The 66,164-nt window shown below is 41.1% G+C and overlaps 6 protein-coding genes and 1 long non-coding RNA gene across 10 annotated transcripts in view; 6 read left to right on the forward strand and 1 right to left on the reverse strand.

The window, feature by feature from the left end:
• The first annotated feature begins 6,117 nt into the window (after nt 1-6,117).
• On the forward strand, nt 6,118-15,348 carry hcn3 (hyperpolarization activated cyclic nucleotide-gated potassium channel 3). Its single transcript, XM_017423045.3, has 7 exons — nt 6,118-7,081; nt 9,529-9,958; nt 10,036-10,197; nt 11,621-11,839; nt 12,334-12,480; nt 13,085-13,325; nt 14,002-15,348. The coding sequence occupies exons 1-7, from the start codon at nt 6,624-6,626 to the stop codon at nt 14,208-14,210; spliced, it is 1,866 nt and encodes a 621-aa protein (XP_017278534.1). The 5' UTR covers nt 6,118-6,623; the 3' UTR covers nt 14,211-15,348.
• A 318-nt stretch (nt 15,349-15,666) lies between these two features.
• On the forward strand, nt 15,667-20,770 carry ndufv1 (NADH:ubiquinone oxidoreductase core subunit V1). The gene is made up of 11 exons (XM_017419386.3): nt 15,667-15,740; nt 17,158-17,273; nt 17,363-17,445; nt 17,580-17,750; nt 17,979-18,162; nt 18,370-18,559; nt 18,663-18,875; nt 19,136-19,302; nt 19,391-19,472; nt 19,593-19,738; nt 20,504-20,770. Exons 2-11 carry the CDS (start codon nt 17,169-17,171, stop codon nt 20,579-20,581), a joined length of 1,419 nt encoding a protein of 472 aa, XP_017274875.1. The 5' UTR covers nt 15,667-15,740; nt 17,158-17,168; the 3' UTR covers nt 20,582-20,770.
• Nucleotides 20,771-21,270: 500 nt separating this feature from the next.
• LOC108237754 (zinc finger protein 11-like) lies at nt 21,271-23,644 on the forward strand. The gene is made up of 5 exons (XM_017419400.3): nt 21,271-21,343; nt 21,768-21,905; nt 22,011-22,126; nt 22,549-22,692; nt 22,779-23,644. The coding sequence occupies exons 1-5, from the start codon at nt 21,322-21,324 to the stop codon at nt 23,340-23,342; spliced, it is 984 nt and encodes a 327-aa protein (XP_017274889.1). The 5' UTR covers nt 21,271-21,321; the 3' UTR covers nt 23,343-23,644.
• A 792-nt stretch (nt 23,645-24,436) lies between these two features.
• kmt2ba (lysine (K)-specific methyltransferase 2Ba) lies at nt 24,437-48,641 on the forward strand. 2 transcript variants are annotated; one of them, XM_025007024.2, is made up of 36 exons: nt 24,437-24,841; nt 27,401-28,679; nt 28,834-29,000; nt 29,301-29,384; nt 29,705-29,861; nt 32,937-33,222; nt 34,355-34,416; nt 34,561-34,740; nt 35,083-35,171; nt 36,806-37,537; nt 37,691-37,804; nt 37,901-38,047; nt 38,261-38,353; nt 38,430-38,547; nt 38,673-38,786; nt 39,227-39,414; nt 39,531-39,632; nt 39,800-39,910; nt 40,032-40,108; nt 40,221-40,399; nt 40,541-40,608; nt 40,720-40,854; nt 40,941-41,099; nt 41,222-41,339; nt 41,456-41,534; nt 41,814-41,992; nt 42,080-42,241; nt 42,352-44,569; nt 44,691-44,834; nt 45,019-45,134; nt 45,238-45,363; nt 45,492-45,744; nt 45,871-45,981; nt 46,085-46,168; nt 46,251-46,380; nt 48,312-48,641. In XM_025007024.2, exons 1-36 carry the CDS (start codon nt 24,536-24,538, stop codon nt 48,585-48,587), a joined length of 8,943 nt encoding a protein of 2,980 aa, XP_024862792.1. In that variant the 5' UTR covers nt 24,437-24,535; the 3' UTR covers nt 48,588-48,641. The 2 variants fall into 2 exon arrangements, with proteins under 2 accessions (XP_024862792.1, XP_017279835.1); XM_017424346.3 differs by having other exon boundaries at nt 24,438-24,841; nt 37,433-37,537.
• Nucleotides 48,642-54,156: 5,515 nt separating this feature from the next.
• On the forward strand, nt 54,157-57,456 carry LOC108240262 (trypsin-3-like). Its single transcript, XM_017423617.3, has 5 exons — nt 54,157-54,274; nt 54,408-54,561; nt 55,254-55,507; nt 55,926-56,062; nt 57,137-57,456. The coding sequence occupies exons 1-5, from the start codon at nt 54,235-54,237 to the stop codon at nt 57,284-57,286; spliced, it is 735 nt and encodes a 244-aa protein (XP_017279106.1). The 5' UTR covers nt 54,157-54,234; the 3' UTR covers nt 57,287-57,456.
• Nucleotides 57,356-61,646, reverse strand: LOC108240267 (40S ribosomal protein S19). Of its 2 annotated transcripts, XM_017423630.3 has the most exons (6): nt 61,512-61,646; nt 61,189-61,259; nt 59,705-59,805; nt 59,104-59,287; nt 58,971-59,025; nt 57,356-57,784 (listed from the first exon to the last, which is right to left on the reverse strand). In XM_017423630.3, the coding sequence occupies exons 2-6, from the start codon at nt 61,257-61,259 to the stop codon at nt 57,737-57,739; spliced, it is 459 nt and encodes a 152-aa protein (XP_017279119.1). In that variant the 5' UTR covers nt 61,512-61,646; the 3' UTR covers nt 57,356-57,736. The 2 variants fall into 2 exon arrangements, with proteins under 2 accessions (XP_017279119.1, XP_024862484.1); XM_025006716.2 differs by lacking the exon at nt 61,512-61,646 and having other exon boundaries at nt 61,189-61,338.
• The window catches only part of LOC108240275, a 27,225-nt gene continuing 22,689 nt past the window's right edge, over nt 61,629-66,164 (forward strand). The window contains exons 1-3 of one of the 2 annotated variants that reach the window (XR_005233180.1): nt 61,629-61,730; nt 61,813-61,986; nt 64,839-64,889. This is a non-coding gene — a long non-coding RNA (uncharacterized LOC108240275). Of the gene's footprint in view, nt 61,987-64,838; nt 64,890-66,164 lie in introns of both variants that reach the window. The other variant, XR_005233179.1, reaches the window with a different exon arrangement.

A 66,164-nucleotide genomic window follows, 5' to 3' on the forward strand; every position in this document is an offset into this window, starting at 1 on the left:
TCACACCTAGGGACAATTTTAGAGGCATCAATTAACCTAACATGCATGTTTTTTGGTCTGTGGGAGGAAACTGGAGTACCCGGAGTAAACCCACGTGTGCACAGGGAGAACATGCAAACTCTACCCAGAAAGGCCTCAGGCCGGGAAGCGAACCTGCAACCTTCTTGCTGGGAGGCAACAGCTCTAACCACTATTCCACTGGCTGCACCGAGTCAATCGAGTCAAACCCTCTGAGCGACCTGTCAATTCCTGATTAATGAGTTTCTGTTTAATTAATGATTATTTATAATAATAATAGTAGTAATAATAATAAATATTATTTTTATTATAAATAACCATTAATTTAATAGGTAAGTCAAATCAGAACCATATTATTATTATTATCTGTTAAATTCATGGTTTTTATTATTATGGTTATTATTACAATAACAGTGTATATCTGTGAACCTGAATGATAGAGTACAGGTAAAGTTGGGCTCATCTTACTCATAGAAACCTTTAATTTCATTAGTTTCCAGCATTGTTTACATGACGCTGCGCCTTTAAAGATGACTTTAGCAAGATGGCGTCGCTTTGGCCGCGTTTTGGCGCGAGCCCTCAAAAGCGGTGTGCCATGTCTGTCATTGGATGAGACACTGTCCCGCCCCTGTAATTTCTGACCAATAGGAACAATGATCGTCAGCCGCGTGACTTTATTTACGATTATAGTTGGCTTCCCTAAAGAGCACAATGTAAACACAAACCACACCAAACGAAAAAAGAAATAAAGTCTAAAGGACTTTCCTGGTGTGAATACACCCTTAGTGAGACGGGAGCTTCAACTAAAGTGGACTACAAATAAAAAAAGGTAAAAAATAATTAAAAAAAAAGGTTGGGGTTTCTTTTTACAGCAGAATGTTGCTGACTGAAAACCTGCCTGTGTCTGTTTTCTTCCCCTCGCAGCATCATGAAGTCCTTCTGGATCCTGTTCGTCTTCCCCATCATGTTCTCCGTGGCACTGGTTCTCGTTATCCTTGGCCAGTTCCAAGAGATGGAGATGATAAGTAAGAGGAACATAGAGCTGCAGACGTCCTTGAATTCGGCTAATGGCAAAATTGAGTATGAAGCCACGTTCATGAAGTCTCTGGAGGACCTGCTGGAGAGGGGCAAGAAGGAGGTGAAGGCTCTGGAGGGAGCACTGGTCGACCTCGTCCCACAGCTGGAGATCAAGACGAAGGAGAGGGACGCCTGTCAAACAGAAGTGGTAAAAAAAAAAAAAAAAAGTTTGTACCTTTTTTCCCCTTCAGTTTCTGGGTCTGTCTTTTTGCTTTATAGGAAAACCAAAAAGTGAGCGATGGAAACGGGTAGGACCACAGCTGGTGCTGTGGCAACGTTACATACAGAAACATGAAGTCTCCATCCAACGAACACTTTCTGAGAGTTTCATTAATATCCGTCCGGTGGTTCAAGAGATATTTCGCTAACAGACAAACAAAGTTGAAGCCAAAAGTTAAGATCTTGCACAAAGAGCATTACTTGTGAATGACTTTTCACCAAATTCTAGCCCAACGTCTGTAAAGTGGTCTGCATTATTACCATTTTTGTGTTTCTTATGGTCAGTTAGCTGTGGTAGGTTGGCTCCAAATGTTAATGGGTTGTAGATGTGCATCCAGTGATTACTTCCTGAAAGTTTCATTAAAATCTGTCCTGTTTTTCGGGAGATTTTTTGGTAAGAGACACACACACAGATGAACAGGAGTGCCTTTGGGCAGCGGGGGATATTGATGACAGAAGAAGGGAGAAGACGAACCTAAAGCGCTGACTGTTTATGGAATCATCCAGTGAGCTAAAATCCAAACATGGATTCAGAATAAAACAAAACAAAAGCAGGTTCGGAGCGAGGCTGAGTAAAGATGGATGGTAAATACACACTGAGGCTGAGGAGACACGTGGGGATGATGAAGAGCACTCTGACTTCAGAAAAAGAGAGCGCGATGACTGCAGACAGGGGAGTTTTTTATGAAATCAGGCGGATCGTTGAGCGGAAACACTCCATCTGTAGGTTAGTGTCACCTTCTCAAAACACCACTGTCAGCGCTTCCTAACCCTGCTTCTCAGGACGCACTGCCCTGCATATTTTAGGCGTGTCCCAGCTCCAACACACCTAATTTTAATGAGCAAACTTAACCTTAAAAGGTTCACCTGGACATTACAAAAAACAAATGTTGTGTCACTCCAACTTGTTTTGCAGAGCTCAGTTTCACTCGTGAAACAAAAGGAGGCTGGAAAGAAGGAACTTTTAAAAAGGCCTCGCTGAGCTGTTTCAAACCACAGAGGCATTTTAAAACAATAAAGATTTCTGGGTTTTTTTGATGCGCTGAAAGAAAAGTGAACATTTTCATTTCCCCTCATGTTTAGATAAAGGCTTCCACGTGAACCTCTTCCTGCTTACTTACCAGAAGTGAGCACCACCTATGGATGTTTTACTCGTACGTTCCCTGAAAAACAGTGGATGAGAGAAAGGTTTCATCAAGCCAGTCGCACACATCATCACACTCTTTTCCTGGGAGGCGCTGGTGAAGCAGCATCAGGGATCGGCCTTTCTTCAGGAAGAGAACCACGCTCAAAGCTCTGTGTTTTGGATTTTACCAAAAGACTATCAACCTTCTTATCTCCTTCGAGGATGGTGACAAGAACAGTCAAGTCTGAGTTACAGTGAACCTACAGTCACGTCACGTTTGTTGTACTGAGCCTTTGAACATCGAGACACAAGAATGAGTACTTCCATCCAAGGATCTGAGCCAGCTATGACCATTCATCTGGTCTAAGAGACGTTTTGGACACTCTAGCCCAGGGGTGGGCAATCCTGGTCCTCGAGGGCCTCATCCTGCAGGTTCTACTTGTTTCTCTGCTCCAACACACCTGATCTGAATCAGTGTGTCATTAACAGGCTTCTGCAGAACATGAAGAGGTGATTTAACCACTGAATCAGGTGTGTTGGAGCAAAGACACAAGTAAAACCTCCAGGATTGCCCATCCCTGCTCCAGCCTAAGATGCTGCCAAGGACAGAAGACCAGATGTGGACTGAACTTTCCTGCTGAGACGCTGTGATAACCAGCCTGCATCAAGCCTCTGTCCAGGTTCCTCACCCATCCTCAGGAGTTCCACCAACAAGCTGCTTTAAACAATGGAGAGTTTCCTTTAAATGGTCAGATTGCTTTGTTGGTTTGCTCTGTGGCAGAGTTTGTCTTTAATAACAGACTTTTGTGATTATTCTGGGACTTATACGTTTGACAATACTTATTTATTTTGCTTTTCTTAAACCAAAAGTTATCCCCCATCATCTCTTATACCAGTTTCAAGGTTTAAATTCAAGTAATTACTTCACATTTTTGGTACCTGATCCACCAATCAGTCACCCTTTTGTCATAAAGTAACTACAGTTATTTATCCACAACTCATTTTTATGATTTGTTTACGTAGAAATCTTGAAATAAATTCCCCTGACACCTTGAGCAAAGTTGTGCTTCAAGGTTATTTCCTGTGAAACCAACCAGCTTTAACCAAGCTAACCATTTAATCTTATTCATGTTTATGCTTACCCTTAGGATGATTAACTCCGATGTTACTGAAACTTTTGACTCTTTCAGTTCGTAGAAGTGCATACTTTGACTCCAAATATTTTAAGACTTGCAAACAGTTCTTGTAATAAATTTTTTTATTTTTATTGTTCCTCACAACTTAAAAGGTTCGACTCTTTGACCGCAGACAGAAAGTTATTTCAGATTATTTCCTTGGAGTATTGTCAAAGAATATAAAACTGTTTTAAACATTTTTTTTGTTTTGCAAAGGTTCTAAGACCTAGACACATGCATAAAATATCAGTGATTTAAACATTTGACAAGTTAAAGGCCTTTAATTATTGTCACGTAATCTACATGTTTCAGTGTGATGCATCCATGTGACAGATTTATTTTCTATCAAGTTTAAAAAAAAACCAAAGCAGCTGCAGAATGTATCTTGGATCCGTTTTATTGAAGGGCTTTTTTCAAAGATTATCACAAGTTTGCTCCTTAAAACTTGACACAAAAGCTGTTTTTATTCATTCTACTTGTGTTTTTTCTGCCTGTCTTACAAGTGTCATTAATCGGTGTTAACAATCCATTCATTTAAAACTGAATCTATTTTTGTGCATGCGTTCAGCAGATTTTGCAAGTTGACCTATAGCTGTGACTAACATCTGTCTCCTTGCTTTTTATATTGTGTAGGAAACAAAAACCAAGGCGGCGGCGTCCTTAGAGGAGGCAGAGATGAAGACAACAGGTACAACAAACACTCTGCTGCCATCGTGTGCTGAAGTGCAAGGAGGACAGTTTAAATCTAAAATCTACTTTTTGTTTTTTGTCTCTAAGACGACCTAACGGCAGAGTCTGAAGCCTGGAAAAAGGAGATCGACGCTCTGAAAGCACAGCTGGTGGAGTACAGGCCGATATGTGATTATGTGAAGGTGGACAACATAGCTCTGTGAGTCACAGAAAAATCAGACTTTTTCAAAAGATGGTGCACACACCGTGGCATAACAGCTAATGATTTATGTCTTTCAGGGAGTTATGTGGGAAAAAAAACATTACAGTATGAAGAGACGTCCAGAGGATGAAGCTGAAACTCCAGAAAGGCAACAGTTAACATTTTTTTAAAACTTAAAACTACTTTTTCCTGTTTTGCAGCGTTTTAACAGTCATCAACATATGAAATGTTTCTGTATTTCACTTGAATTTTAGGTATTTTTTAGCCAAAGAAAAGTGTTGCTCAGGGATGCTACTTTTTATCTGTCAGATTATTTAAATGTTGCTTTAAATATATTACAAGCTATTGTCATATCTTCTTTTTGTAATAAAACACTCCCAGAGAACAGCTTTATGTCTGATTGTTTGGTTTATTTTAATCTTCAGAAAGACAAACGGAGAGGACTTTTACTTGTCTCTACTCAGAGGGAAAGTTTTGAGTTTTGCTGATATCAGAGATTGAATTGAGTTGCATTTAAAGGGATAGTTTATATTTTTTTGAAGGGGTTTTCAGTGGAAAGGTTATGATTCATATTTAGTTCTTTGAAGGATAAATAGGGTTTATTTCTGACCAGACAGAAAAGTTAGCTCGTTGATGTCTCCAAGCTGAGCTGGTTCCAAGAGCCATCTGCAACAGGTAGGATACTAATTGTCCATAAAGACACAAACTCTCGTTAATATAAACTCACAATATGTTCCAGTTTTAGTTCACTGATCACTAAAGTAAAGATCTAGCATAATAAATAGTTTTTGTAAAACCATCAGAGCACATTTTCTTCAGAAACGTGACAGCTTTACTTTATAAAAAAAGAGAGCTTAAAAAACCCCACAAATGTTTGAAGTCTCGCTGACAGCATGAGGAACATCTGTGGTGCTTGAGTAGATGTGTGCATTAACACTGATCCTTTTTAGGATTTAGAGCACATGCATGCAAACATCACGATAGGACATTAGACCCTAATCTCATGTAAAACATTTTGTACATCTTGTGCCTTATATATTTTATTAAATATCCATGTTTGCCTCGTTTTTTTTTTTTTTTAGATTTAAACAAATATATTATCTACCTAATGTGATGCCAAAGTTAGAACTTTGAAGACTAGTGAAAAATAACAAATTTGTTGTTTTTGTTGAGCTGATCCTGAAGTGTGGAAATGGCAATTGCCAAGATTATTTGCTTATTTTTTGGTCCTTTTTTAGGCCAGCTCCCTCTTGTTACCTTTACAAGACAAGATTTATCATTTTAAATAATTCTAGTCTCTGTAAATTATCCATAAATTAGTGTATGATTTAAAAAATGTCATTAAATTTCTAAGTTTTAGGAACAAACATAAATTGTTTATTTAAATGCAGTTATTGTAAAAGGAGTGTAAACCTCTGATGGAGGAATCTGTAAACACAGACTAATCGGCCATTTTCATATCGAATAACACAACTTGGAGCTTTAACACCAAACGGTGACTAATTCATTATTTTGTTCCAGTTTTGGCAGCAACATGACCTGCAGCCTGCAGCTCGCCTCGGGAGGGGGAGGGCGCCGCCGCCACAGGAGGGAGGAGGAGGAGGGACGGGGTGGGGGGAGTGTTGAGTGGACACAGCTATGACAAAAAAGCCGATTATTAAAGGCTACTGAGTCCTCTGTGTCAATTTGCATCCGTCCTCTCCTGGTCAGACGGGAGGAGGACACATCTGCGCTTGAAGTTTCTGCTCCTGCAGGGTTTTTTTTTTTTTTTTTTTTTCCAACACCTGAAGTTCTGGATGGGACTCCCTCTGGATTGTAAGAACTCTTATGTGGATATATATTTTCAAAAAACACATTTTATCTAGATATTTTTGAGAACTGGCTAGCTTTTGTGACACTTTGTGAGGAACTAAGAGTCATTATTTAGGAGAATCTTGTACTTGCTGCTCTTTTAAACGCTTTTATCTGTCAGTTTAAGATTTTTTTAAGTTAAGTGAGAGTTAGATATTAAATTGAAAATGAGATTTTTAATTAACTTTAATGGAAATTGAATGTAGCCCAGAGTCATCAACGCAGGCAAATCCACTTAACTTTGCCCAGTTTTGAGTGTTTTAAAATGACCAGCCCTTCCAGGAGTATAGATGAGCAGAAAGTCATCGGTGAAAGCCCGGCTCACAAGCCGGAGACCCCCAGGTACCGCAGCTGGAGCAGCCTCCGCTTCTCCAGATGGAGAAGCAGCTCCCAGAGGACCACCCCTCCAGGCACCCCTTCCCCAAAAACAGAGAAGAGGAGCGAAGTAAGCAGGACCCTGTTCTCCCTGGTCAAGACACACAACGACGACTATGTCGCTGACCCCGATGGGACCCTGGGCACCGCCGGTGTGGGCGAGGAGGGCTACGATGACCTTCTCCAGGACCAGTCCACCTACTTCCAGAAGCAGTTTGGCTCTATGCTGCAGCCCGGGGTCAACAAGTTCTCCCTGCGCATGTTTGGCAGCCACAAGGGGGTCGCTGCAGAACAGGAAAGGGTCAAGAGCTTTGGAGTGTGGATCATCCACCCCTACAGTGACTTCAGGTAACTTCACCACCAATCCTGAAACCTTATTTTACCCCTAAATTCAGCTATGCTTGAGGGAATCTTGCAAAGCAAAATTTGTGCAAAAGAGTGAAGAAAAATGCAAGAATGACATTTAGGGTTCCTCATTTTGTCGTGAACGTCCATAAACCTCCTTGAAAAGCATCATTTCCCCCATCAACACCCAGTCAGCCAAACAGCTTGTGACGCTCACGTCCAGTTCTCCAAGGACATCAGCTGATGTCACGGTTCGAAGCACATGGTAAGACGATGAAGGGATTTGATTAGTGATACAGTATATAGGACAAGATCAACTGGATTAATCATACAACGTCCATGTGGCCTCCGTTCTTCCTCTTCACAAGGAGAGAAGAACCAGATTAGATCAAATCGATCATTTAAATGGTTAACTGAACTGAAATACGTTCATTTCTTTTAGTCTAGACCGGCCTTCCTTTCAGAGGATTTCAGTTTTGGGAGCTAAATTACATCTTAACAATGAAGCTGGGGCAATCTGTCTGTGAACACAATAGCCGGCATCAAATTTGAACAGTTTTTACCCATCAGGCCTATGCCAGACAAAGAGGATAAACCCGTGCATTGGGGATTATTGCCCATAAGAATCCCTATAATTCCCATCTTGCTCGATTATGCAATAATACACAGACAGCTGAGGGGGAGATTATAGAGGACCGACTCTCCTTAAACCTTATGGCCCAACTTCCCCTTTAACTGGAACAGCATATTTTGCTAAAATTTAAAAGTTTTACAACTGTTAGATTCCTTTTATTGCTGAGGATCCAATAAAAAGCTGTTAAATTTGATGGTTTCAGTCATATTTCAACGCAATAATTAGCACTGAGGACAACAAATAGCTAAGACTGACAGAAACATCTTTAATTTTGCAGATATTTCTCTGTATGAAAACATATTTGTTTGTCATCAAATAGAATGAAAGACAGAATCAATGCTTACATGGCGGAATAAACTATATATAGCCTGTCATTTTGCTATTAATAGTTAATCTAAAAGGGATTTTTTTCAGCAGAAATGACTCTGCTTCTCTTAAACACTAAGCTCACATTAAAACGTACACCATGTCCATGTCGACAGCTGTAAAACCTTCCCGCGTCTTTGCTGGAGTTATTAGCAGCAGGAAGGACCCACTAATCTGCTGCAACATGAGATGTGATGACAAGCAGTCATGTAAACTGGTGTGTTTGACACGGATAGCCACAAGGGTCCGAAGGGGGGGATGGATGGATGTGAGCGAAAATGAAAAGCTCAGTTAGCTGATTCCTCCTCTCTGGCTTAAAGACGAAAAAGAGGAATTTCCTCACTGACGGAGTCATGTTGCAATCACTGAAGGGTGGCAACTAGTAATCAAAAAACAGTTTGGTTGAGATTCTGTTACTGTGCCAGTGTAACCGAGACAAAGTGACTGACACTCGATGTAAACAATCTGTAAGGAAATCCAAACCGTGAACGCCACGTAAAACGAGACACTGGAGACATATAGGCCAAGGGAATGTGGGCGAGATGAAGCGCAACAATGAAACTATGTGGAGCACGAAGTTCACAAGGCAAACATTTCCACTGGTATCGATACTTTCCTTTGTTCATTGCCCTGTTGAATGTGCATTTATCCAATCGGAGCAGACTGCATTAATTTCTAATGGGAAGGAGTTTCTTTTGTGATAGAAACTATTATGAGAATAAGGGTCACTCCCTGAAGGCTACACTGTCCTCCTAATGGGATGACTTCAGTCGTTCCTGGTAGTTGTTTCAAAGCATGCAACTTTATTTGAATCCTGTAAGTTTAACAACTTAATCAAGGCTGGTAACTACACAGCAGTCTGTGTCTGTATACTATAAAATGTGTGTAAGCTGGGTATGGATTTCTTCTGGTAGTTTTGTCAATTCCTTTTGGGCAGAGGTCCAGATTTTTGTTGAATGTCGTCAGAAGCCACTTCTGTCAGGTTGAAGTTTAAATGTTTGACTTCAACCTGGGACTGATTTCTATTGTATTACTTTTTCCATAAAGTGCCATGAGATGTCCTTATTTGTGAATAGGGGAAAAACAAACTGAACTGAAGCCAAATACATTCCTAGCCTTCCCTAGACACTGGTCACTGGTCATTGGGAACCAACACCAAATCCATCTTTGCCTCATAAGATTGAAAAGTTACTCATTATTCATAAGATAAGTAGCTTACAGTGTGCTTTTTAGAAAATGACTTTGTTTCAGCCATTGTACTGACATGACTTTTTTAACCAGTAAATGTGGACCATTATAAGAACGAATGAGTACTACTCAAAATATTTGTCTTCAGAATAGAATCATTGTTTAGTCTTTGATAGGAAAAAACAAAAGTTCTGGCAGATAAAAACAGCAAACAACAGAAATTCAGAGATCTGAAGGCGCCCCTCTGTCCTGTTCTGCCCAGGTTTTACTGGGATATCGTGATGCTCCTGTTGATGATGAGCAACCTGGTCATTCTCCCCTGGGGAATCACCTTCTTTGAAGACCAGAACACTTTGCCCTGGATTGTCTTCAACGTCATGTCTGACACCATCTTCCTCATGGATTTGTTTTTCAACTTCCGTACGGGTATCCTGGGAGAGGACAGCCACATTATTCTGGACCCCAAAGAGATCCGCAGCCATTACCTCCGTACCTGGTTCATGGTAGACTTCATCTCCTCCATCCCCGTCGACTACATCTTTCTTATTGTTGACATGAAGTCCCGGCACGAGTCATCCGACGTGTACCGCACAGCCCGTGCCCTCCGGATTGTGCGTTTCACTAAGATTCTCAGTCTGCTGCGTCTTCTCCGGCTTTCTCGTCTCATCCGGTACATTCACCAGTGGGAAGAGGTAAAAGGATGGGATGGAAGACATGCTGTCTACAGTATATCAGTATTTTCCCTTCAATCTAATTTTCTCTCTTTAAGATTTTCCACATGACCTATGACCTGGCCAGCGCTGTGGTGCGTATAGTCAACCTGATTGGAATGATGCTGCTGTTGTGCCACTGGGATGGCTGTCTCACCTTCATGGTTCCCATGCTGCAGGACTTTCCCTCGGACTGCTGGGTATCTAAAAACAACATGGTGGTGAGTACACGTTGATTAGAATACAGTCAAATATAAACTTAAACCTTATATTCAAAAGGGTAGTTCAACATTTTGTGAAGACAATACAAGAATCAATCCGTATCTCATTCAAAGGTAAATTTAGCTGCTATACAATCACCAGGACCCTAACCTAAAATCATCTTGCTTGGATGTAGTTGCATATTTCTTCCTATCTTGCCCCCTTTTTTATCTGTTACTTCTCATAGGTATATTGAATTAATCTACCATCAGAAGACGACAGGATATAACTATCCTGGAGTCTTTAGGAAAAGAAAACTTGCCAGATGCTTGCCACACATTTCATCGTCAGTGAATGTTTCGTCTGCCTCCTGTTTAACGCTTTTCCGTGACCTCTTTTAAAGAATCTAAAGCTAGCATTATTAGCTCATTGGCACAATGGTGCAGTTGTTACAACAGCAATAAGGCTGTAGGTTCAAGTCTTGGCTGGGCCCTTTCTGTGGGGTGTCCTGTTAGCTTTCTTCTTGTACTCTGGTTTTCTCCCACAGTATAAAAACATGCACTTTGGGTTCATTGGCTATTCTAAATTTACTTTATGTGTGTGAGTGCATGGCTGTCTGTTTCAGATGTCTTTGTATTGGCCTTGTGATGAACTGGCAGACAGTCCAGGGTGTACCCCTCCTTTAGCCCGCTGACTGCTGAGACCAGCTCCCATGACCCTTAACAGGCAGCAAGCACAGAAAATACATGGATGCTTGTTTTAATTGTAAGCGCACACAGCAAAAACAGAGTCTACAATAAAAGTGTGAAACTAAAATGATGGTTGTTCTTTGTAAAACTAGAAGTCATTTATACCATCTTTATGTGGAGCAAATCTTACTGGCTTGTGGCTTGCGTTAACAAATCATTATAAAGAATATAACGTTTTTACCCATGTTCCTTTGTAAATCCTTCAAATCTGACTCATGTGAGTGTGTTTGCTTGGGAGCAAAATGTCATTTTAAAGTGTTTCTTCCACAATTTTACCTTTAAAGTGTTCAGGAGAAAATGGTGCCAGCCAGAAGAGATTAAAAATGTAAAATATCTTCTTTACAGAATGTTTGATTTGTCCTTTCTGGGCTACTGTAGTAACACAAACCTGCAGAGTTCTGGACATTATTTTGAGCAAAGGAAGGTTTTTAGTGTTTTTAAAAAGAAACAGAGGAAGAGTTTACTGATATGACAGTCTCCTACTGCCTACTGTCTATTTTCTATCGTTAATTATAATATAAAAAGCAAAAAACTTTAAAGGTGCTCAGAAAATTGCAACACTGAATATTAAATGTGCCCAAAATGTGTCTTACCTTGCATTTTGTTCTTTCTCTACTGTCATTATGTACTCTTTACATGACTGCAGTGATGCATCCTGCTTTATCGCCATTTGGTTTCACTCCTTCCCTCGCAGAACGCCACCTGGCACATCCAGTACTCTTACGCCCTGTTCATGGCCATGAGTCACATGTTATGCATAGGATACGGCGCTCACCCTCCAGAGGGCATGAGTGACGTCTGGCTTACCATGATCAGCATGGTTGTCGGAGCCACCTGCTACGCCATGTTCTTGGGTCACGCAACTAACCTGGTCCAATCCTTGGACGCGTCCCATCGCCAGTATCAGGAGAAGGTAATCGTCTCACCTGTAAAACCGTTTGACCTCCACGCTCGGCTGTTTTGTGGACAATATGTTCCAAAAGCCTCACATGGACATAAATGTGCTCCTGGCTTTTACCACCGCAGCCTCCTTCACATTATTACCTTGCTCAAACCGTTTTCTCATATACCGCGCAACATAGTGTGTTATCTAATGGATTTTGTGGCCTCACTGTGACCTTTTCTCAGGGATTTTCACATGATAAAGCTAAGCAGATGATGAAAAATGGCGGCACCTTTGTTTTGGATCACTGTCTGCTGATGGTTGCTGCAAATGAGTTTGTAATCCACTTAAAAACGAGAGAAAAGCAGCCTGTAAATCTAATGGAATAGATGTGTGTTTACTGTGGAATAATTCAGCGAACACATGCTAGAAAATGTGACTAATCGTAACATCTTACATCAGTCTCACAGAACTTTGTCTGTCTGCTCACAAGGTCATGATGTGTTTTGTGCAACTCTTTGCAGTACAAGCAAGTGGAACAGTACATGTCGTTCCATAAACTGCCAGCGGACGTACGACAAAGGATCCATGATTACTACGAGCACCGGTTCCAAGGCAAGATGTTTGATGAGGACAGTATACTTGGAGAACTCAGTGATCCACTCAAGGAGGTGGGTTAAGCTTTCTGGTTTGAAACAGTATCAGTATTTTTGTAAACTCGATTAACTTTTGGGTTTTTACATGGTTCAGCTGTTTAAAACTTTTAACACCCAGTAACATAAAGGTAATTTTTTATTGCCTGCAAACATGAAGGGCAGGCGATCCTGCAATTGCCTGTGTGTTAGTTTCTTTGTCTGTCAGTAAAATAACTCATAAAACCAGTGGATGGATTTTAACGAAACTCTCGGGAAGCAACCATTGATTAACTTATGGAGTCAACACAGTTTAAGATGGCCGTCACAGCCAACTGAGCTGAGCAAACACAAAAATGGTGACAAAATTTCAAATTAAAACTTGGTGTGGTAGTAACTGAAAGTCAACCCCAACTCATACAGTGCACACTAAAACTTTGGAGTGCAAGGCAGTGGGTGATATTCTTGATTATTGTTTTGAAAAATAGACTTTAACTTTAAACTCTTTAACGTTTCATTTTAGTTTATTTAGTACCTTTCTATGCTGAAGTGTAAACAGCATACCACTAATAAAACCAAAAGCATCTCAGTGTTACTTTGACCATCTCTGAACGTCGCCTCTTCCGTTTTTCCCGCCATGCAGGAGATCGTCAGCTACAACTGTCGCGGACTCGTAGCCAACATGCCGCTCTTCGCCAACACTGACCCTCACTTTGTGACGGTGATCCTGACCAAGCTGCGTTTCGAAGTTTTCCAGCCAGGAGACTTCATCATCCGAGAGGGAACATTGGGTCGGAAAATGTACTTCATCCAACACGGCACCGTCACAGTCATCCCACGTGGCAGCAAGGAGATTAAACTTAGCGATGGAGCATATTTTGGAGGTTTGCTAATCTTTGGTTTAGTTTTCCTTTTTTTTACTGCTTTTTTTTTAAGCCAATAAAATGTTTTTATTCTCGCAGCCATTATAAGTTATATAAATATATTATATATCTTAAAAGGTTAAGCAAATATTTGCATTTATGTTACAAGCAACCCTAAACTAATGAATATGAAAAAAGCCAAATATTATTATTCTTGTGGAATATTAACATTTAAATAGTCTGGTAATAAATGTAGCTAAAATTTGAATATTATTTGACTATTGACCAAATTTAAAATATATAAGTATTTGTCATTTATGTAAAAAGTTTAAACTTTTGTTTTTCATTTTAAATCGTGTGCTGAATGTTTTATCCAATTTTATTCAGCTCAGTAAAATCCAGCAGTTCATTTTTTATAAAGCACCAACTTTATAACCTAAATTATTGCAGAAACAGTGACAATAAATGACAATTTAGCATAAAAGGACCTAATCAGACAAAACTAAAAACATTGTTTTTCACTTTGAAAGTAAAATAAGTAGAATTCTGCAGAAACTAGTTATTCTGTTGTTACTATAAGAGTAGAATAGTTTAAAATGATAAAATCGTGTTGTTTCCTCTCACAGTATTTAGAGCCTACAGCTATATTTCTTCCAGTATTTGCTCTCAGTTACTGAATTACCTTTTCTGGCTCCAGAGATCTGCCTGTTAACTCAGGGCCGACGGACGGCCAGCGTGAGGGCCGACACCTACTGCCGCCTTTACTCCCTGAGCGTGGACGACTTCAACGAGGTCCTGGAGGAGCACCCCCTGATGAGGAGGGCGTTTGAAAGCGTGGCCGTGGAACGACTCGACCGGGTTTCACGGAGACCCAGTTATCAGCCTCCGACCACCGAGTCGGATTGACTCCCCGGACAGACAGAGACAGAAACGGGGAGCAAACCTCCACCTTTTTTAACTGAATTCCACTGTATGTTTGATGATTGTTGTCATTACGGGCAAAATGGAGACAGTAACGTTTTATCTATCAACACATTGCTGCCGCACTTTGAAAATTGTTGCACCTTCAGCTGAATGAATGCATATTGTTATATATTTGTAATCTGTTTATGATAGATTCACTGTAATTTACAAAACGAACAGAATTTTGACGATGTTTTTGCTCTTGTTTCTTGTGCAAATAACATTGTTAGGTATGTGTGCTTTTAAACACAGTCATGGTTACGTGTTTCATCTGCATCTGTAAAACTGCAACATGACCTTCTGCTGCCCTGACCACTTTTTTGTGGGTTTTAAGCAGGTGTAACATGAAACAATAACAGTGCTGGTTTATATCTAACTCAATAATACCAAATATCAGCACTAATGACAACAGGTTTATTCATTTTTCATGAACTCATTAACTACGTATTTGGTCACACATGTCCTCCTGTAGCGATGGGGGGTTGCTTAAGCACCCTCCACACCTATACTTCCCACAACCTTGCTTTTAAACCAGCAGAGTCAGCAAGTTTCCAGTCGTAAAAACGGCTTTAAGTGAAGTTTTTATCAGCCTGCATGTGGAGACACAGTGCCACTTTGATTAAGAATGATATCAGTCATACAGAAACTAATAACCAACAAATTCTTAACAAACAAATTATTGTTAAAACCTGTAAACTGTCTCAACTTGGGGTTATACTGATGAGCAAAACACTATTTTATTTAAGTGGTAGTAAAGCTCAATCAGTAAAATAACAAAATGCCTCTAATGTATGACCACTAACAGCCATGAGGATTAATGTTCTTAATATTTGTGCTTTTCCAACTTAACAAGAAGAAGCTTTTTGTGTTTGTTTTGAGTTGGACTGACCGTTATTTTATTCAGATTACCAATATTCTGGATGATTTATATACTTTAACCTTGCTGTTTATAGCGGTTTACACAAAAGTATTTTAAACACCCTAAAAAACGTGTTTAGTTTTAACCAAAAATTGTTTAATTTCTTTTCAAAATAATAGTGTTCATACTGATTATGAGTTGTAAATATGAATATTTCTGCACCTGAAGCATTAGTATAAAACGATTTTTTTTCCTATCAAGTTGCCATGAAGTGTGTTTATTTCATTTATTTCATATTTAAACAACATGTGCATTTTTTATTATTTAGCAAGCAACGAAAACAAAGCTACATAAATAAAACATATTAATTATTTAAAAATATGATAATATTAAGTATCATATAAGTCAGTTTTTAGATTTTATAACGGGACAACGTCTTGCCAACCTTTACTAATATATATATATATATATATATATATACACATAAATTAAATTTTATATATTTTTCTCTTAGTTTAATAATCCTGCCCCGCGGCTCTGTTGATATTTGCATCCGGGCTAATCGCGTTAGCTTCCTGTGAAGCTGTGTTTCATAAAGTCGTTGTTGTCGTAAGGTAAGTCGGACCGACTTGTCTTCTGACCAAATCAACACAGTTTGCAATTCGGTGTTTTTTTTATCACCACTCTTTATACGAATCGTGCAGTTTCTGAGGGGTGTTATTCACGCCGCTCGGGCGAATCCGCTGCTTTTATCCCTCCACAAGGTTAAAATCTAAGCTAGCCGGAGTTAGCTAATAGGCTAGCCGGAGTTAGCTGTGAGGCTAGCCGGAGCTAACATGGAGGTCAGTCGATACACGAATCTGCACAGTCGGCGGTTTAAACAGCCTTGGTTTATTCTCACTGTCATGCAGTGTTTTTAAATTGTGAAGTCCTAAATTATAACCACTTGAACGTCAAGGTTGCTACAGCCTCCCCTCACCTTCATTAGCTAACTCTTAGCTCTGACGTTACGTATGATTATCACGTAACCAAAACAATAATAAACCTGCAAATATCCGAGCCCAGCTGTAGGATGTGTTTATTTAAGAGCCTGATTGTTATGCATAAAACCAAAACAAAAAGCGTATCATTTAGCTTTTTCGTTGTTTCTAAATGTGAACAATCTTAGTGATGGAAAAGACGGTCGGGTTACAGCTCAGTGCTTTTATTTTGAAAGTCAAATCTGACTTGTTTTTAATTGAAACGATTCATAATTTGTTAATTAATATTGAAAATACCATTTTTTATGTTGAAGCCATTGCAGTGCTCATTTTGGCAGTCTGTGTTACTTTTTGACTGTGCAATAGAAAAATATGAAGTGTAAGAATAGTGCTTATATAACAATAATACATAATACAACATAGAAATTACATACTTGGTAAGTACTCAGTAAGTACCCAGTATGTACCATGTAAGTATCTGTTATGTACCTGGAAGTACGGGGTACCAAGGCACTTGGTAATCCAGCCTGATCCCTGTATTTACCCGGTTGGTACAAGGTGTTTATACCCTATAAGTACCAAGTATGTACCTGATAAGTAGCACCCTGTATATATTAGGTATGTACTTGGTAAGTACCAGGTATGTACCGGACATTTACTGGGTAGGTAACAGGAACTCTGTATGTACCAGTTACACACCTGATACTTGTGTACCCGATAAGTACCAGGCTGCCCACATTTCATATTATTTTATGAACTCTTTGTCACAGGTTGCATCTAAGTACATTTTTGTGTATTATTAATCTTTATCATTGTTGTTTTGCAGTGTTAATACTGTAACACATTCTGGTAATTCATGTTAAATATAAACTTATATTTAATATAATTAATATAAACTCTTTTCTTTTAATGTTCATTAGGGAAAAAAGCAAAATAATATATTTTTGAGATGTGTGCATACAGGCTCTTCTGATTAATTTTAGATGTCCTGGGACTAAATTAATCTGATGTGGACTTTTTTGAACTTTTCTTGCTCTCTTTAACCTTTTAGTTGCCGAAGGGATGCTGTCCTTGTCTCGATCGGTGGTGTGTGGGGTGGTTCGCGCCCCAGCTGCCGTCTGCCAAGGTGGTGTGACCACCATCACCAGGTTTAACAGCACAGCAGAGGTACATTTTGTTTTGTTATTTGGCAAAATAATGAAAAAAAGCTTAAACGATGACTACAGGATTTATATTGCTTTTGTTTATGTGTCCAGAGTGCTCCTAAGAAAACCAAATTTGGGCCTCTGGCAGATGAAGACAGAATTTTCACAAACCTTTATGGTCGTCATGACTGGAGGTAAACTTGCTGATGCTATTTTCACATCCTCTGGGAAATCTAAATAGTGACATTGATTTGATGCAAAGAGGGGATCAGAAACATACAAGTTATTTTTTTTAAAAATGTCCTGACTTGCTTCTGTGGTGCTGTAGGCTTAAAGGGGCGCTGCGACGTGGTGACTGGTACAAAACCAAGGAGATTCTTCTGAAGGGAGTCGACTGGATTCTCAATGAGATCAAGATTTCTGGTCTGCGTGGGAGAGGGGGGGCCGGGTTCCCTACTGGCATGAAGTGGAGTTTTATGAACAAGCCCAGCGATGGCCGGTCAGTGAGGAGATTTACTTTGGATGTTCCTTTGCTTTGAACGTGTTTTGTGTAAAATTACAAAATTTTAGCAATGTTCAAAAGTTTAAAAAATGTCTCTTTGTTAAGGGGATAGCCTCCAAATACAAACAGATCTTTTTGTAATGAGAACTTCTGAAGCTCACAGAACCAGACATTGATTCGCTGCATTATACAACCTAATCCTTTTTTTTTTTTTTTCTGTTTTAGTCCAAAGTATTTGGTGGTGAATGCAGACGAGGGAGAGCCAGGCACCTGCAAGGATAGAGAGATCATGCGTCACGACCCTCACAAGCTGGTGGAGGGCTGCCTGGTTGCTGGAAGGGCCATGGGGGCGCGTGCCGCTTATATCTACATCAGAGGAGAGTTCTACAACGAGTCGTCCAACCTGCAGGTGAGCATAGGCAGATCGATGAGCTGCGCTTCAAACCTGCAAGCACAACGTTTAAAAATGTGCATTTCTCAAGATTTCTTTATTTGTAGCAAAAAAAAGTTAGAAAAAGTATTATCTCTTACTATAATCACATCAAGAAATTCATTCATTGAAATTCCTTCATAACTTGTGTTTAATGATCAATAATGAAGATATTTTCTCTCCTAGGTGGCCATAAATGAGGCGTATGCCGCTGGGCTGATTGGGAAGAACGCGTGTGGCTCCGGTTATGATTTTGACGTGTTTGTGATGCGCGGCGCTGGAGCGTACATCTGCGGCGAGGAAACGGCTCTCATTGAGTCGTTGGAGGGAAAGCAGGGGAAGCCCCGCCTGAAGCCTCCCTTCCCTGCTGATGTCGGTGAGCTCCAGTGCAACAATTTACCTTTTTAAAAAACAGAGCCTGTTTTCCATCGAAACAACAGAAATCCTCACACGCTCTCTCTTCGTGTCGTGCGTTTAAGGTGTGTTTGGTTGCCCGACAACTGTTGCCAACGTGGAGACGGTGTCCGTGGCGCCCAGCATCTGTCGGCGTGGTGGCACCTGGTTTGCGAGCTTCGGCAGAGAGAGAAATTCAGGCACAAAACTCTTCAACATCTCTGGCCATGTTAACAACCCCTGTACCGTGGAGGAGGAGATGTCTATCCCTCTGAAAGAGCTTATTGAGAGACATGCAGGTACACTTTACGTTTGGAATGAGTCACGCCATTTTTAAAATGATAATTAAAGTGTGGGGTTTAATTTTGGGGCCTAATAATAACATGTTTGAAAGGGAATGCTTCTTGAGAATACTGTAATTAAGTGCAACTACCGTAAAGGAATGGCCTAAATCCATCTGCCGTGTTTTTCTGCACTAAAGAGTTGTGCGCTCAAAGATTAAGATGGCTTAACGTTTTTTTTGTTCTTTACTTAATTGAAACCAACATCTGTCTGGTAGGTGGCGTGCGTGGAGGCTGGGATAACCTGCTGGCTGTAATCCCCGGAGGATCCTCCACTCCCCTCATCCCAAAGAGTGTGTGTGAAGATGTGCCGATGGACTTCGACGGCCTCATTCAGGCTCAAACTGGGCTCGGCACCGCTGCTCTTATCGTCATGGACAAATCCGTGAGTGTGTCACCTCCGCGGCGTGTTTCAGCTCACGTAAAGACGTTCGAAAACATTTGTCCCAGAAGTGAACGGGTCTCTTTTGCAGACGGACGTCATCAAAGCCATCGCCCGCCTGATGGAGTTCTACAAGCACGAGAGCTGTGGCCAGTGCACGCCATGCAGGGAGGGTAAATACCGCTTTAGTGTCACTATAGATTTATATCATTATTGTTTTTATACAAGACTCTATATATTTGTTATGGATTTCACTACAAAGACATGCTTTTTTTCCCTGTTGATTTCTGCAGGAGTGGACTGGATGAATAAGATGATGTGGCGTTTTGTTCGGGGTGATGCTCGGCCTTCAGAGATCGACATGATCTGGGAGATCAGTAAGCAGGTCGAGGGGCACACTATCTGCGCTCTGGGTGATGGTGCCGCTTGGCCCGTACAGGTAAAACCATGTTCCGTCACCATGTGTTTGCATGGTGCAGACTTAATTTCATTAATTATTGATAAATCCTGTCAACATCTTGTTGATTTATTTCAAACTTGAACTCCTAATGTTAGTCTGGCTGCATTTTGTAGCACTGTCGAAGTAGATTGTATTACACTTAAAAAAGTCTCTCCTAGTTTGATCTTTCTGTACCCAACAGTTACCTCAGAAAATAACTCTAAACATTTTTTTTTAATTCTGGCTTGCGTTAAGAAATGTACTAAAAAAAAAGAAAGGGAAAGTCATTCCTCCCTTTAATTTGCATTCCAACAAAAACACTGTCAGATAGTCTTAAAGTTGCTGTTACATAAGTCTTAAGGTTTTTTAGGATCAGTGTCTTTGTTAAAATGTTAAAATTCATTAATTTAGGTGTCTGTCAGTGGAAGTGCAGTATGATAGTTATGCTTTCTTTGGTAATTAATTTGATAACATTACAGTAAGAACAAAGCAACTATTTGTGTAAGAGGTTTTCTTAAAGACACAAATTCTTTCTTTCTAAAGTTGTAAGTTTTCAGATTCTTTTTGGAGAGGAAGATGAGTTAAAGGGATAATTGTTAGTGTTTGTTTTACTACTTGTAAGTTGCAACTTTTACCACTAGATGTCACTAATTCCCAAATTTCACATAGTTTCTAGTTCTCCTGTGTATTTTGAGCTTACATATTGGGATTGTATACTTTAATACATGTACTATAAAATATTTATTTTTATCTTTGTGTTCCTAGGGATTGATCAGACACTTCAGACCTGTAATGGAAAGTCGAATTGCTGAATACCAGCAGCAGCAGCAAGCCAGGGCTTAAATGCCTATTTCAACTTTTTTCTTGAACTCTTTGTCATCCTCATATGCCCTTAACCTTGAGCTTTTGTCCTTCAGAAAGTATTTAAACAAAAGATAATGTGACATCTTGTCACCTTCTCACCAAGCTCTGGGTGATGTCTCTACGTTGTTGGGTAAAAGTATCAATAAAGTTCTATTACATTAAATCAGACTTTTTTGTATTTTGTATTTTACTATTGTAGGTCTTTAAGATTGACTTACTTTACGTATTGTTGAATAACTTCCAGTACTATAGCATAAGATAATATCATAATGTGCATCGTATTTTTGTCCTTTTTTGAAAGTTGATTCATTTTATAAGGATTAGGATGTAATTTTTATCAGAATTATTTACCAACATAAATTGTACTGCGAGGAAGGGGAAAATAAATTGTAATCTGAGAAATATGTAGTGTTATATGTTGCAATGTGGTGGAAAATTATGTATACATTTGGCAAAGTATATGGAGACAAACTAGCTACAACTACCTTTATTCCTGGATTAAGTATTTGTTTCGCTACATTTTATAGCAGATAGGTTAAATAAATTAAATGCCGATCCTTTACGGAGCTAAACTAAAACGTGGGTTACGGGAAACAAGCAAAATCCCAGCCGTAGTGAAATCCCGTTTTTGCTGGCGTAAAGTCTCGCGACTTTAGAATCTCGCGATAGCTTATTTTCCTTTTTACACGTGATGTGGGCTAAACGCAACATCGGGGATCATGTCGGTGGACGCTGCGAACGGTACCAGAGCATCCTTTATTTTTATTATTTAGTTTAGTTTTTTTTTTCAAAGACTCAAAATTAATTGTAAATACACACATAAGTGTTGTTCTGAAGCGTGTAAGTAACGCATCAAACTTAATGGAAGGTATCTTAAAATAGATTAGCATTAGAATAATGATGTTGTAGTGTCACTTGGTTTAGCATTTTGTTGCTAGCTGCTAGCTGCTAGCATCCGTCCATCAACCAGTTGGTTAATGGCTAATGTTAGCGGGGTTGTTTGGAATAATTACACGCATAGATTCAGTAAAACCTTAACCATATGGCAGGGACAGCTTTGCTTTGGACGCAGTAGTTAATAAATGCATCTTTGCGTCGACCATAACCAGTCGGCTAACAAGATGAGATTCCTCATATTCGATTTCTTTTTGTGCTTGCGTTGCAGCTGTATGCAGATCGGCTGTGAGTGGAAACATCAGCATGGAAATGGGGAAAATAGAGCAAGTTATTGTTGGAGATGAATTAAAGCCCCCTTCGTCTGCTGAGAGGAAACCTGAGTCTGTGGTCGCTCCCATTCAGCCACGTAAGACTATATTAACTCTGTTGTTCGTGTAAGGTGACTGAAAGCCTTGTCTTAGTGGCCCGTGATTGTTTCTCTGTGATTGATTTTTAACTTGCTGCCATTCAGGATTTCCGGAGAGTCTGCAGTGTTTCCAGTGCTACATTACCTTCAGTGATCCCAAAGCCAAAGAGAGACATGACAGGAAGCATCACCGGGACCAGTACACACAACACCTGCAGCGGGTACAAGAAAATGACAAGGAATTGTACAAACAAACTGTCCAATGTGTCTTAAACGGCAAAAGCAAAAATCACAATATTTGCACTACTATTTATAAAAAATACTTGCAGTGATCCTGAGTTACAAACACTCAAAACTGAAGTAAAAAACAAAACCTATTAATGCATATTTTTTTTGGTAAAATGTCTTGTTTTGCTCCTCATGCCTTTTAGGACAACATATCAGACATTTTTATTTGTCAGAAGAGATCCACGTTTTGTACTATATGCTCTCTTCTTCAGGATGTACATTTCTCTGGTTTACTTTTATATAGAATTAGGTTTTTGAATGAAAATGGACGAATATTTTGGTTAAGCTGCATCCTTCATCTCATGTTAGTGAAATCCTAATTTTTTTCTTAGACTTTCTTTGTATCTTTTTGCAGACTAATACACTGTTTACTTGCTACAAATGTAGCAAGTATTTCCACTCCTCTGAAGAGCTTAGTCAGCACCAAGTAACTCATAACAGAGAAAAAACGCCCTTCCTCTGCACCGACTGCAAGAAGAAGTTCTGCACCTTTTCAGAGGTGAGGCCACAAGGCAAGAGATTAAGTTTTGTACTATAAATGATCAGTATGTTTGTTTACAGTAATGTTTGCTTGTTATCTTGCAGCTAAGCAGACACAAACGATTTAACTGCACAGAGCGACGGTTTCTCTGCAGGGACTGTGGTGCTTTGTTCCCTACTGGCTTTCGACTTCGTACCCATCGCGCGGCAGTGCATCACGACCACCCAGAAATAGCTGAAGACATCAACACCTTCCAGTGCTGCAAATGTGGTAGTAGTTTTCAGACTGAAGAAAAGCTCCTGCAGCACCAGGAGATGTTTGCTAGTGACCAGAACTGTGGCCTTAAGCCCCAGGGCAAAAGACGTGTCTCTACTAGATCCAAGTGTGCGGTTCAGATCAAACAAGAGGAAGAAGCAAAAGGACGCAGTGAGGAATCCTCCTCTTTTGAGCTCCAAATTCCCTGCCCTAAACCAGGTTGTGATTGCACATTTCCCTCTGTTGAAGCCCTGCGAGCACACAAACAAGAGAAACATGCCCCCCACTCTCACAAAGCTCCCGGCTCAGAATATTCCTGCCCCACCTGTGGAAAGATATTTGCAAGAGAACGCACCCTAAGATCTCACCAGGCTTCCCATACTAAGGGGGAGGAGGTTGCCGACAAAAGATAATATACAGAACATTGTATTGCATCATTCATTTGTACGATTTCCAGATGTGACTTCTTTTACTCTAGATACTGTTACTCATAACTGCATATAAATATAAATTAATAATCTTGATTAGGTCATGTCCCAAAGGCCTTTGTGCTGTCACTATTACCTCTTTCTGTTTTCCATGGATTGTAAATTAGTAAGTTAATTCCCAGGTGTGTGGATGTTTTGTTTCTACCCTTAAGTGTTTTGTTTTCAATAAAACATATGAGCTCAGAGAAAACATTATTTCTAAACTTAATAAAATATGTTAAACGCTTCATTGTATAGGATTCTGCAACTTGGGAAGTCAACTTAGGCTTCTTGATGACTTGTTCTGGAAGTACTTGCAGTCATAGTATCAAATTGTAAAGGTTCTGTGGTGTTCTCGTTACTTTCATTGGTGTGGTTTCTTTTAAGATTTACTTTCTGTGAAGTAGTAGATGTGGGGCAATATTTTTGTCTGGATTTCGTAAAGCTCGATTTTAAAAAGAAAACGTGGCCGTAAAATTCAGCTTGAAAAAAGAATCAGCAGTTTTCTTTTCACTTTACAAATGATAGAGTTTTAGTCATTTTACCTAACTGACTGCATTGAAGAAATTAAACATACTAAGTAAGCCTAATTTGTAAACTTCAAACTCATTCATAACCAAACGATTTGATGTTTATTAGCTCAAGATTTTGCAAAATACTTTAAATTTAGTGCAGTATTTAATTTATTATACATAATTTAGTCTATTTTTCTAAAGGTTTAGGTAAATTAAAAAAAATAAACAGTGTGACATGATATCTAAAACCTTATAGAAAATTTGACACATCACTTCTGTGAATTTACTAGGGTTAGTTTGGATACTTTAGTACATTTGGTTGAAAATACGCCTTTATGTAACGCTATGCGGTGTTTTATTCATTACGGTAAATTGGGCGTCTATTAAACGTTTCAAATGTGGCGCGAAGTCTAACCAGTTTCAGCTAAAAATAAGAATAAATGAAAATGTATGACTGAAATCGAAAAACAGCTGCCCGACAGAAGCCAAGCTCTAGTTCTTTTTCCCATGATGCACCTGTGCTCGCTCCTATCTCGCGCCTTTGCCTCGGAATAGACCATCTTGCCTCGCGCATCGCTGCAGTGATCCTCTGCCCGCGCGCCGTCCGTGTTGTTGTAGTAAATAATGGCGGCCTCGGGAGGCGGATTATCTTCTCCTTCTAGCGCCGCGGGTCTCGGCACCTTCTCGTTCCCGGCCCGCGCTCGCTTCCCGGGCCGTCCGTACGCGGCTCGCAGCAGGCTGCGGTCGGAGACGCGAACCAGACGCGGAAGGTTGGGCTCGGCCGACTGCGAGCTGCTTGTCGAAGGGCCGAGGCCCGTCAACATCGGCCTAGCGTTAAGCGAGGATCCGTCCCTGCTGCCCCTGCTCGGGGTGGCGGAGAAGTATAGCCGGCAGAAAGATGCGGGGTTCGACTCCAGCAGCAGCGACGGGGTGAGTCACCTTAATAAAAACCGTGACGAATGGAAACACTTTGCCGAAAAGACTGATTTAAAAACAGCTTTTTGTTACTTGAATAACATGTTAGCTGATGCGCTGCTAATTAGCTGCAAACACAAACCCCTACACGGGCATTGTTTGCCTGCAGGAAAAAGCCCCGGAGGGGATTTGAAGTGGTCATATCCTGATATTTTGCAGATATTTATGGGAGCTCTGTTGTGCAATACCCAGAATCGGTGCAGCTGATCATAATGTGTGTCCAGCTGAGCACGAAAAGCTCATATTTAAAGGCGGAAACTTTGGCGGTACGATCGCACTCTGGTGTTTTGTTGTGGAAACCGTGCTTTGTTCAGCCTCCCCCCCTGGTGTGCTTTGGCCAGCTAAAGTTCCCACACAGTTCTTAATAACTTCTAGCTGCTGATGTTTGTTTTTGAAAAGGTTGGGTCACAGTCTCCACCGTGGAGCTGCTCTGTCAGCTGACTGCTCGGTTGTGTTTTAACCTCAGCTGAACGTAGGAAGCAACAGGAGGGAAATTAAAAAAACCTCTAAATAAAGCTCAAAACAAGGCAGCCTGACCATCATGCATCACAGCTTTCTTAGTGTATTTAAAGTAGCAGAATTATCATAGCCTGCAAGATACTAAAGTTAATAATCTAAGATTTATATAAAGGTTAACCCTTTCCTTGCATCAGAGCTCTGCAGGTAAAATGCCACTGAATGCACTGGTGTTCATGTTTTTGTTTATTTTTAATGTTACGGTCAACACATCCTGTCAGCTTTTACCTCAACAGGGTTACATGAAGGTTGTTTATTTTTAGACGAAATGCAAAGTGAAGTGATTTGGATCTGAAATGCTCCTGCCACATGACAATAATTTAAAGGCACCCAGTGCAAACTATCAAGCAAAATTGTTATTCTGAGCTTTATCAAACGGTGCATTTTGAAAGCCTTTACTCCAGTAGTTTTCTAGATGCATCAATATGCAGTACTGAAATGTGGGTATGCAATCAATGTAAACAAAGCACATGGCTGAATCCACTGAAAACCACTTGAAGGTTTGAGTTACGTACCCACCGTAGGCAGGTTGTAGTTCGTTTCGGTGAAAGAATATTACGGAATCGGACAAGCGTAGTCGGAGAAGACGTTCAGGTGGAAGCATGAGCATGAATCTGCTACTTGAGCAGAGACCGATGGAGTCAGACAGCTATTTGTAATAAATGTTGTGGATCAAGCAGATCCTTCTAGATTAGGTTATGTTGAAATTGTAAACTTCCTTTTTTTAATCTGAGTATTTTACTCAACAAATCTAAGCGTAAATGCGTACCAACATATCAGAATTGTCAGACTTCTCCATCCCAAACAGCTCTTCCCTGGACGTTGCCATTGTTGACCTATTTTCAGTCGCTTCGCCTATTTCTGTGGGTAAACAAACACACGTGGTAGCTGGTGGCTGTTCACAAATTTGGCTTATAAATGTTTAATTTAAAGACACGTTACCTTCATGCTTTATTGGATCTAATCATGCCATCTGTTGCCTCTAAAGAAGAGGCTTCGCTGATGCAATCTCTTTAGAGGGGACTGTAACAGTCACATGGTTCATGCTAAACCTTGTGGATGCTGCTCAACTGTCAGTCACTTAATGCCTTGGAGTGTTCTTCAGTGTGTGGAATATATGCTGTTCAAAGAGTTTTACTGATGACCAACCTGCGGCGAGTCTTTCAGATGGCTGTGACAAACTGAGATGTGCTTTTGAGCTTGTCCAGAGAGCTTTTTATTATGTCTTGGGTTCAGATTTGCCTGGATTATTAAATGCTGGGGGCATAATGGCATTTATAAGTTATATTTAAGATCTATGTATTCATTGCTTTCAGTAGGTGTTGCGACAAATAGTTTTTAATTTTACCCTGTTGCTCATTAAGTGCAGAGGAAATAGTCAAATATGTGGATTTTGAAGTTAGGCGCGTTGCACAGAAATGGTGCAAAGGGAGAAAATGCGTGAACTCGTTAGTTTATAGCTTAGTCACAGATGGGACATGAACACCTTTTCCTTTGCTGTGTCAGAACTGCACTGATGCAACACTGGTGTAAGAGTGGAGAGCAGCGCTGCTGATGCTGCACCAAAGTTTCTGCTGGGCAAATACCTGAAAATCAAATCTTGAGCAGTCGTGACTCATGCTTGGTTTCAGCTACGGTCTGACACGTTGTGCAGACGGCATTGAATAGGGTCATGGTTTCAATATTTGTTTGAAATTCCGCTTTAGGTCGTTCTCTTTTGCTTCTTGTTCTTTTGCTACCTGCTGATTAATTCACAACACATTTAGATTGAAACGCCTAAAAGAATCTGCAGACTATTAAGTAATAAAATAAATCAACATTCTATGTAAACTTTTTTTTATTGTTGAAAATTAGCACACATGGAATCAAATCTTATGTAAATTACCCAGTAAATATGTTTGCTGTCTGTAGAAGGTGTACAGTTTATCTTGTTTTATCCAGACATGTCCAAATATTTTATTACACTGACCTAAAGATTCCTCTTTGTTTTGCTCCTAGGATGAAGATTTCACTGGATTTGGAGCCACAAGAGCTTCTCCACAGAAGACTCCAGCATCTGTCTCTCAGTCATCTGACGGGGAAGTCCCCACGGCTTCAGAACCGCCACCAGGAGCAAAACCTCTCATTGGAAAAATTATTCCAAAGACACTAAAACAAAGTCTCATTCGGAAAATTGTACCTAGGGTTGCTAAGGATGGACACGATGTTAAAGACAAAGATATGCCCAAAGTGGTAATAAAAGTGCACAATAAGCAGGACGCTCTTCCTCCAAAGGCCAAACGTGCAGACAAGCAGATCTCAGGTGGACAAAGCAGTACAACATCAGCGGACACAACGAGCATAGTAGAAGAAGCAGGATCTTCAGGAAGAGCAGTGTCCCGGTCCTTTACGTCCTTTAACAAACGTCGGAGGAGGAGGAGACTGAATAAAGGTGCGGGTCTCTCTCCAGAGGCTGGAGCAGAAGCCAGCGCCCCGAGTGGGGAAGAGCCAGCGATGACACACGAGCGGAAAGCTGCAAAGGCTTCCTTAAAGAGCGTGCGTAAGAAACGTCGAGGGAGGTTTTTGTTCGGGTACAAGCGAAAGCCGCCAGCAGACGTTCCAGATAACAATCGGCCAAAAATCAAAAGGGTTCGTGCACGGCGGGTTTTTTATGCCTATGTACCTGAGTCGCTACCACCTGTGGAAAGTAATGAGCTGCAGATTCAAGGTCAGAATGTCACCCCGTCGGAAACAAGGTCAGGTTTAGAGCAAGTAGACCAGAGCTCCAACAACTCCTTTTCAACAAGCGGACGGGCTTCCCGCACTATCAAAACTCCAAAGAGGTTCCTGAACGAAGAAATCATCCCCTTTCCGAAGGGCTCGCTGTCAACGTGGCTGAAAAGTCAGCAGAGAGACGACGGGAGGCCGCTCCACGAGTCAGATTACGACGGCAACTCACAGCCAATGGACAGGGACTCCACATCTGGGTTTGACAGCTCATCTGGCGTGTCCAGAATCTCGTCGAAACCCAGTCCGGGAGCGAGCCACATAGAGATCTACAAGAACTTGAAGAAGCTGACCCTAAAGCTGGCAGAAAAAAAGAGGAGCCAGGGCTACGGCCAGGAGGATTACACACATCGGAGCAACGATTTGGCCGGTCACGTGAGGAAGAGACGCAGACCGAAGCTCATGATGGAGGAGCTGGACTCTCCCGGAGTTGTGAGGAAAGTGGCTGTGGTGGTGGAGGCAGATGTGGAGACTCCCAAGAAAACCCCACCGGAAGATGCAGGCGACAAGAGTAAGGATGGGTTGCCTCTTTATTTCATTTTATAACAAAGCTCTTACAGGTTATTATTGGCTGTGTTTTTACCACTTCAATCAAAGCAGAGAACAGAGATAAGTAGTTTCAAATAATCTAACTAAAGATGCTTTTTTTGCCTCGTTTGATGCAGATGAAGCAGCGAACACGAAAGAAGCGGGTAGCGAGGCGTTGGAAACTGGCGGCCCCAGCCATCGGCTCGGTCTCAGTGGAGCTAATAAGAGGATGCTCCACCTGCTGAAGAAAGCCAAAGTGCAGCTCATCAAGATCGACCAGCAGAAGCAGCTCAAGCTGTCACAGGTAAAACCCCATTTCCTGTCTGAATACGATAAGGTGATTAAATGCACCTAATTCATTCTGTTCATGTTCAAAAGCTTTGTAGGCAATTTTTATATTTTCTTTCTGTAAATACGAACTGAACAAGACTTTATTAGATACCATGTGGAAGAAAATTTGCTTATTCACCTTTTATTTTCCCTTCTAATTTTAGTTTGACTGTACAGGCGTGTAACACATTAATTAAAGAGTTTAGGGGTATTTATTAAATTTACTGCATCTCCTGCAATAATGCACGTTTCTCCTCTTTGTTTGGACTAATAGTTGGGCTTAGGAGAAACCCAGGTGCCGGTGAGTGGGAGGAGGAGGAGGAGAGTTGGACTTTCTCCCAGAGAAATCCCTCCGCAGGTAATGTTTGTAACAATTAAATCTAATTTAAGAATCAATTAGCTTTACTTTGTTCCAACACAGGCTGCCTGTCCAGTTTATTACTATTAAACTTGGTAACTTATGTAACCAGTCAATAAAGACAGATGGAGAGTAATAAATAGATATAGATTTATTTTTTTGCTGTTGTTACTAAATGATTTGTATTTTTGGCAGTTTTATCGTCAGCAGAATTAAAATTTTCAGTTTGGAGGTTCAATTATTTATAGTTTTAACTGTTTATTGTTAGCCAGTCCTTTCCAGGCGTGTCCTCGTTTTTAAACCCTTCTGTGTGTGTGCAGGAGCAGCCGCTCGGAGGTCCGAGGATCAAACACGTGTGTCGGGCGGCAGCGGTGGCGTTGGGCCAGCCCCGGGCCATGGTGCCGGACGATATCCCCAGACTCAGCGCTCTGCCGCTTCACGAGAGGGAGGGCATCACCTTCTCCCCCGCAGCCGAAGGTACATTTCAACCCCTGTGCTGCTTTTCCCATTAGGATGAATGTTGAATATAGTTTTTTATCTTTTTATACATTTTTACGCTGTAAGGAAGTTCATTTGTTCAGAAGTGAAAACTCAAATTTATCTGTTATGTAATTCTAAAGTATCCCGATCAGTTCAGTATCTAGTTTTTAGTTGTACATTTTCTGTAAATTTACTTTGCATGTCAAATGAGCGTGAAGTGTACGAGTAAATGCTCAAAGGAGGACAGTGCAGCCGCTGTTTAAAGTTGTGTTAAAACATGAACTGAAGTTGATGTTGTGCTTATTTAGTGTTTTGTTAATTCTTTGTGGTTAAAATGCACAAAAATCTGACTCCAAATCGACACGAAAAAGAGATCACAAGGTGGACTCATTTCAGACGAGAGAAGAGACATGTTTGTTTTTATTTTAGTTTAGTATTTTAATTTATTTTTTAATCTCATTTGGGGTTTTCGTGTGAACAGTTGTCCTTTTTAAACTGCTTCAGTGAATTGTGTTGTCCAGTATTTCATTGTATCAGTGAGAGTTTATCAAGTTGTACTGCTGCTGTGGTACAAAAAAACTCCCTACAAATAATCAGCTTAGTGACATTTCAGTCTATCTATCTGTTCATTTCAGCCTTGTATATGTAAGATATTATTTTATACAACATTCATCTGGAATATATTTAAAAATACACAGTAACTTAACTATTAGGTCATCTGAATAAAATAGGCTAAAATTTAGTTTGTGCAGATTTATTAGTATTTATGTTAATTGTTAGCTCATAGATGGGAAGAATTGTGAATATATTCCTTTAAATAAATTTTTATTGTTTTTCTTTTTGATTAATGCTGATTTCATTTCTGAAACATGTCTAGAAACTGTTAAAAAAACACAAAGGAAACCTCTTCAGGCGGTTTATTAGTATTTATCAGATTTAATATATCAAAAATGTCTCTTAAAACTAAAACTCTTGTTTTATAAATAGTTTTTGTGAAAAACCTTTCAGCATTATGACTGTAAAAAGTTTTGTTTTTAAAAAGCCCTAAATTTAGCTTTGTGAATCCTTTGTGTTAAAAATCTGTTAATCTGGTCTTGGTTTGTGTTTCTCAAATCTTTGTTTGCCTTTTAACTCATTCTCCATTACCTGATCATTTTTTCACAGGATGTAGTTTTAATTTTTTTTTTAGAACTACTTAACTCTGACTTATGATTTCATTCAGACACGAAAAAGCTCCTAAACTCAACGGATGAACCAGTTTTGTATCAAAACAGAACAGACGACTTATTAAAGAACCAATTTAAAAACAGATCTTCTGGCTTTTTACCAGCAGCCCGTCAAAAAGAACCGATTTGTCTCAATAACTCAGTTTGATTAAAACAGGATTTTAACAGCAACAAGGTGATTTTCTGATAGGGCTGGGTGATATGACCAAAAATTAATACTGTAATATTTTGGAGCTTTATCGTCAAATTCTCCTTTAATTAGCATATAATGGTTTAATTTAACAATATTACCTAATTAAGGGTGACTCGCTGACCTTGTCCTCTGACCCCCAAGCAACATTTAGAAGTGTCCTCACATTAAACCATCAGCCGAGGTGACTTTAAAGGCCTCTCCATCCTCCGTGAGAAGTCAGGAAGTCGGCTCTCGTTCGCGTGGTCACGTGACCAAAATGGCACGTCTGGTCGCGGTGAGGGAAGCAAACATCTGTACAAGTCAGGAGGGTTAAGTACCCGGCGGGAAGAAACCCGTTTTAATGCTGCAGGAGCTTCCCGGGAGTTCTAATCCGAGCGTCTCATGTTCGACGAAAGGTGTGTGCGAGAACTAACGTCTCGCCACCACGTGACCGCGAACCGACTTCCTGACGTCTCATGGAATGAGGCTGAGTCTTTAATCAGTTGGTTTGCTGAGGGGTTTCTGAATGGGAGCCGTGTGAGTGGTGATGCATTAGAAGCACCTGGGAAAAGCTAAACTCCTTGTAAATTAGATGCTAAACATTTATACTCAGTGTTTGCGATATAATCAGGGAGAACTCGAGGTGTATCCAATTTAATCGAGATATCGCCCACCCCTATTTCCAGAAAGCTATTAGCTTGTTTAGTTGTAGAAGAAGCTACTAGAACCCCAGAAATGACTGACTATAGCACCATAGATGACCTCCTTCCTGCATGTAACTACCCTCCAGTAGTTTGACTTGTCTTTTGATGTAGTTCACCTACAATCCTTCATTATCATCCTCAAGATGTATTTTGTTTTTTTTTGTTTTTTTGGGGAAAGCCACTTTGTGTTTAACATAAAGCACTGACAGACTTCTGAAGTACTCAATGCACCACCTAAAATATAGAAAAGAAAAGAACTGTAAGAGCACCGTTTTGTTAGCTTTTTGGCCAAGTTAGTATGCTAAGCAAAAATAATAAGAAAAAAAACATTTGCTTTGATAGCTCAATGTAAATAAAATATTTTCCAGCAAAAATTATCTTTTGTCACACACAGATTAGCCACCGCTGTTGGAAAGCTATACCCAACACTGGTCGAGTGAGCATCACTCAGTATGAGGTGAGGAAGTACTGTTTGACAACTAGACTCACTGAACACATCAAGAGCAAAACGTAACCCCCTGCACAAGGTTGTCCCAGATGCATCATTTAGTCAATTACAACTAAAAGAAACACCATGTTTAATGTCTGAAGTAGCTTTCTGCCACCTTACATTAAAGCAGAAGCACACAGGGGAACATGAGGTTGTCATTAAATGTGAAAATGTTTTGAGAAGAGTTTCCAGCAGTAATGGACTTTGTGGGAAGCTCTTTATAGGGTGGTTCCCCCCCCCCTTTCAGGCAGCCTGTATTATTGCAGCTGCAGGACCCAAACTTACTAATTGTAGGGGGGGAGGCCTGTAAATTCATATGATGGACCTGCAGTCACAGCAGTTAGACTTTTAACATCTCCAGCAGACTGAGGGATAAGCTCTGACATCCAAAGATGTCCCCCCGCCCCCCCTCATCACACATAATACTGATTAAAGTGTGTATCGCCTCTTTTACCCATCCTCTCTCTGTCTCGCCTGCAGATGTGGCTGACGATGACGACGATGATGATGACGACGACGTTGATGTCTCCGATCAGGGCGGGGCCCAGTGGGCCGTCCCTCAGGAAAGCATCCAGCGCAGGAGGCGGGGGAGGGGCCACAGGTTGAAGAGGAAGAAGATTCTGAGTCGATATATCGCCGGCGGGGTGCGATCCCGGCGCTGTGGAATCTGCAAGGGCTGCTTGATAGAAGAAGACTGCGCAAAGTGCATGAACTGCCTGGATAAACCTAAATTTGGAGGCCCGAACACGAAGAGGCAGTGCTGCATGTAAGTCAACGCGCTGTGTTTACGGCACACGCAGAACGCTTTTTGATCAAACTTTAGTCACGGTTTGCAAAGTTTACTTCGTTTTTAACCCTTTGCTGTAGAAGCGCTGGTTTTGGTAATGAATCTTCCTTTAAAAGTTAGATTTATTTTCACGACGTTTACTAACGTTTACTTACTCTAAATACTTCTGTAGAGCTTCAAGCTGCTCAAATCTGTATATACTACAGTCACATCCATGATATTTAAAAACTTATTTCTGTGTTTAAAATTTGATGTTTTCATATTAAAGCATTTACACTCAAAAACCCTTTAGCAGTTCTCCAAAACAACACCTGGTCACACAAGTTCTTTTCTCTCTGGATATCTAAAAATACATTCCTGAAGGTTTCCGGACTGTAGGAGGTACTCCAGGCTCTCAAGAACTTTGAATATTGTTTAAAAGTTCTTTACTCACAGTAGGTCTCACAAAGGGACAACTAGATTTAAAAATAGACCTAAATAAAATCAACTAACAGTATTCTCTAAAATGCTAAAGAAACTAATTGATGTGTTTAAATTATGGGTCTTCAGTTCGAGGACATATGGTGGTGGGTGGCTTGTTTCTCTTGCAAGATCTGGAAAACATTAGATTATTTTTTTAATTTTATGTTTATAACTCACGATGATTTCTCCTCCCAGCGTTCCTTATGTATTTATTTATTGTTTAAATGAACAGCTTCACTTTCATGTCAAGTTTTCTGGCTTTTTGTTGTCAAGCATCAAATTGCTCCTAGTGTGCAATAAATGCAACAACAAAAATTACAAAAGGGATATCTTGGCTTTGTCCGAAGACAATCCACTTAAGTTGTGCCTTAAACTTAAGGCACGATTTAAGTGCCGATCTGAAACTTAAACTTGTTTCATTCAGCCATGATAATTTTCAGTTTTGCCCTAAATGACTTCTGTGCTTCTAAATCACGTCCCTTGTACCTAAAGGATTGTTTTAAATTTTGTAAATGAAGCCTGAAAATGCCTTTTTCTTCTTTTAAAGAAGGCGACTAAGTCTTACAGTGGATTAGATTCGTAGATGGCTTCATATGGTTTTATCTTCAACAAATAACTTCCATTTTTTGTTGTTTTTGTCTGTTCCCAGATACAGGAAGTGCGATCGGATTGAGAAGGCGAAGCTGGACCGCACTCTAAAGCCTATAAGAAGTATGTTTGCTTTTTTACCCTCTCTGAATGACTTATCTCAACTTTAGCTCGACCAAATCAGTTTTTAAATAATTTCCTTCTGAGCGGAAACTTAAACGTTTAAGCGTGCCGGTTGTAATCCGGGTTGGTCCTCCGTTCTCTCAGTCCAGGCGAAGCAGTACTCCAGCCTGAGCGCCGATGCAAACTGGAGCGTCAGAGTGTCGGGTGATGGCTCGCCCCTGTCGATGCCCGGCATCAAGAAGCAGTCGCTGCGTAAGATCAAGCCGCGCTCTTACAGCAGACTGCTTAAATCCGAGTCTGAAGAGGAGACAGAAGACGCAGAAGGTGACGAGGCGTTCAGGTCAAACGTAGCTGCTTAGAGCTTTAAATCCTTTGATAAAACACTGGGGTTGCATTTCAGATCGATTTTAATTCAGTTTCTATGAGCAGAAGTGTCACAATCTGAAACTTAAGTGGTAGTTACAGATAATTTTCTTTGTAGTTTTGGTGGGATCTATTAAAAGCACTGACAGATGATTGAAAACACCATAGATGAGCTGAATGAATAATCATGATCTGCACTCAGGGAGCAGCATTTTCACTCTGAAGCATTCTTGTGTCAATCTGCGTCAAGTTTCCCGTTTCTTAGATCGTATTTTTATATATATATATTTTTTGCTCTCCAAGATGGTGCTTTGCATGATCCACCGACTGAGTCAGTGAAGAGTCGAAGGCCATTTCCCAAAAGTGTCGGCAGCAGATTGAGACCTTACAAGGTAAAACCAATGAGCAGGTTTATTTTTTATTTTTACTTCTAATGTACTACTTTAACAAGCCTGGGTCAAATACTATTTTCTGAAGAGTGTGTTTTCTTCTTATTGCGTTGGCCTGCTGAGTTCAAGGACAATTTAGTGTTTTGATTTTTCTTTTTTCTTTAATTTGGCAGATTTGTTTTTAAGAGAACAAAAATATTACTCTGAGTTTAGTCTTAAAATGTGCACAAACCAGTGCCAGAATTACTTCCAAATAATACTTGGCCCGGTGCTTTGTTACTCAGTTTTTGTTTTGTTTTTTTAAATTAAAAATTTGTTTAAATGAGTAACTATAACATGTCTCAGTTTCACCCTCCTTTATCTTCTGTTTCTGACTTTACACTTTATTTTACGTCCTCCGCATGTCCCTAATATCCTTTTATAAACTACATTTATTCAGCTGTGTACTTTGTTTTTTTGTATTAGCATAGAAGAGTTGTTTTGATTTGAGGCAGATAATTGATTTTTAAATCACTTAAAGAAAGTAGAAGTCAGGTTATAGTAGTAGTTTTTTTGGATATAAATTTTATTGCAGCTCCAAGAGAGAAAATACTTCATCATTATATTTAAAGTTAACATTGATCTTTTTTAGCAAAGGACCTTTCAAATTAATAGTTACCAATTTTAAAAATTAACTTTTGCTAATTTTTTGCTCAGTTTTATATAGAAATAGTGATAAACTCAACTAACAATAACGATAAAAGTCAGTTTATAAAATGAAATAAAAAGCTGATCCCCTCAGTTTTATTTTAAAATTTAAAATTCTTGGTTGTTTTTTATTAAAATGCGCTGTTTGTTGAATGTTTTGGCTGTGATTTTGTTTTTGTTTTTTTGCTTTTCTTCCTGTTTTTGCTTCTTAAAACAAACTAAACAATCCAAACGAGCTTCTAATGGTTTGAATTGTGGCTTCATCTTTGGTCACAGCTTGTTGCTTTGGCATAAAATCATTGCTGATCTTTTTCTTTTTTCATTTAATTGATTACTTTTTTCCCTCAAATATGACACTGCTTGACTTTCCTGTCATGCTAATTCCTTTATAAAACTGAAAAGGACAAGTGAAGTAAAGTTTATCTGTATTTTGTTGATTTATTTAAACATAAGTGGCCTAAAATAGTTCAGCAGGAGTTGTGGGGCTTAAAAAAGGAGCAACAACAAAAGGTCGGCCATATAAATTTTTTACAGTGTGAACATCATAAGGTGGATGTAGAATCTACAATTTTTTAAATATTCTTTTTATTTTCCTTCTTTTTTTGAATTAACCTCAACCTTTTTGCTTTTTGGATTAACATCTTTTACAGAGTTAAGTTTAGCAGTCTTGCTTAATGTGAGAACAAACCATTTTTTTAAAATTTATTTCCTTCCCTTGCACTTCTAGAGCCGCAGCTAAGAATTTGTACGTGTATTTTTGCTGTCGCTGAATGCATTTTGCTTAACCCATCTTTGACTTCCTTGTCTTTCTAACACGTTACGCTAAAAGTTGCTCCTTCCTTTTTCTGTCGCTCTGGCTGCCGCCGGTTGTTGCCTCTGCATGCTACTGTTACTAGTGTCACTTTGGAACCCGTCTTGCTGGTTGGCTTAGGCAGTCCCCTCCTCCACAGGAACAGGAGAACACAGAGGAGACGGAGCCCAGAGAAACTTTACCCGAGTCCAGATCAGCCGGGAGCCCAGTGCCGAAGCTGCAGAAGCAGCTGCAGATACACTTGTACCGCCTGCCTGATTGGGTCCTGAAGCCTGGTGCTCAGTCTGTGCGGTGGCAGTCTCCTCAGTGTTGGGATCAGTGTGTTGCACATTCCTATCCAGCGTTGTCCCAGCTTCTAACACAGCCTGCTCTTTCACAGCCTTCGTGTCACATAACAAACTCCCTCCTTTACCCGCAACCCGCTACAGACTTCCTACAGAAACCTCCAGCGTTGCATTTGCACGAGCCCGTGCCCTCGTCGCCTCAGCGAGATCCGAAGTCCGTACCACAGATTTGCTCCCGAGGATCTGAGGTGCAGCACCCAGACGCTCAGATGGAGATCAAGGCAAATAAAACTGCCTGCAAAGTTGGGCCAGGACCCCCCTCGGCTTTTAGCTCAGGCACAAAGTTAAAGAAGCGTGTCCAGGAGGCGCAGGAGGACACTCTGATGGAGCAGCCTGAAGAGGAGGACGAGGACTCGTCTGTTAAAGAGACAGTGCTGCAAAGCTGTCCAACAACTGACCCACAATATGTCCTTCATTCCCAGAATCCTGCTGAATGTGCATCAGTGAACACCCTGACGGGTATAACTAATGGATTTCCCCAAAGGGGCCTGTTGCAGAGCAAGCACAAGATCCGTGTAGACTTCAAGGTGAGTGAAGTACCTGTAGGCGGTTTGACAAACTTTGATCATCCTTACTGTTAAGAGACTGCAGTGTAAACAAAGACAACAAAAACTCCACGTCTACATTTTGAAAAACAGGTAAAATATCTGTATGGCTTTCTTGATGCTTTTGTTCTGCAGGAGGACTGTGCAGTCCAGAACGTCTGGCTCATGGGCGGACTCAGCGTTCTCACCTCGGTTCCATCCACTCCTCTGCCTGTCTGCCTGCTGTGTGCCAGTAAAGGACGACACGAGGTACGACAGCGCTCCATCTCGAACCATTCAGTTCACTTGTTGGTTTGAATTGTTTTGTTTTTTGTTTTTTTAATCGATACCTTCCGCTTCTGTCAGATGATTTTCTGCCAGATCTGCTGTGAACCCTTCCATACCTTCTGCCTCCCATCCGAGGAGCGCCCCCTGCAGGAGTCCAAGGAGAACTGGTGCTGCAGGCGCTGCAGATTCTGTAACGTGTGCGGCCGTAGAAACAAGAGCTCGAAGGTGTGCAGTGTCGCTGCAGAAGGAAACTTCTACTTTTTGTTCTGTCTTTAATGTAAAGTTGCAAGAAGTAATTTGCGACGATCACAGTTTTGTGTTTGTTGCCTTCTTGTTTGTTTTTAATTTTTAAATTGTGTTTATAAATGTAATAATGTACTCAGAACATTTAGTAATTTGAAACTGAATCCCACTGTTGACGTATCTTTTTCCCTCCAGCCTGTGTTGCAGTGCAGAAGATGTCAAACCTCTTATCATCCTTCCTGCCTGGGACCAACATACCCGAAGCCCATGAACTGCTCTATGCCCTGGGTAACCACTTCAGTCGCCATAAAATAAGCTGAACTCTTCTTAGAAAGCAGATGGGTGAATATTAAGGTTTGTACAGGTGTGCATGACGTGCATTCGCTGTAAGAGCTGTGGCGTGACTCCTGGGAAGACGTGGGGGATGAACTGGAACCACGAGCAAGACCTCTGTCCCGACTGCACCGTTCTCCACAGGAAAGGTAAGAGCTCCACCGCGTCACGCCAGAAACTGCTCCAGCTTCAGTCGCAGGCTGGCTGAAGAAGCCCTGTTTATATTTCCAGCGTTTGGCACCAGACGTGATTGATGTTGTTTACTTTACGTCAGGTCATTTCTGCACCGTCTGCCACAAGTGCTATGAAGACAGCAGCCAGCCCTCAGAGACGATTCAGTGCTCAAAGTGCAGCCGCTGGATTCATTACAGATGTGAAGAACTCTCAGGTGGGTAAAAAGGCTCAGTTTAGTGTTTTTAGATTAAACTAAGAAACCTTTAAAACAAATTCTAGGTGGAATTGTACCTACATCTTTACTGTTTGTGTAAAATCTAATAAATTTAATGAACAAAAATTGCCAGATATTCAGTTTTATTATGCAGTCACCACTGGTCAGTATTAATAAATGCAAGCATTTCATTGTATTTATGTTTTTTTTATTAAAAACGAAATGTATGTTCTCAAAAAAGTAGCACAAATATTCTTATTATACAATAACCACTGGTTAATTTTAATGAACATTTGACCTGATTTACCTCACTTTATACCATTTTTTTTCCTTTAATATTTGCTCTCAAATGTCTAAAATTCACAACATTTATTAAAATGTGCTACTATTGTTTCATGGTGTAGTAGGTAAACTCATGCTGATGGTTTTTGTGTTCACAGAAGAGCTTTTTGGGCTGTTAAATCAGCCAGACAAAGTGGATTTCACGTGTACCCCCTGCAGACAGCACCACACCGAACAAAGCAGCTTGAAGGACGGACTGCAGAAGAAGCTGCTAGCCGGGCTGGAGGAGGTGCTCACTGACCTCCTCTCCTCCAGCAGCACTCAGCACCTCCTGCTCTGTAAAGAGGTGAGAGATGATGCCCAGAAAACGATACATAATCCATCAGTTTTGTTCTTTCAAACTTCTGCCCCCTTCTTATAAAATGACGCCCAATATGTCTGTTTGATTTGATTACCTTTCAGTGTCAGGAAACAAACACGACTCCAGTTGTTCAGGAACAGCAACCCGTCTGTGATCTAAAAGCCGTGGAGAAGAAATTTAAAGAAGGTGGCTACACCTCAATAGTGAGTGGATAACACAAAGCTATGACATTTGAAAAGAAACCTCAAAGTTTCTAAATTTAAAACCTGTTGCTTGGGAAAACCGGATGAAAACTGTCAGGAAACTAGTTCTATCTGCCTTGATTCTTGACTGAAGCGCCTTTTCTGTTTTCATCTTGTTGCCCACTCAGAAAGCTTTTTACTTGGATGTTGCTGCTGTGATGAGAAAGTGGCTGAAAGAAGAGGAACTTCTCTCTGAAGAGCAGAGACCGACCCTGCAGTCCAAAGCACACTACGTCCAAGTAAGCCCACAGTTCCTTTCTTTCGTTAGGGTCACTATCTTTGGCTTAGTTTGCTGAAATGTGGTGCTCTTTATTAGAACGGCTTGCATTTGATCTCATTTGAGTTTTGCTCTCCTTACAGGTGATGAAGCAGGTTTTCAGTTGGTTTCCTGCGTGCCTTCTCAAAAAGTGGAACTCGTTCTCTGAAGAGTTCCCAAAGTGAGTACGCCCAACCCTTGACACGTCGCTTATTCCCTTTCTGTGCTCATTCTAGCTTTAGGTGGTTGCTCAGTCTTGTAAAAAACTGTCTTGAATGTCCTCTGCTCTTCAGTGGCATGCTCCCAGAGGCGGTCGTTCCACCTTCCAAAGAGCACAGTTACGCCCAGTGGATGGAGAGGACGTACCAGCCCAGAGAGTCCAGGGGCCCACAGATTCAGGCGGACCGGAAGCCAGATTCAGTCCTCACACAGGAATCTGGTGCGCCGCTCAACACCCCTCTTTATCCACAAGGTGTGAAAACTGTTGCACTCTGCCTTTTTGATAAGGAACGTGAGCTACTCAGAACCTCTGGATTAACCAGTGGTACACACAGAGAGGAGAGGAATAACATCTGCACTTATTTGAAGGTTATGTCAATTATTTTTCCTGCAGAATCCACTAAGTCTGAAGATCCGAGGCAGTGTGTCTTGTGCCAGCAATGTGGAGACGCAGTTTCCAGCGTGAGTTTCTTCAGGAACTTAGTGTTGCTCTCATTGCATGTAGGGATAAAAAAAAATGCCTCTTTGCTTTTTATTGGATTATCCTCGTGACTGTCCTTCTCGTCTCGATAGGAGGCAGGGCGGCTGTTGTACTTGGGACAGAACGAGTGGGCTCACATCAACTGCTGCCTGTGGTCTGCAGAGGTTTATGAGCAGGACGGCGCTCTATTACAGGTGCACAGTGCTGTCTCAAGGGGGCGCTACTTGGTAAGTTATGATGCTTTTGTAACTGTTGCCTGAATAGGACTTAAATGCAATACTGATTCTCTTTTTTTCCCCTCCTTTTTCTTCAGCGTTGCGATCGTTGTGGGCAGTCAGGAGCCACGGTGGGCTGCTACATCGCCAACTGCCAGAGTAATTTTCACTTCATGTGCGCTCGAGCCAAAAGGTGTGTGTTCCAGCAGGACAGAAAGGTTTACTGCTATGCACACAAGGATCTCCTCAGCTCAAAGGTATGGACTTGGACCTCTCAGTTTGTTTGTTTTATTTCAGATATAATAGGGGGTAAAGTACCACCTCTATCAAAACACATCTCACACCTTTTAGTTTTGATCATTGTTCGTAAATCTTCCAGACGGTGTTGGGGAAAGGGTTCGAAGTAGCTCGCCGGGTGTATGTGGACTTTGAAGGGATCAACCTCAGAAGAAAGTTTCTCACCGGCATTGAGCCAGAAAGCATAAACATGACAATCGGTAAGAATACGCTCATGCTGTTAGGTTAGGCTCCTCGTGTTTTCTTAAAGTGACACGTTACCGCTACTGATAGTCGTGTGCTGAACTCTTTCGTTTTTGTTTCCCGACTTTTCCAGGTTCTCTGCAGATTCAGAAACTCGGTGTGTTGTCAGAGTTGTCTACAGTCGGGAGGATGTTGTATCCTGTTGGTTATCAGTAAGTGTCCAATGACAGAATCTAAGCAGGTTTTGGCATTTTAAGATGGGTTAACTGCGCATTTTTTATTGAGTGCTGTGGCATAATTTCCCTCCACAACATTGCAGCTATTTTTTCATGTTCAAGTTTTCTTTTATTTGCATCTTGAAGTGTAAAAGTGTCTTAAAAAATGTTTGAATCTGACTGTAGGTGTTAATAACATTGTGCCACTGCTCTTTCTGGTTCTCAACATGTGTGATTATTTTATTTTTTTCACAAACTTGTTTTTTTTCTGTTCAGGTGCTCTCGGTTGTATTGGAGTACTGTGGACCCCCGGAGACGCTGTAAGTACACCTGTAAGGTGACAGAAGTGAGCTCACCTCTTCCCGGTGAGGAACAAGATCTGAGGTGGGACAAAGAAGAGAACCACACCATAGTCCACAGCCCCAACCACCACAGAGGGGACCTGGATCTCACAGGTTGCTCCAATAGGAAAACAGCTAATTTCAATGATTTGAGGCGTTTTGATTGGAGATACTGATTTATGTACGAACATTTTTTGGCAGATTTGGAGTCCCCAGATTGTTTAAGCTCCTCTTCCAGCCCAGTGAAGTCCGCAACCCCGTCACCAAACTCTAAAATACACAACACACCTGGTTCTAAAAGTCCTGGTTACACACAGAACAGGAGACCTGCAGGAGGATCGTCACGCCCTCTCCCATCACCAGGTCAGTTACATGATTAGGAAAATTAGCACTTGTTGTTTTTCTTACTTTCTTTTTTCGTTTGGACAGTTTTTATGTGTAGCTACTGAGATTTCTACTTTCTTCAATGCCAGGGTCTGCTCATCACAAATCCCATCACATCCTGACACTGAGGGACCTTGACGACACCCGTCGACCTCGTAGGCTCTCGTCAAGACGATGCTGCAGCTCCTCGCCAACAGAAAGCAACCCGTCTGCGCCGATGAGCCTTTGCTCTGTGAACTCCAGAGCCGCACTGTTCAGCTCCCACCCAAGATCTTCGAACGCAGGATCAGCCTCTCCTCCGCTCTCGACATCTCCGGTTTGGAACTCCCCTCCTAAATCCAACTCCAGCACTTCTCTGGGGCTTTCGCCTCGACAAGGAACGGTCTCTCACTCCCCCAGAGGAACGCAGAACTTTAAAATCACGACCCCGGTGTCCGCAGAGGTTCCCCAAGACTTCTTGGCGTCGTCTGAGGCAGAAGATGCAGCCGTGGCCACGACAAATGGGATCTCTCTCGCTCCTGGTAACCTGGAGGAGGAAGTTGCCCACCTGATGTCTCAGGAGCTGCCTTCCACTGTGTTTGATGCTGATGTAGCAGTGGCCTCCATGCTGAACAGTAAACTGGAGTTTGAGGAGGCTCTTCTTGCTGAGAATGTGACTTTCAGCAACGCTAAAGGAGAGTTGGAAGAAGGAGCGCAGAAAGACAATCAAGAGAAAGACTCTGACGACGAAGACTCGAGTCATTATGTCAGATTTACACGTACGGTCGTGAGTAACGCAGCAGGCAGCTCTGACACCTCCAGTCAGCTTCCTTCTGCACCTTCCATCTCCCAGCTGGATGGGGCCGACAGCGGGTCGGAGAGTGAGGAAAGCGAGGTGCTCGAAAAAGTAACCAAAATTCACGCCATTCGAGACACGCCTACAAAACGTCTGATGGTCACCCTGACGAGGCTGGAGCCAGTCTACACTTTGTCAAAGTCCAACACTGAGCCCCAAACAACCGAACCAGAGTGCCAAGAAGCTTCATCCTCTCCCGTCTTTCTGGAATCAGGTTGCATCAACAATGACCTGTCGCTACAAGAAGAGGAGGTCCCGATGACCTCAGAGACGCCGACAGCTCATCAGGAAGTGCTTCTGGATTCAAAGACGGGCCAGTTCGTTTCAGCTGCAGACAGCTCAAACCACAGTGGAGTTGAAGACATAGATGAAAGCTCCTCGTCCTCTGACTTATCTGTAGGCTTTAAAGATGATTTGCGTGATGCTGATTTTCATCCAGAGTCTGAACGGCCAATGATGAAGAAAACCATCATAGTGAAGCGAAAGCAGCCTACATCAAACCTTAAGCTTCTGTTGCCAAAACAGAATCTCCAGCTCCAGCCAAAAGTCAATTTTCTGGCCCCTCGACCCGCACAGACTGTAGGTATTGTTCCCCGTGCTCCCGCTGCTTTCTGCACAGTCCCACGTCCCGTCTCCTCCCCTATCATAATCAATGGTTTAAATGCTTTACCCGTGCAACCTGGTCCCACGCGGGGCAGAACCATTGCAATCCGCTTGGACAACTCCAAGCCGGAGCAGCAGAAGGAGATGGTCCAGAATCAGGCCGAGGCGGCGGGCTTGCCCTCTCCCCAGGCTCCCGTTCGTCAGGTCCTGCTCGTCAACCGTCAGGGCCAGATTCTCGTCAAAGACCCAAGAACAAACACGTTTCAGACGCTTACTGCAAACTCGCCTGCTTACAACAAGATAAGCCAAATCGCCAAGATCCTCCACACCGGAAACGCTTTAAATCAGTCTGTTCCTCGCGCCGTAGCAAAGCCTCAGCTCGGCCCGTCCGACCCGAACAGCCCTCCTGCCAGCAACCACATGACGACGGAGAGGAAAATCATTGTCAGAGTGTTACCTGTGAAAAGCAGCCCTCCCCAAGCTCCCGTAGCTCCTGTAGCTCCCGTCAGCGTAGAAGCTGTTCCTCAACCCAGCTTCTCCAACATCGAACAAAGCACGGCTCAAGCTATCATTGACAGAGCAATGGCCACCCACCGCGACGCTCCGAAGCCCAAACCCATCATTCTCAGGAACCCTCGCCGGCCAAAGACCAGGCGTTGGAGACCATCCCAGGTTCCAGACACCGATGATTCAGATCAGTCGGCGACAGAACGCTCAGTGTCCCCGAGTATTTTCCGTAGGGAACCAACACGCAACCAGGTTCGAGTAAAAAGAGTGTCCTCCGTGTCTGAAAGGCCCTCCAGGAAAAAATCCAAATTGGACATCTTAAAGGATCCATCAGGTGAACCGGAGGAAGTTCAGCAAACCAGGTATTTAAATTTTATTACACCACAGTTTATCTCTTCATCGGCTACAACGTAAGACGTCCAGTAACTTGGATTTAAAATAAGCCTTCTTCAGAGGTACACACGTCTTTGTTTCTTTTAACAGGACGAGTGGCGTTCGAATGAAAGCTCCAACGATGAACGATGTCCTTGATCTGAATCAGGAGAACACGTCTGAACCTGAGCCAATGAAGATCGCAGCTTCACCACCTCCTACTCCTACGGCTCTTATACCTCCTATACCATGCAGGTAAGTTAGTTTCCTTTTTTTGTAAAACCTTTAAATCGAACTTGGTTGCTGTACTGTCAAGTTAAAAAGAAGCCAATCGTGTGTCTCTTGTGATCTTTTATAACTTAGTCATAATTGACAGTTTACTTTTTTCTTAAGCCTATTTGTTTATTCTTGCTCTGACCTGTTTCTGCCTTCTGTTCAGGCGTCCTCGGCCTCAGAGTCCCTCGTTCCCAAAAACCAGCCGCCATCCTGAGGCTAAAACAGACACGTGGGTCAGCGCTCGCCACGGAGACCTGTCTGAGTGGGGCCCCTATACAGGTTGGTTCGTGTTCTTGTGTTTGGGGCTCGATGCTTTGTGGCTGTTTTTCTCTCTCTGTAAATATTAAGTAATGTTTGATCCATATTTGTAACTAATTTCCAGGTTTTAGCTCAGAAGAAGATGGTCCTGCCCTGAAACACAGAAAGAAGACGCGTATGAATCAGCCTCACCTGCGTTTTGAAATCACCAGCGACGATGGTTTCAGCGTTAAGGCTAACAGCATAGAGGGTAGGAGCTGTTTTAGGTTGTTTTATGAAGTCTGACCCTAATATTCAAATTAAAAAAAGTGTATCTAATGCATAAGAAGCGCTGTGTGTGAATCCTCGCCACCTTCTCACTTATCTCCTCTCCCTCAGTTGCCTGGCGTGCCGTGATTGACGGCGTCCTTGAAGCCCGGGCAGACTTCCACCTGAAGCAGCTTCCTCTGGGCGTGATGAGCGGCCCGCGGATGCTCGGCGTGCTCCACGACGCCGTCATCTTCCTGCTGGAGCAGCTGGAGGGCGCCGCCAACTGCAAACAGCACCGCTTCCGTTTCCACTGCTGCGACGTCTTGGAGGAGGAGCTGCCTCTCAACCCGAGCGGCTGCGCACGAGCCGAAGTCTACACACGGTGCGGACATCTTACTTCCATCGCACTCATTTCCGCCTTTAAAAGCCCGTGATTACGGTTAATAGATGCCTAAGTAGGTCTTGTCCTTATGAGGTTTTTTCCCTCTTCTTATGTTTGATTAACCAGGAAGGCAACGTTTGATATGTTTAACTTCCTGGCGTCGCAGCACAGAGCGCTCCCTGATCTTGTCGGTCCCTTCGAAGAAGACGATGACGAATTTCCCTTAAAAGCCTCTCGGTTGGTTAATGAAATCACTGCTGCTGTTAGATTTTACGTTAAGGAAGCAGCAGATCTCTGTCCACGTTGACAACAACTCTTTTTTTTGTTGCACTCCCTCCAGGCGAGCCACCAGCACCGAGCTCCCCATGGCGATGAGGTTCAGACACCTGGAAAAGATCTCCAAAGAAGCAGTGGGAGTCTACAGGTGACTAGAACAACAAAGAGAAAACAACAAACTTGATCCACGGTCAGATCAACTCGTGAGTTTCCCTGTCTTTGCTTCGTAGATCTCCAATTCATGGTCGAGGACTTTTCTGCAAAAGGAACATCGAGGCTGGGGAGATGGTTATCGAATATGCCGGCACGGTCATTCGCGCCGTTCTGACTGATAAACGGGAGAAATATTATGACGGCAAGGTCAGTAGAAGATCAGGTCACTGAATTGTGTCCAGTTCTGCTGTAACTTTAAAGCAAAAATACAAATAAGCACCTTTTTACATGAGTTTATTAAAAGGGTCTAATTCTAATTTCTCCTTTAGCTATTTTTCAAAAGATCCTTTTAGATTTGCTTTTCTTGTGTGGGGAAAAAAAAACCCTAAAACTAATAAAATCAACAACCAGGTAGGGGTGGGAAGGCACCTCATGACTCGATTATGGTTCAGAGAGCTGCGATGTGATTATGAAACGATCATCGATGCATCTCAGTTATCAGGTTTGTGAATAAACACCAGAAGGCAGCTCAGAAGCTTATGATGTTTATCCGAAACAGAAGTAGTGAAATGTAAATAACTATACAAAAAAGTAAGTACAATCTTATCTGTTTGTTCTTTGTGAGTTTGTGACTCCAGTAAAGAAAAGTGGCATTTTGTTAGAGGCACTACTGCACTATTATTGTCCCCGCGCACAGAGCCGTGCAGGATTAACAGCGTGTAAACTTCCCAAACTGAGCTGCATGTCAGAATTATCTCACCACATGCTGTGATGCAAATAGAGAAATGTCCTCAGAGGATTTTCTACAAAGTGAAGGCAGACGATCTGCTCCTGCAGCAGCAGCTGCTGGTACAACCTCCTGTCATGCTCTCTGGATTGAGTGACGGCTCCATCAGCAGCTCGAGAAGAAAGACAGGAACCAGACTCTAACGCCGAGCTTCTCTGCAGTAGATGTTGAAGTATAGGAGGAAAGATCAAACTAACTTTAAATCAAAAAAATGTCAGATCAGATCAGAGTTGCATTGTTTAAAAAAAAAAGCTGAAAGTCCAGAGGCGGCATGGGTCGATATTAGCTTTTTGTCTGTATGATAACCTGTTATTGTTACCGTAGGACAGAAAGGGGTTCCAGGTTATTTAAGCCACCCTGATTTTTCACAATTTAAGTAAATAAAGGACCTCTTTAATCCTGCTTCTATAAGAAGGTGGAGCTGCAGATTTCTGATTCAGCAGTTTCACCTCCTGACCAACAAAGCTGTGAATGCTACTCAGTCCTTTTTAGCAGGTGAGAGTAAGACAACAAGGAGGTTCAGGCATTAGGAGCGATATCCTTTCCAGTCGCATCAGACAACGCAGGGATTAAAGTTCTCCGTCGCCAAGACAGATTTCTATCATCTGTAAAAATGAGACGGGGGTGGGGGGTGGAGAGTAAACTGATGCTGCTTTCAACAAATCAAACAAACCAAAACCAAAGATTTAGCCAATCAGAGCAGAGCAGGGCGGCTCCTGCTTTACTGGGTGCAGGCAGTGATGCTAACTTAGAGTTAACTTTGTTGCTATATTTAGCAAATTTCAGACCCCTCAAGTGACTATTTTTCAAAAAAGCAACTACCGACTTTTTTCTTTTTGTTTTTAAGGCTGATGTGAAAGCAGGTATGTTTTTTTTCCTTCCCTCCTCCGTCCCAAACGCTCACAGGAGGCTCAGTCTCCTGCATCTCTTTGGAGCCAAATCCAGATAAAGGATGAAAGTTGGAACTATGATATTCAAAAGGAAAAACCGAGTTGAATAGATGAATAGCTTCCAGTGAGCTGTGTCTGATGATTGGCTCATCCGCCTCCCATGTGGGAGGGTCAGGGTTCGATCTCCGGTCAGGCAGTGAAACTCAGAAATGCACCGTTTCTGTTATCTCGTTTTTAGATGTTTAAGCTGTAGGATTATTACGACAGAAAAATGTAGTGGTTTGTACTTTTTAAGACCAGGATATCCTTTAAAGCTGATAATCGGCCCTGCATTGTCCACAGTCTAAGCCGTCTCAGGTGAAAACATTTAGTGTTTACTGCAGGAGGAGTCGTCAGCTGTAACCTGTAGGGGCTGAATGAGGGAACGCTTTGTTTGATCACGGTTTGTCGCTTCACGCCAGGGCATCGGCTGCTACATGTTCCGCATCGACGACTTCGACGTGGTGGACGCGACGATGCAGGGCAACGCGGCCCGTTTCATCAACCACTCCTGCGAGCCGAACTGCTACTCCCGCGTCATCAACGTGGACGGCCGCAAGCACATCGTCATCTTCGCCCTGAGGAAGATCTACCGGGGCGAGGAGCTCACCTACGACTACAAGTTCCCGATCGAGGACGACGAAAACAAGCTGCGCTGCAACTGCAGGGCGAGGCGGTGCCGCCGCTACCTCAATTAGCATCGTTCCTCTGAAGGAGGCCGCGGCGCCGAAGCCATAAGCAGAACTGAAACACGGGAGTCGAAAAAAGAGCCATAAATCAAATCTGGTGAAGAAGTCGATGATTTCAGAGTGCTGGGTAGTTGTAGTGTTTCCTTTAGGTTCTGTGTCGCTCTGTCCCTTCCCGCCACACTCTTTCAGCTGTTAGTGACCTCCGGGTCCGGGCTGGTTATTACCCACACCGCCGAACGGTGAGCAGGAGCTGATTGCAGTCATTACTTTGTAAAGAGAGATTCATTCCTGCGCCGCCGACGGCGAGCGTCTCTGTAAATACGAGCTCAAAGAGGAGGATGAGGAGAATTTATTCGGCACCTTACTTTGACACAACCTCCTCCGGCAGCATCGCCGGCGCGGCAGGCAGGGCACGTTTTCATTTCCACACAAAGTAAACACATTACACTCGAAGCACCTTGTGTACGTTTTGTAGAGCAGCTACATTTTAACTTCACTCTGGTGAGCAGGGACTTTGATATTTTAGGTGCTGGTGATGTTTATCCCCCCCCAAAGAAACATACTTTTATTAGTCCTGTTTTTCCCATCCAGTCAGACTAAACTTCCTCCGTTTATTTGTGACCTGAATGTTTTTATCCCGCTGTTATTTTCTGTTTTCTAGTCGTTCCTTCGTGCATTTTAAGGCTCATGAGGGAGAATTTTTGGATATCTTGCTCCGCAGTCCCCTGGTAGGTTTTTGTATATTTGAACAATAAATGTTTATTCCACAAACCCGATAGAAAACGTGTTTGAGCTTTTAAGTGAAGGCTAATTTACAGAAACAAAGCTATTCCCTTTTTTTTTTGTTGTTGTTGTTATTTTTGTATCCTCTTCCTGTTCCTGGTTGTCTCAGGTGTGCTACCTCAGAGGTGTTTATGAAGCAAGATTTAAAGAAAATCCACTTTCTTTTTTTTTTTTTTTTTTACCCTAATCATCACACCATAGAAAAAGAACCATAAATCCTAACAGTAGTTGAACATTATTATGAACAGGAGCCCACCGTGCTCTTTCTGCTCATTTAGTCTCATTTAGGAACCACATGAAGCTCCTGCTTGTTTAATGAGGGAGGGGGGGGGGATTTCTTGTTGCCTTAAAAGCTCACTATGGATTATTCTTGCCTGTAAATAGTTGTATAAATAAATTTCTAAACCTGTTACATATTTTTTACCTTCACCTTCTTTTTTTTTAATTTATGTTCAATAAAAACTTGTTCAAAGTTTGCTTTCTCTTCTCGTGTTTTTTTTTTTACCAGACAGGTTCTGTTTAAAAATTAAAATACTGTTTTAATTTACAGTATTTTTTTTTTTTTTGCACTTCACATCCTTTGTGCTGTTTTAACCGCTCATATATCAAAACATTCAGCCCAGTCAGGCAACGGATGCTATGACTTTTAGTTTTAGTCAATTTTATACTTTTTAAAGTGAGTGAAACCTAAATTGTACAGAGCAGTGTTCCTCCAGATAGACCTGAGCCACTTTTCTGTGTAATTTAAAGAACATTCTTCAAATCCTTTACCTTGTTTTAAGAGGCCCGGCTTCTAATCTGCTCAGTTATTTTAAGTCAGACTCATTTTAGTGTCATTTATTAAAAGTAAATGACGTTTTAAGAATGTTTTTAGGTTTTAAAACAAGACAAAAGTAAATAGTTTGTCTCAATAACTAACAGATTCTTTTGTTTGGTTGTGTTATCCTGCATTGACTCTCAGTATGTTGAGTTATAGATGTTTTCGTTAAACCTTGTAAATGACGTTATGGTGATCAGTTTCACATATTGAACCGTATCTTATCGGTTGTTGCTGCTCATGCATCTTTAATAAATCGACTCGTTGGCAACTTGTATTCAAACCGATTCAAGATGGCTGCCACAGCTAAGCAACATTACAGATACTGAGCTCAAAGCTGAGGTGGTAGTAGCTGAGAGACATCCCAACACACAGTCTGAGCTCTGACCTAAAGCAGCCATGACTCATAACATCATTTCTCACTAAATGAGAAAGGTGTCATGGAAGGCAGCGCCAGGGCTTTAATTTCTTCTACATTTTAAACCTTTTATCTGAAGTTTCAGTTCATGGATAGTTTAATAAAACCTCTTCATCAGTTTATGGAATAAAGGTGTGTGTGTGTGTGTGTGTTGCATTTGGAAGTTCATGTGTAAAGGCACCTTTTACACACGATTACCATGAAAATCTGTAAAACCCATGCAGTCGCATGTTTTTCGCCTGCTTCATGTGGTATTTTATTGTTTTCTACATGTTCAGTGATTTTTCCATAATAATAATAATAATAATAATAATAATAAATAATTTTCAATAATAATTCAAAAAAACCCGTCACTGTGAGATAAAGGAGATCTGAAGTCAAAATCAGGTTCAATTCTATTCAATATTTATTTTGATTTGTAAAAAGTTTATTAAATGTAGTTCATCAAGGGACCAATTTAGATAATTAACCTTCTGTGTATTTTTTTTTTTTTTTTGATGTTATGTGGGAGGAAACCGGAGAAAAACGTAAAAAAGCCACACAGACAGAACCGGTCCGGGTCGAAGCCAGCACCTGCTGTGAGGCGACAGTGGGAACAACGTTACATCCGTGCAGAACAGAACCACATCACCCTGGATCGGGGTGGTTCTGGAGGTGGTGTGGAGCCTAATAGGTTCTCAACAACCACGTCAGATGTTCTTCAGAAGGTTGTGGAGTTTCTTGAAGGGCTTGCAGATAGCTTTGCCCACTGAAGCAAAGAACACTTTGATTCTGCTGGGTTTCTTTGTGACTTTCTTCACAAATGCGTCGACAAAGAATTGTTCGGTGTCTTTTATAGATATCAATATTAAGCCAAATTGTTCCTGAAAACCCATCTCTTTACAGAAACTTTTGAAAATGTTCCCACTGAGTTTCTCACAGTCTTTGAGCGAGATGTCAAGGTCCTGTCCCTGAAGTTTGGCCCAGATTTTATTAAAGAGGCGTTTGTTGACGGATTTTAAGTTTTTGGGAGGCGGCCTATTACTATTTTTAAGAGCTATTGCGATATTCTCTTCAATAATCAAGCGGATCCGTTTTTTGTAGAGGATCTCTTTTTTTTTCTGCTTTGTGAGGACATCTGCTGAGCTGGCCTCCTGAAGAACAGGAGACCCACGAAGGGAACTTTCTGTGGTTTCTCAGGCTCAGATTTCTCTACCTGTGTTAGTTCATATTTCTCTTGTTCTTCGGGTACAAATTTCTCCACCTGTGTGATTTCACATCCCTGTTCTTCTCCGACTAACTTTTCATCCCCCATTAATGCTGATTCTGGTTCCTGAGAGGTAAAATTCTCAACCATTTGGCGTTCTAACAGCTTTTCCTCTGAGGTAAAATTTTCTGTGAATGTGCTGTCCACCTCCCTGAGCTCTCCTCCCTCCTCTGAGATGAACTCGTCCACCTCCCTGAGCACTTCTTCCTCCTCTGAGATGAACTCGTCCACCTCCCTGAGATCATTCTTAATTTTTTCTGACTTTTTACGTTCTGATTTGTCCTCTTCAGCAATGAACTGATCAACCTCCAAAATATTTATTTCTCGCTCAGACATATTTTTATCTACATTTGTAAGTTCTGATTCTGGTATCTCAGAGGTGTCTTCCTCTGGGATGACCGGTAACGTACCCACCTTGACTTTGATTTTTCTCCCATGACGGTATTTTACAGAATACCTGACCAAAGGAAGTTTGCCCCTTGGTTTGGGGTTGAAGACCTTGACGTTTTGGGCTTTCTCAGACTTTAAATCTCCGGTTTGTCTGTTCTCTGTCATTTTGATCAATTTGTCCACGACAACTTTAATCATCTGGATGGAGATTAAAGTTGTGGAGAAAACTCATTTCAGCCGCTTGTATTCGCGATCTTGTTCTTTCGGTCACTACCCAACGCTCGTGACCATAGATGAGGGTAGGAACGTAGATCGACCGGTAAATTGAGAGCTTCGCCTTTTGACTCAGCTCTCTGTTCACCACAACAGACTTTTTAAAGTATTTAACTTTTTATTTACAAACATTTCCCTCATAGAAATGCATTAAAAACATTCTTTTTGAAATCTTCTTTAGCATGCCTGCTGTTTTTTGTTATTTTAAGCTTTTAGCTACTGTTCTGCTATGATTAGCTTTTAGTTAGCCTTTTGCTACTTTAGTTTTAAGCAGCTTTTTGCTTTTAGCTGTGTTTTTGCAATTTCTAGTTAGCATTTGGCTAGTGTTCTACTTTTATTTTTAACAACTCTGTTTGTAGTTTGTAAAAGATTTCATCCTTTTTTGTTTACTTAGAATGGGTCAAACCAGTCTTGCCAGAATGCGCTCCTAAAAGAATAATTTAAAAAAAAATTTTGTTAAAAAACTACTGAGATGAAAAATTTGAAAACAATATGATGAATAAACTCTGATGTCTTTTACGAACTGCTTAATGTGCAGAAACGTTTAATAGATTAAATTTGACATAAAACTAGTGCAAAGAATTAGAATGAAAAATTAGAACTGCAAAAAAAACTATATATTAGTTTTCATTATTAGGTCAACATAAAAGAGTTTCAATGTTTCACAGTTTGTCTTTTTTCTAATTAAGTGTGCAAACTGATGATAAACATTTAGAACCATATAAAGCTTGAACTTATCTCTCCTTCTTCTGGCTCGATGATTAAACGCCTGAAAAAACAAAATCACCATTTATCTCACAACAGTGTGTGTTATATAAAGTAAACAAAAACCTGGGCTTTAATCGTCTTTATCTTTGGCGCTGATCGGATTAGAAATAATCTCTGTCAGTGAACAGTCTGATTCAGCGTTCATAACTCTGCCAAACTTTCCCAAACCTCTGATTTTAAAACGGCCCACACTTTTTTTTTCAAGAGGAAGAATTTGCTTATGTCAGCAGAACGATGCCGAACCTCATTCTGCATGTTTTAGAACAGCATAGCTCTGCTGTAAAAGACGCCGCCTCTCCTCCACGCCTGTCGTCCCCCCAGTTAGGGAAAAAGTCAATTAGATAAAAGATCTGCTGACATGTTAAACCCAGTTCTTCAGCAGCAAGACAGAAAATGCAGCAACATTTATACGAACTGGACTCTTATTTCTCCAAACCGAAGTCCTTCTAACAGCTACCTGCAACAGGTGAGATATTAATTGTTTATGACCTTTCCACAGACCACTTAAAGGGTCTGGAATAAGAGGTTATCTTATCAGGTTTCAGATGGTTTCCTGGGAATCACGTTAAATGTTCCTGCTGCTGAGTTGAGACCAGTAACATCTGTACTTATGATGTTAAAGCAAATGTTCAAACAGCACGAAACATCTGATTTATACCAAAACTCCAACTCTGTCGTGTTTTCTGAGCCTAAATCTTTAATTTGCTTCTTGCTGAGACCGACTTCAGTGTAACTCCTGATTACGTAACAAATCAGGAAAATTTCGCTCAAAGTGGCAGCTTGTCTCGTTTTCAACATCAGTCAAGGTCTCTCTGTTACCTTCAGCCATGTGGCTCATTCCCATCCGTTTTTGTTTATTTTTTGCCTCCTGGGCTGTGAGAAGTATGAACTGTAAACGGCAGGACGGGAGTTTAAAAAGACCTCCGGTCTGAGCCGAAGTCACATTCAGACAGACGTCAACATGAAGGCCCTGGTGTTCCTGGTTCTGCTTGGAGCAGCGTGTAAGAAACAAACTGATTTTTTAACTTTTCATGACGTACATTAGAGTGCTTATTTTCACTGAGACTGCTCTTCTTTGGCCTTTTTTTGTTTGTTTCATCCTTCTTACGCACATTAAACCACTTGCTCTGGCAGTTGTTGCAGCCGAGGATGAGAAGGTCGTTGGAGGATACGAGTGTCCCAGAAACTCTGTTCCCTACCAGGTGTCCCTGAATGCTGGATACCACTTCTGTGGTGGATCTCTCATCTCCAGCCTGTGGGTGATTTCTGCTGCTCACTGCTACAACTCGTAAGTGCAAGAGGACAGACTTCAACCAACCCATGTGTTGGTTGCACTGGATGATAATCACTGAAGAGTAAAGCAAGGCTGAGCACCAGGGCTGGATGAAAAAAAAAAAAAGAATTAATTCTTGAATTAACACCAGAGTTGTAAACTAAGCTCATCTTGTGCTGAAAAGGGATGGAGTTACAGCCGTTTTTGTCAAAAACCTTGATAATGATGTTATACGTGATCTCATCTAGTCACCAAATTATAGCCCAAGATCTAAACTTAACTGAGTTAAGTCAGCTAAGGTCAATTAGCTGTGTCGGCCATCTTGAACTGGGCTAACTCCAAATGCTAATCAGTTGTTTCACTAAATTCAGACTAGGGGTTCAGCGTTGACTCTAACAGTTAATGCCAAAGTTTTCAGCAAAAAGATGATGCTCAACGTCTAGTGCTCCGAGTCTGTGTTGAGGATGACTCTCAGCTACTACCACACCAAATTTCAGCTTAATATTTTAAAAACTAACTGACCTATAGTCATTTTTGGGTTTGATACGGTCAAAAAATTACTTTCTGAGTTCCATTAAAATCCATCCAGTGGTTCATGAGATATTTTGCTAACACAACAAAAGAACATGCATATGGGGATAAGTCAGGAGGTGAATAATGGAATAAGGACGTGTGGTGTTTAAGCTGTCATTATTTTCCTTTGCCAGCTACCTCCAGGTGCGTCTTGGCGAGCACAACATCGCCGTGAACGAAGGCACCGAGCAGTGGATCAACGCCGCCAAGCTGATCAGGCATCCGCAGTACAACAGCTACAACCTGGACAACGACATCATGCTGATCAAGCTGAGCCGCCCCGCCACCCTCAACAGCTACGTCCAGACCGTGTCCCTGCCCTCCCGCTGCCCCGTGGCCGACGAGAACTGCCTGGTGTCCGGGTGGGGCAACACGTCCGCCAACGGAAGTGAGTGGAGAGGTTAAGAGAGTCTGGGGTCACGAAGAGCAACAGAAATGATCCCACCACGGACAGAAATGTGTCATCTTTACTGTAAAATAGGCCTTATGATCCAGAGAGGATGGTCCAGTAAGATTCAGTCAGGTTTCTCCATAGTTTGTCCAAATTGTTGCAGCTTTTTCAGCAGTTCTCCAGACTAAGAAATGACAAAAAAAAATATTAATAAAGAGAAACTGTTCCCTATCACTCATTTCTGTAACACTTTCAAAACCTAAATCTATTCCTGTTTTGTGACAGAAAGCTAAGATCTACAGTTTTAATCTTCATCTCTAAATCACACGTCGTGTTTATACGATATTAGATCATTTGTTTGTGTTAAAGACTGGAGAATTATTCACCCATCGGTGCTCTGATATGCCCTCCCCAGGCAACTACCCCGACAGGCTCCAGTGTCTGAGGCAGCCGATCATCGATGACAGGATCTGCAGGAACGCCTACCCCCACCTCTTCACCGAGAACATGGTGTGCTCGGGATTCATGCAAGGAGGCGCCAGCAGCTGCCAGGTGAGCAAACACAGCAACACGCCGAGTGCTTCAACATTCCCACGAGTGGTGAATAATTAGGCTGTAAGTTCACTGTAACACGCCGTGTGAAGTATTTGTGTGTTTTAAATCAGCTTCATCTATATTCTGACATTCTAACTCATCATGAACTCTGATAAGCCACAACATTACGACCACTGACAGGTAGTAACATTGCTCATTCTGTTACAAAATGTTTGGCTAAGAAAGCTCGCATTGTTGCATTTATTTGCAATTAATTTAAACTTTTTTACAGGCTAACCATCAATAAGAGCCGTGAGAAGCAAGCATGATAAGCAATCACCATGCCACCCATAATAAATTAAGGGTGGCACGGTGGAGCAGTGGTTAGAGCTGTTGCCTCCCAGCAAGAAGGTTGCAGGATTGCTTCCCGGCCTGAGGCCTTTCTGGGTGGAGTTTACATGTTCTCCCTGTCCTTATGTGTGTTTACTCCGGTTTACCTCCCACACACTAAAAACATGCATGTTAGGTTAACTGGTAATTCTAAAATTGTCCCTAGATGTGAGTGAGTGTGAATGGTTGTTTGTCTCTATGTGTCCCTGTGATGGACTTGTGACCTGTCCAGTGTCCCCCACCTCTTGCACAGAGACTGCTGGAGGCAGACACCAGCTCCCTGCAACCCAGAAAGGAGAAGCGGGTAAAGAAAACGAAGGGATAATAAACAGATTGACTCAAAGGGTCGTCCTCCTGAACACTCAGGTGTTCAGCATCAGGCATGTGGTCATAATGTTGTGGCTGATTGTGTTTTGATGGAACTAATCATCTCTCTGTCAGAGTAATTAAACTGAACTGACTGCACAGTGTGTGCAAATAATATTCAAGTGCATTTGGTAGTATTTTAGTTAAAGAGAATACTTGTAGAGTATTTTTTCATCAATGTATTTTACGCTCACTGTAAATTAGTTTTTTTTCTTGGCTGGAACAAGGTTGATGTTCAACGTTCACACATTCCACCTCTGCAGAAATGAATCACCAGCAGTGACAGAGCGTAGATCAGCTGAAAGCACCCCTTTAAACTGCTCTGTGTGCGCGCAGGGCGACTCCGGCGGTCCTCTGGTGTGCAGCGGTCAGCTGCAGGGAGTCGTGTCCTGGGGTTACGACTGTGCCATGCAGGGACACCCTAGCGTCTACGCCCGCGTGTGCCGCTACAACAGCTGGATCAGGTCCGTCATGTCCAGCAACTGAACACCTGCAGGCGTTTCTCCGCCCACATGTAAAACTGGTACTATAACCCCAAAGTTTAGCTGGAACACGCGGTGTGCTACTGTTTTATTCTTACACATTCAATTAACAAAAATATAAAATACTCTGCGAACACGACAATGGAAATGAATAAAAACACCTGCTTGGATGCATCAGCTTTGTTTTTGGTTTTTTTTCTGCAGTCTTCACAGTTTCACATTAACATGCTCATTTTTGCTCGTCATGTATTCTTATTAAGGCCAAAAACTGGTGCAAAAGAATCAATATATTTCATTTGCACCGCACTGTACCATGGACTCATGCATATCTACGAAATGCCTTTTGTTTCCCTGTTTACTGTGGGAGCTGAAGTGTTGCGGGCGGCAAGCAAACTCGAGTAAATAAGCCGTAAAAGACAAATGCATTTCGCTGGTCTGTGTGCTCATGCTTTCCTTAGATGGCGCTTTGTAGACTTCGCTGTTTCTTGTTTGCTGAGGCAACCTGAACACATGGGAGAAAAGAGAATGAAAAAAAAAAAAACAGTAATGCAGCCATAACATAACAGGAAGGCAATAAATACACAAGACCGCTACGCAAAAACAGGCATCACACAATACTTTACAGGCTTGGTGAAAACAAATGATACAGAAAACAGGAGGAAGCGCTCCAGCTGCAGGTACACATCTGTAGAGACTTTCAGCTCTTTATGATTGTTTTACATTTTAAAAACAAACACGTGGTAAGTGTTTTAATGACAAAATAAAGTATTTTAAGGGTTCCAGTGGTGATTATTTGAACGGCTCAACATATCAAAATTTCCCAAAGATAATTCTGTAAATTCTCTGTTAATTGATTCAATATTCACACTTTTCTTTTCCTGTTTATAGTTCTTCCTGCACATTTTCCGAACTACCTCCTTATTAAGATCTTTGTGTTATTTTAACTATTAATATATCAAAACAGTTGGTTGTGTCTGAAACAGAATGCTGACTTTTATTACTAAAATGCTTTCCATAGAAATGAATTAAGATTCCCTCAATAAACGTTTTCTGAAAATGACTTCAGGTTATTTGGTTTATTTTTGCCTCATTCTCTTTTTAGCTTTTAGCCACAGATTTGCAAAATTTAGCTTTTAGCTTTATTATTATTAGCTATTATTTTAATAAATGTAGCTACAACTTTTCTAATATTAGCTCAAAGCTACAATTTTGCTATTTTTATATTTTAGCTGCAGTTTTGCTCATCTTAGCTTTCAGTTAGTTTTGTTAACTTTGGCTTTTAGCCACCGTTTAGCAAAGTTTATCTTTTCGCTACATTTCTTATGAAATTTTAAGTTTTGGCTAAGGTTTTGTAAATTGTTGACTTTGGCTGCAGTATTTCTCATTTCATTTGTTAAATTTAGCTTTTAGCAACAGTTTGGTTACTTTTAGCTTTTGTTACCTTTTGCTTTTACCTGTTTTACTAACTTTAGTTTTCAGTTACGATTTTGTTAACTTTAGCTTTCAGCAACAGTTTGGGTAATTTTAGCTTTTAGCTACCGCTTTGCTAATTTTAGCTTCTGTTTTGTATGTTGTGCATTTGGTAGTAACTTGGTGGGATGGTTGTTAGTTGAAAAGCAATTGATATTATAATATATGACATTATAAATTAATTAAAACAGTAATCTATGTTTAAGAGCCACACGCACCTGCCCGGCGATCCGGTCCAGGTCTCTCTGGCCCTGAGCCGTGAGCCGACGGCCGCTGTGATCACAAATATTCAGTCGATCATTAAAACCAACACCTCAGCGAAGCACCTTCCTCTGAATCCACATCTCTTACCCATTTGGATCCTTCTCCACCATCTTGAGGCCCTCGAGAGCTTGCAGGACCTTCCGCGCCACGTTCCTGGAGCCCACGCTGAAGTGGGCGGGGCACACACCGTTCCGCTGGCGCCCTCCGTAGATCTTGATCATGGAGCCCACGCCCACACCTCCTCGCAGGTAAAGGTGGCGGGCTGTAGATGCTGGTGCCACGGAGGAAATACTTTCATGCTGTATGTTGCAATATTTATGTAAAATACTCGTGACTTATTCACCTGAGAGATACTGTACAAACGCTAACATTCCAGCTTATCGCACGTGTGACATTTTTCTGTCTTAGCTGATAAGTCCTGGAAGATATCAGCACAAGGCCCTGCGTGCTTTCACTCCACATGTTGTGTAAGTCAACAGGCCTGTTTGATATTCCAACTACTTCTGTAGGATTATAAATCCTAAACATTCCTGAGAAATTGACCAACACAGAGTTGGAATTAAATTAAATCAAAAATTATCTATGAAGGAAACCCATAGGGGTACTGTAATGTGTGTTTTTTAGCTTCTATTTTAACTGCGAGTGATTGAATTGATGAATTATGGGAAACATTAGTAATGTCACCAACCTGCTCTGGTGTAAAACCAATTGTCGTCGCAGGGAGCCAACTCCTTGTGCCTGGCAAGCTTCACAGTATCGACCCACTCTGGGACCTTTAGTTTGCCAGACCTGGAAGTTTAAATGTTTTAATGCTGCAATAACAGGAATAATAAGAAGAATGTCTGCAAGTCAAGGTATCGTCATACACTCTTTACATTTTATAAAAAGGCAAAACCGATGATCTCACTAAATAAAAGAAGGCTTCATTTGTTTTGTGAATTAGAATGAAAACAGAGTGTGGTTTTATATTTCACTGCTGATGAATGATTTCAAGGACACTTAAGCACAACGACAGATTATATTTTCAACGTTCGAGGGAACATAAAGCTGCTTCATTTTTATTCAAAGAGCACATCACTGGTTTACGAGACAAGACATTTATTTTTTTTTTCTCACTGAGCGAAAAGTGTCACAAAAACGTGGCTACAGAAAAGACGTAAGGAAAACAACTCAAGCTTTGTAAAGCCTGCATATATAATATTAAATAAAACTACGTCAAGTAGTGGGGAAGGAAATCACAGAATCACCCAGGCATGAGTGAAATTATTGTAATTTCCATTTCAGAGCATTGTGCACAAGTCTAAATATGCAAATGAGCCTGCAGCTGGATGAAGCGGTGCTGTTTACAACTTACACCCTGAAGTAGGTGGTCAGGGACAGAACGGTGGCAATGCTGCTGGTAATCATCAACAATAACTCCCACAGAGTCAGAGCCAGGACGAGGAACTGACTGGGTTTGTTCTGTACTGGTATTTGCACATTTCTTATATCATGCCATTTGTATAGCTTCAGTTTTTTATCCAAGCCTTAATATTCTGTATTGATATTATTATTATCACAGCATGTCGAAAGGTGAAAGCGTGCAATAATGTTTTTGCCTGTGTCTGTTTGTTACCAAAACATCCCATGAACCACTGGATGAATTTTAATGAGACGTACAGAAAGTAATCACTGGATGTCCATCTTTAACTGATTAACTTGAATTAAGATGGCCACCACAGCCAACTAACCTTAAAGTTGAATTTTATTATCACAGAGTTGATTTTATGCTGAGTCTTTATGTACCTGGCTGCTGCTATCGGCCCAATTTCCCTCTGGAGATAAATAAAGTAAATTAATTTATGTACTGTTTTTTTTTATTTAAATCATACAATGCTGGTGTAGAGCCAAAACTTAAAAAATAAATAAAGAAAAACTCACAAAATTTTACATTTATTAATATAGCTTTTAAATATAGCAGCCAAGATCCAGCTATTTCTTTGGATTAAGGTCTAAAGTTTAAAAACTATTACTAATAATGAACTATTTTTTATATGTTTTAATCATGTCAGCTAACCTGCAGCTAGCTTTGAGCTCCTGTTGATTAGCATCATTAGCCTGTTAGCTTGTTAGCCTGTGACTGACAGGTGAAAATCAGCCTCGTCTGCGCAGCGCGGATACACTTTTACTTACTTTTTGAGAAAAGCCGATAAAGCCTTGACAAATTCCTGCTGGTTGACATCTTTCACCGTGACTCCGGGCATCTGAGAATCAAATTGGAGACAAAGGTCACCTGAAATCATCCGATTAATGAGAAACTTTAACGATTGGAACGAGGCGCGCGCGCCACAGGAAACGTTGGAGCTCGTTTTTTTTTTTTTTTTGCTAGCATTAGCCAGATAGCTTAGCTAACCTGGCTACTATCATTTCAACTGACAGCAGGCGAAAGCGTCGCGCCTCCGACCGTTTTATATGCATATTTATATAAAATTACGCACTAATATTAGGTGCCCTACTTTATTTTAGGTGTCCTTCAAAGCCAGGCTCGCAATGTGTGGAAGTCTTGACCCAGGTTAGCCGGAGCTAACACGGAGGAGCGTCTGAAGGAAGGATGCTGAGGATGAAGGATGGAGGGAGACTGTCATTAAAAAAGGATGAAGCGGTGTGTTTTCACCCTGCCTTCAGCATCAAGTTGCTGTTTAAAAATTCTCACTTGAACTCAATTACAGATGAAGGTACTCCTCTTCAATTATATTGTAATTGTTTAGTCGAATTCATAGTTTAAATTTTTTTTAAACAAGCCTTTTTTTTTTGTAGGAAAGAAAAAGGTGTGCGTTCTGGTTGCATCCCAGCAGAGGGCAGTGTTGTGACACTGAACGTCTTGGCCCATTTTTTTTTTTTTGCAAACAGACCCAAATGCTTTGTATAAAACTGCGGAGCAGAAGGCAGCAGAGGAGAAGCCGTCTGAGTGAGAAAAGACACTTCCACAAGGTCAGTAACTCTTTAAAATTTAACCTAAAAGTGACAAATGGTGCCTAGAAATACATTTTAAGTTGCTTTAGTATGTTGGAGAGAGCTTCACCTTCTTCTGGCTTGATAAACTGATGTAGTTTTGGTAAAACAAGACAAGTTCTTAAGTTTAAAAATCAAGGTGACCTATTTTTTTTTTTATAAATGATACTATTATCAGCCCTGGTTATTGTTTGGCTTTATCAGAAACCATCTTTTGTGGTTTAAATTATAAAACAGAAAGCCCTGTTTGCCAGAATGAATGCTGCTCTCCAAAAACAAGGAAATATGCACCGACTTCAGTGTTTTCGTCATTGTTGCTCCTGGATATTTAAGAGCAGAAATCCCCATCTAACCAACGTTTTCTTCTGCCCTTTTCGCCTTGATTCTCGACATCAGAACAGTTACAAAATTAAATCCTCACATTACTGCAGTCCTTCATCCAGTCATCTGTTCACTGGTCACAATGTTTGCACCCATTCTGTGGTTTTAAATACTTTTCAGGAGCACTACAACATTTACATTTTACCATATTTAACAGCTTTTCTGACAGCACGACGTTAGTGAATTTAAACTACAGCTCCAACTAATAGCTTGTTTTTACAGTTGATTAGTGTGTGCATTGTTTTTTGTTTTGTTTCTGGTGATTTAATATATACAGTAAAATGGAAAAAAAATTGAAAATGTCAATTACAAGTTACTGGGAGCAATGTTTTCTAACTTAGACAAATGCAGCTGAGAAGCCAGTGGAATATAGTCAATTTATTGGATTTAAGTTGCTGAAAATCCAATAACAATGTTTGTCAGAATTGTAAAGCTTTACTGCCAGTAGTAAAAAACCCTAATTTCCCTTTTTGTAGCATGAAAAATAGGTAAGTGAGTCTGATGCACTTACCAGAGGGGCTTTGCTTTAATTAGTCGTTCTAATGTTCTGCCAATTTAAAGGAAATATGTTAAATATTTTTGGGACTTTTCCAAGCTCGTGGTAACAGGGTCTGGTGCTTTTTCTTGATTTTCTTGTAACTTTAAAATCATAAAAAGGTTCAAGGTGTCCCTCTGTAGCACCATTAACTTGTGATTATGGGTGTTTTGATCCAGCCGATTAACATAAAATATATATTTTATGAATAAAGTGTTTACAGTAAACATCTAATAACGCTGCTGGTTTTCAGCTCAGTTCTCTGTGACCTGTTGTTCAGCTTAAAATACCAGTCAGTTATGTGCCAAACAACAAAACAGACAGTAACATCACACTTCCATTAAAATTTTTAACACTGTAATAATCATAAGACAATATAAAACTCCTTATTTGTTGTTTACTAAATTCCTGTTCCCAACACGAGAGCAGGCAGCCAGCACAACCGAGTCGTCTCCCTCTCCGGCTGTTTCACAGACTGAAAACTTTTTGGAACAATATTTCAAACACAAAACATCGTTCGAATCCAAACAAATCCTCCTTCCAAACACGGAGCTGTGGCTTCATTTTTTAACAAAATGTGCCATCCAGTAAGCTTCATAAGTCTTTATGTGCAATTTACTGTAAAATAAGTGTGCTGGAACCATGTAGTATAACACACACAAAAAGATGGATACATACAATTGGTTTCAGTTAGTTTTACTTATATAAAAAGCATTTTATTTTTAGAATAGTTTGAGCCAGAGTTAATGCAGACACAGTGGTTGTGTTATGAGTATACAGTAGTTTATTTCCTCATTAATGAAAAGTAATAAATATGCAAGTATATGTTGTTTTTTGTAATTCTTGGAAAGAAAGAAAATACAACTCATCACATTTATTTAGGTTGAGTTTATTAACAGCTTTCAGGGTATTTTTGAGGAATAGGAAATAGTTAAATCTGCAGACTAAAAACTCAGATTTTCTCCTCTTTGGTATTATTTCTTGACACTAGCATGTGTAGAATAGATGAAGACTTAATTTAGGCGATGATTACTATTTTTTACTTAGAAAGCAGTCATGCTTTAAGACTTTAGCACTATCTTTGAATCGCATTGTTCTGTTTTTGTTTGTAGCTGCAATTCTCAAGGATAGGAAAAAAAACTATTTTGTTCCTGTATTTTAAATGGAGCTGGTGACAAGAAAGATACCTTAAATTTTTAATCAGAACACCTTTTAAATAAGGCTTTAATGACGTCTTTCTGCCTCCACTGCTGCTTTTTTGTGTTTGTTTTATTACTTTATATTTAAATATTTCATGTAAAGCCATTTTTTTTTATTACAACTTATAGGAAAACACTTTGTGATGTTTACCTAAGAAAGGTGCTCAAAAAATGGACTTATTTCAGGAATAGTAAGAAGTATTGTTTACCCTTTTTGCTGTGGGCTGAGATTCCCTCATGTTTGGATATTTATTTAGTGTTTGTTCTAATTTATTGTTTTTTATAATTGCAGAAATCATTGTAAGAAATTGGCATGTCATGCTATACTAAATAATTGTGCACAAGACACGAAAATTGCATTAATTAAACCGTTTTGCAAGTGCTTTTTTATTTTATTTTTGTTGACATATTATTAATTGGCAGAGCAGTACCTAAAGATAGTTTAATTAGTTGTGTTACTGTAATTATCATTTTATCTGATTTATTTTATTCTTTTTACTTAGTGATAAGGATGATAGAAGTGTTAGGGTTTTTTAAATAACAAGAAATTTTTTTTCCAGTATGTGCTTTTTCTCTGACGTTTTTTCCCAGTTTTTAGTTTGTTTTAGGTGCAAAATGAACGTTATTAGTTGCTGAAAATATAGAAAAACTTGCAGCCTTATTTGAACCCTTTTTTTTGTCTGGGAAAAGTAACACATTTTCTTTCTGGTGTCTAGGCTCACATCTTATTACCAACCGGTACGAGAACGGCTGCATCTAAATCCAAGGTAGGTGGATGTGTGTTTACAAATGTGCAGACATGTTCTCATGCAGGACACACACACACACACACACACACACACACACACACACACATTCAGCAGCTCTGTGCTCTCTGTGTCAGCCCGTCTAAGCTCGTTCCCCTCCCCCCTTCCCAACATCTCTCCCCTTTTTGTCCCCCTCGCCCTCTCCTTTTCCCTCCCCTCGCGCTCTCCTGCCTGCTAGCACTATTTCAAGCCTCTGCCGAGGAGAGACGAAGGGCGAGCGAGGCAGGGACGCACAGATGCGCAGTTCGAGAGAGAGAGAGCGAGAGAGAGAGAGCGAGAGGAGAGGGGAGGGGAAAGCAGACAGGATTTAGAGTTCAAGTGCACGTGCAGAAAATAGGTTGAATAGAGGAGAGCCGGAGCAGAAAGGAAGCCAGGAAAAGGAACGGCTGGGGGGACAGATGAAGCACACAGTTTCTTTATTCTTGTCTTTCTTCCTCTCTATTTTCTTCATGTGGGAAAAGAAGCTTTGAAATGTAAGTGGGGGAGAAAAAGCACAGAATTTGAATTACTTGAGTGTCAAAACGATAAAAAAAAAAATAATAATTTTCCTGCCCCCCACCCCCCAGCTCTCTCTCTCTCTCTCTCTCTCTCTCTCTCTCTCTCTTTTTCTTCTTCATACTGACACACTCCTCGTCTATCCCTCCCTCTTGGATATTTCTCTCTCTTTCTCTCTCCGGCTCTCCTTTTTCTCCCCTCCCACCTCTTCACACACACATGCACACACCCCGGACTCCTTCCCACTTATTTTCCTCACGCGCCCTTACTATCCACTTTCACTGGAGGCCAGCTGCAATGAGCTCAGTCTTTTTTCTCTCTCTTTTTTTTTTCTCTCTCTCTCTCTTTTTACTTTTCGTTCGCTTCTTCGCTTTCGGTCATGCCTTCATGCACGGAGAGGCACCAGCACTCAGACGCTTCACTCTCACTATGTGTGGCGCCCCTGAAAAACAGAGGCCGTGGATTGTCCATGCATTTGACTGCATGCCACAAACCGTTTGTCCTTTCCTGTCAACAGTTTTTTTTTCCTCCTTCTGCAGTATTTTTTTTTCCGCCTTCCTTTTTTTTTTTTTTTTTTTTCAACGAGGAACTCGTCTACTGTTCAGAAACCCCTTTTTTTCTTTTCAAAAGTCCCCCCATGCATTCAGAAGTGGAAGCTGAGAGTTGAAGAAAGGAAAATCGTGTCCGATGTATTGGACGTACGAAAAGAGACAGGGACAAAAAAAAAAAAAAAAAAAAAAA

This window comes from Kryptolebias marmoratus, linkage group LG5 (genome assembly GCF_001649575.2).
Source record: "Kryptolebias marmoratus isolate JLee-2015 linkage group LG5, ASM164957v2, whole genome shotgun sequence".
Classification (NCBI taxonomy): domain Eukaryota; kingdom Metazoa; phylum Chordata; class Actinopteri; order Cyprinodontiformes; family Rivulidae; genus Kryptolebias; species Kryptolebias marmoratus.

Coding starts and splice junctions, on each gene's coding strand:
- hcn3 (XM_017423045.3), top strand. CDS start 6,624: ATGACCAGCCCTTCCAGGAGTATAGATGAGCAGAAAGTCATCGGTGAA. Junction 7,082..9,528: donor CACCCCTACAGTGACTTCAG/GTAACTTCACCA, acceptor TGTTCTGCCCAG/GTTTTACTGGGATATCGTGA. Junction 13,326..14,001: donor CGATGGAGCATATTTTGGAG/GTTTGCTAATCT, acceptor TTCTGGCTCCAG/AGATCTGCCTGTTAACTCAG.
- ndufv1 (XM_017419386.3), top strand. CDS start 17,169: ATGCTGTCCTTGTCTCGATCGGTGGTGTGTGGGGTGGTTCGCGCCCCA. Junction 17,751..17,978: donor AACAAGCCCAGCGATGGCCG/GTCAGTGAGGAG, acceptor TTTCTGTTTTAG/TCCAAAGTATTTGGTGGTGA. Junction 18,560..18,662: donor TCCCTTCCCTGCTGATGTCG/GTGAGCTCCAGT, acceptor CGTGCGTTTAAG/GTGTGTTTGGTTGCCCGACA.
- LOC108237754 (XM_017419400.3), top strand. CDS start 21,322: ATGTCGGTGGACGCTGCGAACG. Junction 22,127..22,548: donor ACACACAACACCTGCAGCGG/GTACAAGAAAAT, acceptor ATCTTTTTGCAG/ACTAATACACTGTTTACTTG. Junction 22,693..22,778: donor AGTTCTGCACCTTTTCAGAG/GTGAGGCCACAA, acceptor GTTATCTTGCAG/CTAAGCAGACACAAACGATT.
- kmt2ba (XM_025007024.2), top strand. CDS start 24,536: ATGGCGGCCTCGGGAGGCGGATTATCTTCTCCTTCTAGCGCCGCGGGT. Junction 35,172..36,805: donor GCAGATTGAGACCTTACAAG/GTAAAACCAATG, acceptor CCTCCTCCACAG/GAACAGGAGAACACAGAGGA. Junction 41,100..41,221: donor AGGATCTCCTCAGCTCAAAG/GTATGGACTTGG, acceptor TAAATCTTCCAG/ACGGTGTTGGGGAAAGGGTT.
- LOC108240262 (XM_017423617.3), top strand. CDS start 54,235: ATGAAGGCCCTGGTGTTCCTGGTTCTGCTTGGAGCAGCGT. Junction 55,508..55,925: donor CAACACGTCCGCCAACGGAA/GTGAGTGGAGAG, acceptor TGCCCTCCCCAG/GCAACTACCCCGACAGGCTC. Junction 56,063..57,136: donor GAGGCGCCAGCAGCTGCCAG/GTGAGCAAACAC, acceptor GTGTGCGCGCAG/GGCGACTCCGGCGGTCCTCT.
- LOC108240267 (XM_025006716.2), bottom strand. CDS start 61,298: ATGATTTCAGGTGACCTTTGTCTCCAATTTGATTCTCAGATGCCCGGA. Junction 59,806..61,188: donor TTATCGGCTTTTCTCAAAAA/GTAAGTAAAAGT, acceptor TTAAACTTCCAG/GTCTGGCAAACTAAAGGTCC. Junction 59,288..59,704: donor TTGGTTTTACACCAGAGCAG/GTTGGTGACATT, acceptor CCGTGGCACCAG/CATCTACAGCCCGCCACCTT.